General features: G+C 42.9%; 1 protein-coding gene and 1 long non-coding RNA gene across 3 annotated transcripts; one reads left to right on the top strand and one right to left on the bottom strand.

Moving 5' to 3' along the window:
* Positions 1-527: 527 nt before the first annotated feature.
* On the bottom strand, positions 528-41,430 carry MOCS1 (molybdenum cofactor synthesis 1). Of its 2 annotated transcripts, none has more exons than XM_079969253.1 (11): positions 41,146-41,429; positions 29,246-29,378; positions 28,021-28,188; positions 26,598-26,762; positions 17,145-17,206; positions 16,743-16,854; positions 16,503-16,618; positions 12,409-12,519; positions 11,423-11,543; positions 10,321-10,368; positions 528-3,861 (listed from the first exon to the last, which is right to left on the bottom strand). In XM_079969253.1, the coding sequence occupies exons 1-11, from the start codon at positions 41,314-41,316 to the stop codon at positions 2,981-2,983; spliced, it is 2,088 nt and encodes a 695-aa protein (XP_079825379.1). In that variant the 5' UTR covers positions 41,317-41,429; the 3' UTR covers positions 528-2,980. The 2 variants fall into 2 exon arrangements, with proteins under 2 accessions (XP_079825379.1, XP_079825380.1); XM_079969254.1 differs by having other exon boundaries at positions 3,722-3,861; positions 10,306-10,368; positions 41,146-41,430.
* On the top strand, positions 3,869-10,299 carry LOC307212275. Its single transcript, XR_013836929.1, has 3 exons — positions 3,869-6,000; positions 6,425-7,602; positions 7,935-10,299. It is a non-coding gene; the product is annotated as an uncharacterized lncRNA (long non-coding RNA).
* Positions 41,431-60,948: the final 19,518 nt, after the last annotated feature.

Here is a 60,948-nt window from a genome sequence, read left to right as displayed (position 1 = left end):
TGAAACAATGAAATTAGGCATGGTGTGAAGAAAGCACATAGGGAGAAGTTTCCCACCCTTTCTCATAATCCTAGGATCCAATGATGCTGAATGGTGGGAGATTCAGGCCAGACAAAAAGAAAATACTTCTTCACACAGCATATAGCTCAGATATGGAGTTTGACATCACAAGATGTAGTGAGCGCCACCAACAATGAATAGAATATTAATAGCTAGCAGTCATGATGGCTATATATTACCTTCTGTAACAGAGGCAGCATGTTTCTGAACATCAGTTGCTCGGAAGTAACAGAAGAACGCCATTGCTCACAGTGCGCTTGTGGGCTTGTCAGGCACATTTGGCTGGCCACTGGACTTTCAGTTGAATCCAACAGAGCTGTTTGCATAAAAAAGTGGTTGTAAGTTTAAACTTTCTTGTTTCTATGAAAGTTCCCATTCATTCCTAATGACTCCCCCCCCCCAATGTTCAACATTTTATCTGTAAAGAAGTAGACAGATATCTGAATAATGAAGACCACATACTCTCATTGTTTGCAATTGTTATTTATTAAAAGTGCAGTAGAGCAATAAAATAAAATCTCAGTGCTTCAGTAAATCTGTGCGTAAATCATTATATCCCAAGTACACCATTATCTAGAAAGCATACCAAACTTGTACATAGATCCAAGAATCATATAGTGCTTGATTATGGCACACCCAAAAATGTGCTTAACAACTCACTTTAAATATAAAATGACCTCCTTTAAAAATGGATCCAAAGGCCATTTTGCCAAACCCGTAAGTATGAAGCCCCATCTTTTCCCCTGCAGACAAACTTCAGGGGCAACTGTAACAAAACCACATCTGGGTACCCTGTTTTCAATTATTGGACAGTTTTTCAGAAAGTAACACAAATGTATTCAGAACCAGCAGTTGTAGCTAGTTTTCCTTTCGTGAGATAAAGTTAATTTCCAAGCCCTTTTAAAAGAAATCACGCCTATGCGTTTACACCTGGAAAGCGAAACCCCCCCCAAATGTACACTTTATATAGTTCAATTTTTAAAAAGGAAAGGAACTCATTCACATTTGGTAGGTGGGAGCTGTATTATTGTCTCCATGTTGAGTGTACAACTCGTTTTACTGTGTTATCTACATTAGCTTGCATGCCAAATATTGCTGAAGGTGCAAAAGCCACAGAAACACTCACATGGGAAACTTCTCTTTTGTTATCGACTTTAAGTAGATTGAAGCAGTTTCCTAACATCCCTAGGCCAATGCCTTCCTGCAATGCCTGGTATATCAGAGGATCCATTGGAAAACATCTTATTTTACACAAGTCCCAGCTGTACTCCTGTGCTTCTTATTCTTTTCATGGGAATATGTATAGGAGGCATTTATGGTGGACATGGCAGATTTTTGATGTTGTAAGACCCCATGCAAGGAAGGCGTTTATTTTATGGTGAGGCAATCTTAGGTCAAAGAACGCAATTTAAAATTTCGAATGAGATTCCTGACACAATCTGAAAACAAAAAGCAGGTACATTGCAGGAGTGAAACAAATGTTTATATATCATCAGAACAACCATGAAAGAAAGAAAGAAAGAAAGAAAGAAAGAAAGACCAGCAGAAGTATTAAAAATGCAAAGTCAAGCTTTTAATCTGTAAGTTTTAAAAACGTCACTTCTGAAGTTTAATTGTCAAGGAGTTCACAAAAAATAATAAAAATAAACAGGATGATCATTGCTTTCCTAAAGACAAAAATGTGCCCACACTGCTCTGCACACATGAGAGGGGGGCATGTGGTGAAGTTGGGGTTGAGTATGTGTAAGAAGGATGCATTTAAACATTAAGTCCTGCTGATAAAATTTTATGGCCAATAATGCTCAGAATGAGCTTTCCCAATTCCAGACACTTGGGTTTGCCTTAAAATCCTTCCATCCTAACACCATCATTAAGTGTATGTGGGGGAATTGGAAGATACTGTTTCACTATATTTGTTGCCATTTTAGTGTGCTACTCATATTCCATCATCTTGAACGCTACCTTGAAGAGCCTGGGGGATTTGGTGATCCAGCAGGTTCTATAGAAGCAGGATGGAAATGTTTTGGAGTGGTGACAGAAATGTAGCCCAGTGACTGGATTTGGCACAAAGGAGTGTGTATCCCGAAACTGTATTCCTTCCAGTATCTTGCAGAAAAGAAACAAGCCTATAGCTTTAAAAAATAATAATTTTGATGGAGACCTATTTCCAGAACATTTAATGACTGGAAGATAAATAGCAGCCGTGTTCAGCACAATTCTGTTGTGAGAATTAAAATGCCCCATTAACATTCAACACCACTGGAAGCAAGAGTCTCACAGCATTACTGGGACTAATTTGAGTATTTAGCATCAGTTTTCTCAGTTGACAAAGACCTGTTTTCCATTTTCAAGGATGAAATGTAGCCTATTCTCACCGTACCGAAGTGTTATTTGGCCGAAGTGGCAAAAAATTGTATATATTTTCCAGTGTTAGGCCCAAGTATTAAAAATCATTGTTCACTTGCTTGAAAATTCTAATCACTTTTTTTTTTTTTTGTCTCTGCCTGAATTCCTAGTTCTGGATCATATTACTCTACATCAGTGGAAATCTTATTGTGCACATGTTTTTAGTGCAGGTGCTAAAAGATGGACAGCCATGAATAGTGGGGACTGTAGCCTTGTACACTGAGAATAGCTAAGGTGCTCAGTACAGCTACACTTCAGGAAGCCAAAGAAACCCTAGGAAGATGAGAACTTAAACACTACTGCCAAGGAGCCCATTTACTACATAGGCAGGCAAATGAGATGATGTCTGTTTCATACAGGAAAGTCAAGTCATTTAAAACAGCTGCCAAGATGATTGATAACTCAAGTTGTGCTTTGTAATTCCCAGCAGCTAGATCTCCACTTCCTAGTATGTGATGGTGCTGCCTTTGATGACTGGCAAGTGATGCCTTGGTTCGGAAACTTTAGACCTATGTTAGCCTCTCTGGAAGTCTCCTCTTTGCCCTCCTTTCTTGCTGAGCAGTTTCACCTCCTCAATGACCATGTCGTGAGTAACTGCTTTGCACATATCATAAACGGTCAAGGCAGCTAGGCTGGCAGCGGTCAAGGCTTCCATTTCCACACCGGTTTTCCCATAGGTGCGGCACAGAGCCTGAATCACCACTGCATGCCTCCTCTCATCGAGACTCAGGGAGACATCCACCAGACTCAGTGGGACGTTGTGGCACAGTGGAATCAACTGGCTGGTCAGCTTGGCTCCCTGAATCCCGGCTATCTGGGCAACTGCTAGCACATCCCCCTTTTTCATTTGGTTCTGTTGCACCAAGGCAAATGCTTTCTCGCCCAGATGGACCACAGCACTGGCCACTGCAGTCCGTTCAGAATCCAGCTTCCTGCCCACATCCACCATGGAGGCACGGCCCTCCTGGTCAATGTGGGTTAGACGATCTGAGGCATTAAGAAATTGGCCACTGGGAAGAGGTCCCTGGTTCTTCTCCTCTGCTTCGCTCCTGGTCACCCCAGAGTGAATGCCTCTAATCATGTGAAAAGACTGCTGAGGGAGAGAGGTTCCTGTCCTAAGGCACTTTGCTGCCAAAGTTGAGCTCAAGTTCTTTTGGCAAATGCAATGGCTGTGAAGCTGAGCTTGCAGAATTCCTGCTGCAAGCTGTCCTGTTGAACAAGTTCCTGGCAAAGCATGATGTCCTATAAAGACATTTTTCTGGAATGTCTTCCCCATCTGTTTGGATAAACTTGCTCTTGGAGTCAGCCAGTGGCCAGTTCTGTGGCTCCCGTCATTTAAACAAGCTCGGTCCTGCAGGGCATCTTGGAGCAGTGGGAACGACCATGACGCTGCCTCTAGGGAAATAAAAAACACAGGGTTGTTAAGTTTGTTGGATGAGAGAAGCTACTAGGAATTTTACACAGAGTTCTATAACCCCCCACAAACGAGAGGAAGAGAGAAAGAGGGAAGAAAAATAAATAAATTCATACCCTTCTAGATAATGAAATTTACTTAATTTGCCAGGCCAGTTACCAGTTATTAAAAAGCAGCTGCTTTCAGGTGCATGGAACTGAATAGGTGTGTGCTGGCTTGCAGGCCACTAGAAGCAGCTGAGGCTCAAATCGAAGAAATCCACCAATCCGGAAAGCCAAATTCTATCACAGAGCAGAATTATACTCCATGAGTGTTCTGCTCCAACATGGTATTATTGTGCAGAAACCTGTTCGATTTCTCAGAAGTTTTCTTTCCCAAAAAATGGGCTTCCATTTTAATGCTTCGTCTGATGGCTGCTTTAGAGTTGTGAGTGCAGGGTTGAGCAGACTTTATTGTTGTGAGGTGGCTGAAGGAGCTGTGTTTTTCTTTCCATTACTCCAGCACCCTGCATTCTCCCTGGCTGCCAGCACTTCCTAATCTGAAAAAGCTCCATGGCAGGAGTGACCTCCCTGGGCTTTAGCGGAAGTGCAGGCAGCTGGGCAGGCTGGTGTGTTTGCTGCTTCTATTTACAAGGGAATCCTTGGCCACTTAAAAATATTTAATCTTTTCACACCAATTCTTTAAAAGTAAAAATGCTTCACTTTTTTAAAAAGTTAATGAATGGTTGTCAGGGGGGTGGGAGATAGCTTCCATTTACAGGAAAGATCGGCTGCTGATGTCATAGTCTTCAGGAAACACAGGCACATATGAAGGCTGCAGAAGGCAGATCATCAGAGTTGACTTGCAGAATGAAAAGACAATCACAAAATCCCTCAGTCCAGCAAAAACTTTGTACCCCCACCCATCAAAATTTCACCCACATTTCCCCTCCTCTTTGATAATTTTCAAATGCACTTTCTTTTATTATCACTTGACAAGAGAATGATTGGGGGGGGGATGGAAGAAATTTTCAGCACAGGGCTAAATTATGGCTACTAAAGCCATTCTGAAAAGCTACTAGTTTATTCCCTATTCTAGAATCATCTAACTAAACACAGGAAGTGTGGAAAGAAATGCTGACTCGTGGAATACTAGTGAGAATCTACAGTGCAGGAATGAACAGGAACTAAATGGGTCTGTGGGGAAGGATGGAGCATGCAGAATGACATGCTCCCGTTTCTGTCTTTAAAAAGCTTCCCCTATATCAAATCTCAAGCAGATAATGGTGCCATTTTAAAACAATTTTCTTCATGGTCACAAGGGCTATCAGCATATTTAAAAAAGAATAAGTATGAGGATCCATGAGGAATCTAAAGGATGCACTGGACTGTGAATAAGAGGCCAGCTTCTAATTTGTGCATGAACTCATGCACAAAACTAAGACTCCACTACTAAGCTTCAGCACACTGCAACTGAAAGGCACAGAGCACTTTTCCCTGTACCCAGCCATTTGAATGCACCCAAAGATGCTTTTGACTTTGTCTGAATAGCAATTGCAGCCCTCGAGAAACAAACAGGAGGGCAACCAGATTGCAAGAGGTCTAGAACATAGCTGTCAACGTTTTCCCCTTTTTAAAGGGAAATTCCCTTATTCTGAATAGGATTGCTCGCAAGAAAAGGGAAAAGTTGACAGCTATGGTCTAGAAACCAAGGCCCATGAGGAATGATTGAAAAAGCTGGGCATGTTTATCCTGGAGGAGAGAAGGCTAACAGGAAACATGATAGCATGCACTCAAATGTCCGGAGGACTTGCCACTTAAAAGATGGAGCAGACTTGTTCTCTATTTCACACATCCAGAGGGCAATTCTGGAACTAGCAGATGAAAATTGCAGGGAAGGGATCTCCTGCTAAACATTAGGAGATGCTTCCCAATGGCAAGAACCTAGAGAGGTGTTGGGCTCCCCACTGGACATACTCCAGCAGAGGCTCTGTGTCTGGCAGAGATTCTGTAGTTGCAAGATTCCTGCCCTGAGCAAGGGGGCTTGACCCAATAACCTCAAATATCCCTTCTAAAATTGTTTGAGAAGCAGCTTGCTTGATGGCTAGAAGGCTGGTGGCCTGGGGTGGGAAAGCTATCTGTGTAGCCTTCTATACTGTAGCCCACATAAATATATTCACCGACAAGATGACTCTTGGGATGCGGGTGGCGCTGTGGGTTAAACCACAGAGCCTAGGACTTGCCAATCAGAAGGTCGGCAGTTCGAATCCCCACGACGGGGTGAGCTCCCGTTGCTCGGTCCCTGCTCCTGCCAACTTAGCAGTTCGAAAGCACGTCAAAGTGCAAGTAGATAAATAGGTACCGCTTCAGCGGGAAGGTAAACGGCATTTCTGTGCGCTGCTCTGGTTCGCCAGAAGCGGCTTAGTCATGCTGGCCACATGACCCGGAAGCTGTACGCCGGCTCCCTCGGCCAATAAAGCGAGATGAGCGCTGCAACCCCAATTGGCCACGACTGGACCTAATGGTCAGGGGTCCCTTTACTTTTACAAGATCACTCATGAGGCAGCTGGCTTCATGGTCATGCATATATTTAGGAATATAGGAAGCTGCCTCATGTCCACTCAAGCGGTCCATCAAGTTCAATACTCTCTACACTGAGTGGCAGCAGCTATCCAGGTTTTCGGGCAGGGGATATTAGCAGCTGTACCTGGAGATGCCAGGGAACCAGAGATCTTCTGCAAGCAAAGCTGATATCTATCCCGGAGCTACAGACCTTCCCCCAAACACACCCTTGGGATTCAGAAAGTGAGATGCCACTCTGTCAAGCTCAAAGCAGTGTCTCATTAAACTAGCTAAGAGTAAGTACGATGAATTGTGGTGCCGTCATAGGCTTTTTTACAGTATGCTACTCCTGATGCAAAGCCGTTGCCTGCTCCTTCTTCCAAGTCCCGAGAATGGGAAAGGAAGCTGCAACGTAGACTTACTCCTTTTGGAGCAGTAGCCCAAACTTTAAGCGACTACGATAAAAAGCAGTCACTTGCTGTTGCCAGCTCTCGCTGTGTTAACAACAGACACGTCATGTTTCGAGCTTTGCTGCGGCAAGCTCAGATTCCCTCGCTGACACGCGTTACCTTTGCTCTGGCTGGGAGCTTTGCCAGGTTCAGTTCCAAGTCCACTGGGAACCAGCCCTCTCTGCCCTTCTCATTAATCCCTTGGCTGTGGCAATTCCAGTGTCCAGTGCCAAGGACCAAGTCAAAAGGAGCCTGTTAAACATAATGGCAGCAATTCTCTTTATGAGCAAGGGAGGGAGAAGGGGGGGGGATGTAAAGCAGTAGCCAAAAGCTCTTTTTAATGATGTGTACCTTTAAGAAGTCTCAGCACACGCTTTTTTCCTGCTTCCCTGGGAAGCTTCTGTTCCCCCAGCAGTCCAGCAGTCCTATTTCATTTCCAGCAGCAGAGAGATGAGGCAAAGCTTGGTGCAGTTCAGCTCACAGACCAGCTATGTCTTTAACATGAATCCTTACAAAGGATTCAAGGTCTTTTCATATAAAAGAATGTGTCCCTTCTTTTAGAAATGCTGGAGCACTCAGAGGGTCTAATTTTGGGGAGCAAAAACTCTCAATATCAGAAGAGCACTCCTGCAGCACAGCTGCCTTCCACCAGGAAAGCTTGTATTGCAAGGAATGCACCACCTTTTAACATGTTTGGTCCAACAGTACAGGGCTTGACCAGGAGTATAAAAAGGTAAAGGGAACCCTGACCATTAGGTCCAGTCGTGGCCGACTCTGGGGTTGCAGCGCTCATCTCGCTTTATTGGCCGAGGGAGCTGGCGTACAGCTTCGGGGTCATGTGGCCAGCATGACTAAGCCGCTTCTGGCGAACCAGAGCAGCGCACAGAAACACCGTTTACCTTCCCACCGGAGCGGTACCTATTTATCTACTTGCACTTTGACATGCTTTTGAACTGCTAGGTTGGCAGGAGCAGGGACCGAGTAACGGGAGCTCACCCCGTCGTGGTGATTCGAACCACAGACCTTCTGATCAGCAAGTCCTAGGCTCTGTGGTTTAACCCACAGCTTCAAAAAGATTGGAGAAGTGTATTTAGCAAGCACCATTTTCCTCACCGTGGATTTACAGCCAGTTGCCCCACAAATAAATGACGATGGATGTATTCATAGCCGGTTCCCCTGGACTGCAAATTCTCTACAAGATTCTGAATATCACTTCCTCCTCTCCCAACACAGACAAAGTTATTCAGAAGAAGAGGTTCCAAATACGTTTTGGAATGTTGCCAGCCAGAGGTTGGGGGTTAAAATTCCATCATGTTTGCCAGGGATCAAGAATGCTGAAAAAGTGATGGAAGAGGCCTGCCACATGCTCAAATGATCTGTGGGAATTTCCTATAGGTGATGTGAGTAGGCAGTGCAATGGGAGTGGGGAAGTGGTTTTCAGCCAAGGGCTGCATCCCTTCATAGGCAGCTCGCTGGGGAGGGCATGCCAGGGGGCTGGGGAGGTGCAGAGGCAAAAGGTGGGTGGGGCTATGGATGTGATGCTTGCTTTTCTACAGTAGGCTACATTCCGGCCATGAAGAGCCAGAGGTTTCTCTCTCTTTCACACACACACACACACACACACACACACAAAAATCCCTCTCTCCCAGATAAATAAGAGGCATCCTCACATTTCAAGGACACATTAAAGGAGATTGCAGGGCAGGGACCATGAGTGGGGAATGGCTTGAGGAGAGACCCAAGGGCCAGACAAAGAGAGCTGGGGTCCACACCCCTGCAGTCCAGGATGCTCATTAACAAGCAGGGGGGAAATGGGGAAATATTAGTCAGGTGCCACCTGCAACCAAATACCAGGTGGAATTTGAAAGGGATAAGCCTGCCCTTCTCCATAGGTCTGGGATTAAACGTGAGGTTAAGCAAGCAATAGAGCCGGGCCTCCAACTAAATTGGACTCTCTCCTGTTCACTTGACAGCAAACCTATGCTATATGTGCACCAATATTCTGCTTTTTCCCCCCAGATGGCCTCTTTAAATTTCAAACAGCTTGAAATATAGCAGCTAGCTTTCCATTTTATGTGACGGGAGAGGAGCTAACCACAATGGCCAACCTAGCAGTGGAAGGGGGGAAAGCATTGCCCTAGTACTTTGCAAGGGATAAGGCACAGTGAATATACATTCTATCATGGGCTGGGGAGTGTGCTTCCAGGTCTGCCTGGTTACAACTGCATATACATGCAGGAAGAGGAAGGAGCACAACATACAGATTAGGGAAATGAGGGGCTTAAAAAGACAGCGTCTGTGCTCTATAATCCAGTGCTGCCAATTCACAGTTCTCATTGATGTCTATGCTATATAGATCTTATACTTCGCTTTTTGCAATTGCCAAACTCCCCCCCCCCCCGCGCACTCTCCTGCCAATGAGCCTATGTGAAGCAAGATGTCAAAGGGAAACAATGAGATCACTTTTTTTAAATCCCCTTAAAGCAGTGAAGGGAAGCATGGAAATATGCTAAGGCAGCAGAGCAGCACAACTAATTCTTTGCACAGCACTCAGTGGCAGTGGAGGCTACATTCCCTCAACACCTCCTTGGTGTGTTCTCCAACCACTTCCTTCTGCCTGTTTATATGCTATCTGACTTCGGGGGAACCATGCAATCAGCCTGAAGTCCAAATTAGGAGGCCCTTCTAGTCATTCTCCATATGCCTCAGCTAGCCTGCGTGTCATGACAAAGCTGGCTCAACTCTTGTCACAGAAACCAGACTGTTTGTACAGAGAATGCCAGTGGTTAGTTTTCCCGAGATGCTGAATGCACGCTTGTCAGACTCAATCCAGCTCTTAGCTGCGTAAACAGACTGTAGGCAGCTTGCCTGCCATTCCAAAGCCAGCTAGAGGGGTCCCATCTTTGCATCGAGCTTCCTTCGCTCTCCCCAAAACGTCTTGTTGAATTACAGGCAAGTCCCCAAACCTATCTCAATAGAGCGCCAGTGGGATGAATACTGGCTCACCACATAGTTCTCCCATGCTGTGGAAGTGCTGGTAGCTAATTGTTCCTGTTCCCAAGTTATCCGAATCCCAACTATGTAATTCTGGCAATGCGCCCAATTTTAAAGCAGCTGAGAAGAACACAGGGAGAATGAGATACCCCTTCACTATAAACTGCTTACCTACAGGCTATGGAGAGAAAAAGACAGGCAGCTCATAAACTCCCATGAGAGTGAATAAACAAGTTGTACACTCAGCAAAAGGTGGAAGTGAATGGCCAAGGAGATCACAAGAGTTTTTGCCAAGTAACATGCAATTTCTCCTTGTGAGCTGTTTTTAAAAGCTGTTTGTACACCTCTTTAAAAATTCAAACACACTTAGCCTAGGAAAAGACTGACTCTTTCCCCAAGGGGCAAATGTAAATACAGCATTGTGATATGGTTTATTACGTACTGCTTGGTCACCCACCAATGAGGATCATTGGTCTGTTCTTCATCTGGGAAATGTTGAACATGCCTGGGAATAAATAAAAGATAGATAGACAAGAATTAGAAGATGCTGAGGATTTTAAGTCATATTAGCTTTGTATTGTAAATGGAAACAATACTTGAAAAGTGCAAGGAATAGCATAGACATCTAGTTAGTCGGTCCCGATAAGGAAAAAGTATTCGGAAGCACAGAGATGAAGAATTCATCCCAATAAATGGGCTTCTTTAACACCCCCCTCAAGCGAAAAAGGAAACAGATTGAACCTCCTGAAGCAGAACTTATGTTAAACAGTTCACATGGGAAATGGGCAGCCAGGTTCCTGTAGCAAACTAGTGGAGAAGGATTGGGTTAGAAGGTAGACTGGCACAACAGGACCTGAGATGGCAGGGCTCTAGCAAGGCCAGACATGTGCCTCGGAATTATCAATGTTTCCCTACAGAGGTTCACCTTTGACCTCAGAAACAACTATAATAAGGTTTGGGTTTTCTGGCGGCAGAATTCTGGATGATTCCTAGGGCTCTGGTGTCATTTCATTGACAATAAGACAATAAAAGGCATGAAGGTGTAAAAAACTTTGCTAAGAAAGGAAAATGGACCCTCTATTCCTGGTTAAATAGAGGCCACATATTGTTTCTTTTGACTCTGCCTGTCTACCACTCCAGGCTTCCAGATCCCTGGGTCAACAGTAGCATTTATTTGCCACCTACTAGGCAAATCGAGCAACTACTAAAACACAGGAAAATTCACGAATACAAATTTGCAACAATTGAAACTTTCACACTGTTACAACATAACCAGCTGTATTTGTGTTGCTACGTGGGACTAAAAATTAGGTGGAAAAGGTGTGACCAGGTAAATAATGTGACCAGCAGCCGCTTAAATTGCACTTAACACTTTCAGCATAAAACAGGATCCTCTCCTGCTAAAAAAAAATAGTAGGACTGCAGGACAGACAGAAATAGATGGAGACATAGATAAAGTCCTATGGTCATATATTTTATTAGGCACTATGGCAATGCAATCGCTCTTAAATGAAGTGCACAATGCAGCCTATACAACTTGGAATCGTAAAACAAAATACCTGCATGTTGTTTCTTTTTCCTGCCAACAGCTGCCCCAATGATTTGAACCAATTCTTCTTCTGAGGCATTAGATCGTAAGTGATCTCGCAAGGACACTTCTGCATTTCCAAAAAGGCACACCTGTAAAAAAAGGATGAGAGGAGAGAGAATCATATAAACCTGCTTGCCTGGATGTATCAACTCTGATGGCATGAAAACATCCTCAAAAGGTTTTTATCTCCAGATCCGTCTTTAATTATACTCTGCCCAAAAGTGAATCAGCTGTCCATTCCAACACTAAAACCCATGTGGGGATTGGTAGTCAAAGGGACATTTGAAGGCAATAACCATCACTTTCTCAACTGCAGAAAATTTTGGAGGGCGGGGATCAGGAAGCAAGGCTTTCACCGCTGGGTGGGAAGTGCCAATATTTAATTGAAAGCTAATTTTAAAAACACAACATGGAAACATAACGTGGCAGCAAGCGTTCTTCCTCCTAGCCCCCCACCCACACCCCCAATTCAGTCTGTGCAACATATGTCTGATTTGACAGATCAGGCAGAGTTCTGCAATGAAACTGGATACTGGCAAAGAAGAAAACCCACACCCCCCCAGTCACATTACCGAGAGTAGCATTCCTGCTGCCAATTTAAGAGGATTTAACATAAAAAAGCTACACAATGTGTTTATCTTCAGAGACTTCTCACCAATTAGTTTAACAGCTCAAATATGCTGCATTATGAAAACAAGGCAGTTTCTGCAACACTGAGAGCCAAGGAAAAAGACACAGTTGTTCTTTCCAACAGCAAAACAAAAATCTACAGTAGGATCCAACAGGGACTTTTATTTGATTTACCAATTGAGTCTAACTAGGCAGCAATCATCCAATGACTTCTGGCCCCTTTTGGATGCAATGACAACTTTGTGTGCACTTGGTGCAGGTTATATAATCATGTAAGCACTCTAACGGCCCAGATGAAGCTGGCGAATAACATCATGCTCCTACCTTCAAGTTTCCATCAGCTGTGATCCTCAGTCGATTACAGGATCCACAGAAGTGTTCAGACATTGAGGTGATGAAGCTGACTTGTCCCTGAAAATGCGGCACCTTATATGCCTGTTGTGACCCAGGCATGGATTGAGAAAGAGAAAACAGAGAGAAAAGTTGAAGCACAACTTTGTTAATATCTTACTTAACTGGCTTCAGTATCGTCCTATTCCACTTAATGAAAACTGGAGTAAGAGACACAGTGGCGTAGCTAGCTGCTCAGGTGCCAGTTGCGGCATGCGTGTCCTGCATTTGGGGGCAGGACGCACTGCATGGAGCCTCTCTGCCATCTCCCCTTCAGCTGTAGGGTGGCTGAAGAAGAGGCGGAGGCGCAAGTCCCACGCTGCCATTTTAGGCAGCGTGGAGCCTGCAGGCGCCAAGCCACCATGTCACTCCCAGGAGAGACGTGTGGCTTGGGCATGCTGCAGGCCCCGCAGTAAGTGCCAGGCCCTGTGGTGTGGTGCCCAGTGCCAGCTGTGTTTCGCTATGATTGTTGACTGAACTAAAAAGTTTTGTGAGCCAATTTTTTTAAAAAACCTCACATTTTTGTCATTTTCTCACCCCCCCCCCCCCAGTGATGACACCCAGGGTGGCCTGCAGCCCCCGCATTCCCCTTCCTCCATCACTGAAGAGATGAAGATACTGCACAGGCTAAATCCAAGGTAAGTTGCTAGAAGGAAATCTAACTATGAACTGAAAAATTGTTCAGTACATATGTGTGAAACCAATGCTGAAAAATGAACAGTTCACTCTTCATGGGTATATCACTCTTTCACTATGTATGACCACATCTGATTAAGAATTACAGAGCTTCTTATCTCCATACCAAAATCTTCTTGTAAAATCTGGTTGTGCAAGTTTTGCCCCAATATGTATGCAAACGGAAGATTCCACAACAGATCGTTGGCGGCATTTCAGCAAAATGTGACGAGATGATGTTTACTTTAAAACTTGTTCAAAGGGACAAAGTTTGGTGTGGAAAGTAACCATCTGTAGATCATGTATAACAACTGGGCTTGGTCAAGTGTATAAATTATGAAAAATCACAGTTGGTCACGGATTCCATAATCTATACACATGTAAAGGCAACAAATTACATGCATAAAACTCTCAATGTGTAAGAAAATGTTTTTTTCCAGCAAACCTACAAAGATTCTTATGTGAAATCCCTTCCTGGAAATCCTTGAGGCTCATACTTTACAAATTGCAGCCTATGAAGCACTATCACTATTAATAATTCTGATAGGATTTCTATTTTCTCCAAGCTTGATTTCCACTTCTTAAAAAACATTTCACTTTTCTTCACTGCTACCTGGTTTTTCTTTTTCTTTGTAAATAATTTTTCATTAATAATATTCCAATTAACAACAAATCAAATCATACCAAATCATAAATCATAACTCAAATAATAAATCCAATTATAAATTTCAAATTAAAAGCCAATTAAACATTCCAAATCATATAATTTAAATGTGAGGTTTAGCAAGCAATAGAGCCAGGCCTCCAACCAAACTGGACTCTCTCCTGTTTACTTGCTAGCAAACCTATGCTATAGGTGCACCAATGTTCTGTTTTTTTTTTTCAGATGGCCTCTTTAAATTTCAGACAGCTTGAAATATAGTGGCTAGCTTTCCATTTTATGTGACAGGAGAGGAGTTAGCCACAATGGCCATCCTAGAAGTGGAAGGGAGGAAGGCATTGCTACCTGGTTTTAAGTATTTGGAAAAATGGAAGCTAGTAACAAACCCTAAATACATTAAAAAATATAAAGACATAAACAGAATATGAGCATATGCAATTCTCACACGATGATCTAAAAACAAATTACAAGTAAATTCCTTCATTGAAGTCATTGCCCTGGAAGACGTTTGTCACACATGAAGCAATCTTGAGGACGGCTTCACACATGGCTTTCCCAGTTTCAAAATATGAGTTACACGTGGCAAGAATAAGCTCTTGCTGGACTTCCGGGTCGGCACCATCGCCAAATGGCGGACTCCCTCCGAGCTCCGGAGGGAGCCTGCTGGGTAGGGGTCGGGTCCTGCTGCGCCGGCGACGCGGGGATCCTCAAAAACCATGGGCGGTGATGCCCATGGACTTGGTGACTTGGCGGGCACCGTTTGCACCCCCCCGACCCGCGAAGGAGCCTTTTTAAAGGCTGCGGAGCGGGTGACGGGGGTGGTGGTGCTATGAGTCCACTGCTTCCCCTGCCTAGCGAAGCCGCATGCCATTCGGCGGAGAGCAACGACTTCTTCTTTGGAAAATTGTGGATTTAAAAGAACAACCCGTGAGTAAATTTATCGGACTTAAAAGGAAAAATTTGATTTATGAATCTGGAGCGAGCGGGGGAGGTGCAAAAAGGAAGTCCGCCCCCCCGTTGTAGATGTTTTAACGCAAGGATTTGACAACTAAGATCGAGAGATGAACTTGTTTATTTGAAAAAAAAATTAATTTCACGAAGGGAAATTGCAAGTAATTGTGCTGGAGGAGAAGATTGGTTTGTGAGAACTAAAATGCAACCCCCCGGGAACTGGGAGCGATCCGTTATGAGAGACTGGTGAAGAGACACGGAAGCTTTGACAGCTGTCAAAGTAGCTGTCAAAGCAGGAAAATAAAAGAGAACTGTGTTACGATGGCTTTGCTGGTTAGATTTGTTACAATTTGGACACAAATTATTGGAAATAAAGGCAACAAGTTATTTGACTTTTGGGTCTGATCTTGAAAGAAATTAAGTTACCATATTCCCTCTAGAGAGAGGTCAGGACATTGCAACAGTGGCAGCAGTGGAAAAATACTATGAAACTGAGCAGGATTTGTTATCTCTTGGGAAAGCTGCAAAAACGAAGCATTATTTTGTCTACAGAGGTTTCTACACTAAAGGAGACAATGGATTTATCTATTGAAGAAAGGAAGGGACTTGACGTAAGTTTATGTTCCTGAATAAATAAAGCCTCTGTGGAGAACAAGAAGTTTCTGAATTAGAAGGTTTTTGCAGCAGAACAGGAAAAGAAACCTGAGGAATAAGAGCTGGACTAAACTCGAAGTTGGAACATTTGGGACATCCAGACTTTAAAAGGATCAAGAAACAGAATTTGAGTTATACTCTTAAACATAGAGGTCTGGATGGAAGAAGAATGATCTTTTCTGAGAGTTTCTCCAAGATTGGACTCTCTGAAATTAAAAGCTACTAAAAAACGGCAAAGTGGAATTGAGAGAGATCTAGACGTGGACGTGGGTTCTCCAGGCTGGCAGTAGACAGATGGATGAACTTTGGGGATCGGAACCGGGAAAGGGGGGAGGGAGATTTGGAATCCAAAGGCTGTAAAATCACGTATTTTTTCTTTCTTTTTTTTAATTTTTACTTGCTTTATAAAAACAAGGGAATTCGTGGAAGGGAATTGGGGTCGATCTTAGGGAAGTATAACAAATATAAGGAGAAATGGTTAAATAAGATAAATTAATTTTGAATAAATGGGTTATTTATAATTATAATAAGGCTTTAAAATTTGGGGTAAGAATTTGTGGAATTAACTTAATGGAAATGGAATACAAGAGGGGGAGGGGGGGAAGTCCTGGAAAGATGTCAATGAAATTAAGTGTAAATTTTATCCTTTTCTTCTTTCTTTCTTTCCTTTTTTATTCTGGAAACTTTAATAAATATTATTTAAAAAGAAAGAAAGAATAAGCTCTTGCTATTCACCATATGAACATGGTAAACTCACATGTACACAGCTGCATCTATTCCTACAACTTTTATAACTTTACAGGAAAAACATCATATTTATATATCCAAAGGAAAGAGTTAAGTCATTCTCTATCCTCCCGCAGTCAGTTTCATTTTAGCGGGCAGACTCTCTCCAATATCATAATCCTTTAATCATGACTGTCACAACTGTTGAAAGTATGTGGGCAGGCATCTACCAGGACCATCACAGCCATTTCAATTTTCCCTTCAAGAGCTAATTGCATTGGTGTTGACATAGCAGGCTTATAAGCAAGCCCTGAACTTTGCAAAACTTCTGGGCTCCCTTTGATCCTACTGCATTAATCACCTTAGCAGTGCTAGAGGCTTCTTCACAAGGCACTTTTTCCAGCTCTGGCCATCTCTGCTTGATTGTATCGAGCATCTCCTTATAGCTCACCATTTTCCTGAAGTTCCACTTGTTGCCTAGAATGAGAGGAGAACCAATATCGCTGGGCAAAGTGTGAGGCAGTGAGAGTGCAACAGAAGGCTTATTTTGTGACGTATTATTTTCTCAGCCAAAGTACAGCTGGGGTGCTGAAATGCTCACCATCAAAGGGCATGTATTCTATGAAGCGCACATCCAAGGGCTGCTTCTCCGTCAGAGCCACGAAATCTACCAGCTCATCTTCATTAAGACCTCTCATAACTACACAGTTCACCTAGGAGGAAGGAAAAGCCAGCTGACTAAATTGAATATGTCTATGGCAACATCATGCACATCACAGAATAAGTGGCGATCAAGATAAAAGCTCAGAAGGATTATCACTGCAAAAGAACCATTTTTCCATTACTTGTTTCTTTAAAGAAAACCCTAAAGTTGGGTATTAAGACTTTATTTCAGAACTCAATTATCTGGATGGATCCTCTACATTCAGTTGTGTTTCCCATTTTTTATTCAGCAACAGTGATACCAGCCACAAACATGTATCAAGAAGATAATAATTCTCACCTTAACAGGATCATACCCAAGTTCAAGGGCTTTTTGGATCCCTTCCATTACCTTATGGAAACCTAAAATATAAACAAAAATCAGCTCTGACCCAGGACAGATAAAAATATTTTTTTCTAAATCTAAACACACATGCAATGCACACATTCATATATTTATGCGTACACTATACACATAAGATACACACTCACAGACATATATACGGAGTTCTTTCTTAAAATATACAGTGGTGCCCCGCAAGACGAATGCCTCGCAAGACGGAAAACCCGCTAGACGAAAGGGTTTTCCGTTTTGGAGGTGCTTCGCAAAACAAATTTCCTATGGGCTTGCTTCGCAAGACGAAAATGTCTTGCGAGTTCCTGCGGGTCCCCCCCCCCTTTTTCTAAGCCGCTAAGCCGCTTATCCGCTTATCCGCTAAGCCGCTTAACAGCTTATCAGCTGAGCCGCTAAGCCGCTTAACAGCTGATCCGCTAAGCCGCTTATCAGCTGAGCCGCTAAGCCGCTTATCGGCTGAGCCGCTAAGCCGCTTATCGGCTGAGCCGCTAATCCGCTTATCAGCTGATCCGCTAAGCCGCTTAACAGCTGATCCGCTAAGCCGCTTATCAGCTGATCCGCTAAGCCGCTAATAGCGCTAATCCGCTAAGCCGCTAATGGGCTTGCTTCGCAAGACGAAAAAACCGCAAGACGAAGAGACCCGCGGAACGGATTCTTTTCGTCTTGCGAGGCACCACTGTAAACTGAATTCAATAAAAAATCAGTTAGAGTCAAACACATAACAACTGTCTTCTGACTTTAAAAACCCAATACTGGGAAACTATATGACTTTGATGTCAAGTGTAACATAAAACTTCCCAAGAGTTCACAATTTGTATTTTTGTGGCAGATTATGATTGTTATCCAACAGCAGAATCAGTTACTTTCCATCTCATAGGGAAAGCTGCTTTGCTCAGGTAATTAGCAGCCATCACTTCTGGCAAGTCTGGACACTGACTACACAAGTTATTTATGTTTGTTGAACAGATGCCCCTACTCACCCGGACATTTCTCAAACTGCTTTTGAAACTTTCCCCAGTTTTAAAAGCAGTTGTCACATGACATGGATCTTTCCTCCCCTGGGCTCCTTTGAGAGGAAAGCTGGGATAAATACATGGGCTGCTATTTGAAAATATAAGCTAAGCCCACACTGAGACCACAAAACCAAACTCCCAGGGCTGGGCAGGGGGGTTGAGAGATGCTGTTCTCCCAAGAGATGAGAGCAATAGCACAGTGAAATGGCGAAGAAGACTGGCAAAAGGTATAATAGCCGTTACCAACCTGGTGCCCTCCAGATATTTTGGACTACAACTCGCATCAGGATATCTGATAGGAATTGTAGTCCAAAAACATATGGAGGGCACCAGGTTGGCAAAGACTGAGGTACACCAGCTGGTAAAAGGAGTTCAGGTAGGAGCTAAACACTATAAATTGAAGGCATTTGCAGATGACCTAGTATTGACTTTACAAGAGCCAGACACTAGTACAAAAAGAGTTTTAGAGTTAATTCAATTCTTTGGTCAGGTGGCAGGATTTAAGTTGAATAAACAAAAAACTAAAGTTCTGGAAAAAAACTTAACAAATGTTGAAAGAGAGAGATTCCAAAATGAAACTGGGTTAATGGTGGCAAAGAAAGTAAAATATTTGGGGATTAACATGACATCTAAAAATGTGAACTTATTTAAAGACAATTATAATAAATGTTGGACAGAGGTAAAGAAAGATCTAGAAATATGGTCGAATTTGAAGCTTTCCTTGTTAGGCCGAATTGCAGTGATCAAAATGAATGTATTGCCTAGAATGTTATTTTTGTTTCAGACATTACAAATTGTGAATAAACTGGATTGTTTCAAGAAGTGGCAGAAAGATATATCTAAATTTATCTGGCAGGGCAAAAAGCCCAGAATAAAATTTAAGATACTTACTGATGCAAAAGAAAGAGGGGGGTTTGCCCTGCCGGATTTGAGACTGTACTATGAATCGGCAGTTTTCTGCTGGTTGAAAGATTGGCTACTTCTTGAGAATGCAGATATTCTGGATTTGGAAGGATTTGATAATAGGTTTGGTTGGCATGCATATTTATGGTACAACAAGGTTAAAGTTCACAAGGGTTTTAAAAACCATATTGTCAGGAAAGCACTATATAATGTTTGGATTCGGTACAAGGATTTGTTGGAAAATAAAACTCCTAGGTGGTTATCACCTATGGAGGCTAAGGAGGTGAAGAAACTTAATATGGAATCCAAATGGCCAAAATATTCTGAAATTTTAGAACAAGAAAGCGGTGAATTTAAACTACAGAGTTTTGAGAAATTAAAGCCCAAGGTGCGAGATTGGCTTCATTATTACCAAATAATGGAAACCTTTAAACAAGACAGGAAAATTGGCTTCCAGGTGGAGAAATCGAAATTGGAAACAGAACTGTTAGAACCCAATACTAAGAATGTATCAAGAATGTACAATTTGTTGCTGAAGTGGAATACAATAGATGAGACAGTTAAATCAGCCATGATTAAATGGGCACAGGACATTGGACATGACATTACGTTTGCTGACTGGGAACAGTTATGGACCACCGGTATTAAATTCACGGCATGTAATGCCCTAAGAGAAAATATTATGAAAATGATTTACAGGTGGTACATGACCCCAGTTAAGCTTGCGAAGATTTATCATCTGCCCAATAATAAATGTTGGAAATGTAATGAGACTGAAGGTACCTTCTTTCACCTTTGGTGGACCTGCCCAAAGATTAAAGCCTTTTGGGATATGATTTATAATGAAATTAAGAAGGTACTTAAATGTACTTTTCACAAGAAACCAGAGGCATTTCTCTTGGGCATGGTCGGCCAATTGGTGTCAAGGAAGGATAGGACTTTTTTTTATGTACGCCACTACAGCAGCAAGGATCCTTCTAGCAAAGTATTGGAAGACACAAGAACTCCCCACACTGGAAGAATGGCAGACGAAAGTGATTGACTTTATGGGACTGGCAGAAATGACTGGCAGAATCCGTGACCAAGAGAAAGAGACGGTGGAGGAAGACTGGAAGAAGTTCAAAGCTTATCTTAAGAACTGTTACAATATTGATGAGTGCTAAAATGTCAAGGGGAAGATGCAGAATTACAGCTGAAAATGTTTGATGACTTAAGGTGAAATTGAGAAAGATAACAAATTTAAATTTAATTGGCTAAAAGGGTTGCTGAAAAACTGTAAAATAAGGATGCAAAAAGGGTGAGGTATGGGGAAGTCCGAGAAAGGAGGTTTATGAAAATGAGGTTAAGAATTTATATTTGTGTGTTTGTTTGTATTTGTTGGGGGACGCAGGTGGCGCTGTGGGTTAAAGCCTCAGCGCCTAGGACTTGCCGATCGAAAAGTCGGCGGTTCGTAGGCCGAATCGCTGCTGTTAAGATGAATGTATTGCCAAAGATGTTATTTTTGTTTCAAACATTGCAGATTGTGGACAAGACAGAGTGTTTCCGGAAGTGGCAGAGAGACATATCTAGATTTGTCTGGCAGGGCAAAAAGCCCAGAATTAAGTTCAAGATACTAACTGATGCGAAAGAAAGAGGGGGCTTTGCCCTGCCAGACCTAAAGTTGTATTATGAAGCCACAGCCTTTTGCTGGCTAAAAGACTGGCTACTTCTTGAGGACACTGACGTATTGGACTTGGAAGGGTTTAACAATGCTTTTGGTTGGCATGCATATCTATGGTACGATAAGGTTAAGATTAATAAGGTCTTTAAGAACCATATTGTCAGGAAAGCAGTTTTTAAAGTCTGGACAAAATACAAAGACTTATTGGAAAATAAAACTCCGAGGTGGCTTTCACCTCTGGAAGCTAAGGCCCGAAAAAGACTCAATATGGAGGCCAATTGGCCAAAATATTGGGAAATATTAGAAAAAGACGGAGACAATTGGAAATTGCAGAGTTTGGAGAAAATGAAGGATAAAGTGCGAGACTGGTTACATTACGCTCAGATTAAAGAAGTTTTTAAAAATGACAAAAAGCTAGGGTTCCAGGTGGAGAAATCGAAGTTGGAAACAGAATTGTTAGAACCCAAAACTAAGGTTTTATCAAGAATGTATAACTTGCTGCTGAAATGGAATACACAAGACGAAATGGTTAAATCGGTTATGATAAAGTGGGCTCAGGATATTGGGCATAATATATTGTTTGAGGACTGGGAAAGGTTGTGGACCACTGGGCTGAACTTCACTGCATGTAATGCTTTGAAGGAAAATGTAATGAAAATGATATACAGATGGTACATGACCCCAGTTAAACTTGCCAAAATATACCATTTGTCTGATAATAAATGTTGGAAATGTAAAGAACACGAAGGAACATTCTTTCACCTCTGGTGGACTTGCCCTAGAGTGAAGGCCTTCTGGGAAATGATTTATAACGAGTTGAAAAAGGTATTTAAGTATACCTTCACTAAGAAACCAGAGGCCTTCCTTCTGGGCATTGTCGGCCAGAAGGTGTTAAAGATGGACCGAACATTTTTTATGTATGCAACAACGGCAGCAAGGATACTCATTGCCAAGAGTTGGAAAACTCAAGATCTACCCACACTGGAAGAGTGGCAGATGCAGCTGATGGACTATATGCAACTGGCCGAGATGACGGGCAGAATCCGAGACCTGGGAGAAGAGAGGGTTGAAGAAGATTGGAAGAAATTCAAGATATATCTACAAAAGTATTGTAATTTGGTTGAAGGCTAAGAAGGATGCTAGATCATAAATAATTGCCTATCATTGAATTAGATTTGAAATTGACGATAAGTGAGATTGAGGGAAATATAAAATTTGTGGAGATTAGATCAAATTAATTGAACAAGATTTAAGAATATAAACAAGATGATAAATTGCTGGAAAAATTTATAACGATGTAAGTGGGAGTGGGAGACGTGAGGGAGTCCAAAGAAGTTCTGAAAAATATGTCATGACCCATGTTATATTGTTTATTATTTTTGCATTTTGTATTTTAAAAAAAATCTTAATAAATATTTATAAAAAAAAAAAACGAAAAGTCGGCGGTTCGAATCCCTGCGGCGGGGTGCGCTCCCGCTGCTCGGTCCCAGCGCCTGCCAACCTAGCAGTTCGAAAGCACCTCCGGGTGCAAGTAGATAAATAGGGACCGCTTACCAGCGGGAAGGTAAACGGCGTTTCCGTGTGTGGCTCTGGCTCGCCAGATGCAGCTTTGTCACGCTGGCCACGTGACCCGGAAGTGTCTCCGGACAGCGCTGGCCCCTGGCCTCTTAAGTGAGATGGGCGCACAACCCCAGAGTCTGTCAAGACTGGCCCGTACGGGCAGGGGTACCTTTACCTTTACCTTTACCTTGTATTTGTTGTCGTTTTTATGTTGTTGTTGTTGTTTTGTTTTAAAATTGGAAAACTAATAAAAATTATTATATATATATAAAAAAGACTGAGGTATAAGGTTCAAATAAACAAACTGGAATATCACATCAGTTGCCTGGTGCCAAAACTGGTTTGTTGCTTCTGCTTCCTGTGACTAAGAAAACCTATGACATCGAATGCAAGGTTTATTTTGATAAAATAAGACTGCAAAAATAACATGGCGCCTGAGAGTATAACATATGGTGATAAACACTGAGGAGCTACTCTCAGGAACAGCTTACGGAAAGGCTTAGAAAAAGGTCAGGAAAGAAAGGGGTGATTTGTATGACTTTAGGAAAGTCGTAAGACAATTCAGAACCAAGTAATCGGAACACAAGCGATCAAGCGTTAAGACAATCACAAACTAACATCTAGGCAATTCATACCAGCTCACTTGTTTTCCTAATGGGCATGTCAGGGATGATCTGCAAAGAGATAGCCTGACATCTGGACAGATCATTCCTCTGCAGAGAATAAGCTCAGTCAAGCTTGAATCTTCCTTTCCAGACATTCCACTGAGAGTGAGACTAAGAGGACCTAAGAGCAGTCCATCTGATCAGACCAGAGACCCATCAAGCCAAGCATCTTGTTCCTCACAGGAATCAAAACCTGATGCCTTTTGGGAAGCCCACAAGCAGGGCATGAGGGAAGTAGCCGTCTCCTGCTGCTGTCCCCTCCAGGGATTGGTATGTAGAGGCAAACCGCTTCTGATCCTGGAAGTAGCATATAGCCATTCTGCCATAAAGAGACTTTTCTGTTTCAACTGAATGCGTTTAAAGCCTCTTTCAGAGTTTGTGGCCATCACTACATCTTGTTCATTTACAAAATGCTTGGATGAGGTTTGTCTCTGAGCTCAGCAGCCCCATTATCTTAATGCCTTGTGTGTTCACAGAAGGCATCGCCACTGACCGAATCCGGTTACATGACCAAACTATGAATCTCTGTCCAAAGCGTTGGTTAAGTCACAATTTCCTTGGGCATTACACCGAATAGGATGTACTGCGCTGGAGTTGCAGATTTCCATGTTGGTTTTAGCAGACCTACACAACTGCGCAATACGATTTCTATAATTTGATATGTTATCATATGCAGGTAATGGTCAGTTTCTCACATCTCTGCAGAGATTCCCAAACATAGCACAATCCATATTTAGAAACGAAAAGGAAATGTACTAACATCTTGAACCTATTAAAGACACTTTTTATTGGATTTTTTTTTAAGTGTACGTTTGATTAAAACGATATCGGGGCACCATCTAGTGGCTATGGAACCACATTTCATCTCTAAAGAACAGACTGAAAACTGGAACAAGCTTGCCATTCAAAGTCTGGCTTCAGAGTTGTTGTGCATGTGACAGGCTCTGTTGAAGCAATATTATTCCTGTTTCCTGCCACTACTGCCAAATGGCTCAAATTGCCATTTGCTTCTCTCTCTCCCCCCCCCCCCCCCCAAGTTAAACCTTCCAAACTTATATCTGAAAAATCTGCTGTAATCACCCCACAGGAAAATATGCGAACATTACTTCTAGGCTTTTATCCCAATTTTGCAGGACCATTTAAGCTTCACAAAAAGGAGCACATTCTTGGCACCTTTGGGGGGCATTCATTTTCATTCAGTGCTGAGGCCCTACCATTATAATATGGGGGACAGAGGGTTTCTCACTTCTGTGAAGCAGCCCTAGAAAATAAGCCAACTGTATGATTTCTTGGCAAGGGTATTTTTGGGCCACGTGTGTGTTAGATTCTAGAATAGCCGTCACCAAGTTGGGATTTATAACCAGCTAAAGTATTTTTGTCCAGAATGATTTAGTTTTATCGGCTAATAATAAAACACCCTGATATTCAACAATGACATTTTATTATTTTATCAATGATGGCCTTGAACATCCAATTGATTTATTTAGGTTTGAGCAGAGAACAGCTGTTGACATTTCAACAAGTGGCTTTCCCCCCATTAGCAGTATTATAATGAGCCTTTTAATTTAAGATACTGCATCTGAATTGAGGAAGCAATAGAAGGCATTCCACACTCCATGTTCTGTGGACCCATTATGAAAATGTGCAGAATATGTTCCTTGGTGCTTTATTCCTACAAGCATGAACACTGGTCAGTTTCAGCAAAAGCACCTGAATTATGGCTAAGGCTGCTTCAAGATGCCAAGAAACGTATTAAATGCATATGTAGTTGAATGTAAATTGGATATTTGACATGCCATTAATTGATACCCCATACTAATGGGACTTGATTTTAATACAGTGGTGCCCCGCAAGACGAATGCCTCGCAAGACGGAAAACCTGCTAGACGAAAGGGTTTTCCGTTTTGGAGGTGCTTCGCAAAACGAAATTCCTATGGGCTTGCTTCGCAAGACGAAAATGTCTTGCGAGTTCCTGCGGGGTTTTTTTTCCCTCCCCCCCCCCTTTTTCTAAGCCACTAAGCCGCTTATCAGCTGATCCGCTAAGTCGCTTAACAGCTGATCTGCTAAGCCGCTTATCAGCTGATCCGCTAAGCCGCTTAACAGCTGATCCACTAAGCCGCTAAGCTGCTTATCAGCTGATCCGCTAAGCCCCTAAACCGCTAATAGCGCTAATCCGCTAGTGGGCTTGCTTCGCAAGACGAAAAAACCGCAAGATGAAGAGACTCGTGGAACGGATTCTTTTCGTCTTGCGGGGCACCACTGTACTGGTTTTGGTTTCAGCTGCTATACTGTTACAAACTACAGATGAAGCAACTGAACTGAACATCCTTATCTCAGTCTAGAATGCTCTTGTTTACAATCTGTCAGGTAGCTGCCATTGGGACAGAGGAGAGAGCCATGGGAATACAGAGAGCCGCCCACGCTCATGAGAAGCAGCTCCTCGTCCAAAGATGGGGAAAGCCGCACCTCCAGTGGAGCAGAGACGGAATGGGAAAGCCAAGCGAGGGGAGGGCTCAAAGATGCTACTGAGAGCCCAAGTGCCTCACCTAGCCCAGCCGGCCAGGAAACAGGCACGCCATTTCCGTCGCCCAGTTTACGCAGAGGAGTGAAACGCAAGGAGGGAAGGCGGAGATTTGGGGTGTCTAAGTTCTTATGCTGGAGGGGAAACCGGAAGGGGCCACTCCCGGAATCTGCAAGTGATTGAGATGGACATGAACTTTCTGGTCCTGCACTGTAAAAAGTTTGCACTAATAAAAACCTGCTAAAGACAGAGTCCTGCCTGGTTCCTCGTGAGCAACCACCACACTGCCTGACACAATCCATCCCTTTTTCACCTCTTACTAAGACAACAACACACCTTGCCTTAGGTCTCTATATGTGTTCTCTTGACTTTCCACATCAATTTCATGTTTCCTGCTCTTGCCATTTAAGGCTACCTTCTCCAACCTAATGCCCTCCAGATGTTTTGGACTAAAAGGGCTGATGGGATCTGTAGCACAAAAAACCTGGATGGCACTGAATTTGCAGTCATTTATGGTTCTCCTTGTTCTCTGCTCTTTGTGGGACTCTGCTTTACTGTGAGCTCATTGGAGTCTTCTTGGCCATTCCTTCTTTTAGATGGAACTATTTGTCAAACGTTAGCCAACTCTTTATGAAGCTACCTGCCATAACCCCCCTTTTCTTAAAATAAAAATCAGCAGAGTCTTTCGGAAACCACCAGTGTTCCACATTAAGCAATGCCAATTAACTACTTTTTACTATTCTTTTATAAAGCTCTTTCCTTTTTCCTTTTACCTCAATTTGCCCTGTCTAATGTAGATTACAAGCCTTCTCAGTTGTAGCATGTTGTCTCTGCTAAATAAGTAAAGTATGAGTCACACAAACAGCAAGCAATCTGATGATCAATTCCTGAATATTCATCTCTATACAGTGGGCTGAAATGAAAAGGGAGTTCTGACTGTGAAAGAGATGGCAGAGATGGTCAGCCTTCGTTCCCCATTTGACATCATCTTGTAACCAGACAGACACTATGCAGGATATAACAACGGAAATGCTAGAAAAAATTATGGTGGAAATCACAGCGAGCTTCCAGTTATACCTTTTCGACGGACAATGAATTCGAATTTTGCTGGGACCAAGGTGTCCAAACTGATGTTAATGGCATTCAGGCCGGCCTCCTTTAACCGGGGCAACAATCTGGCCAAGTTAATACCATTGGTCGTTACAGCAATGGTTTGCAACCCTTCTAATTTGCGCATCTGAGCTGGGAAAACATAGTAAAGAAAAAGAATATTAACAAAAATAAGTAAGAATAAATAACAAACAGGTGAACAGATATAAGACAAAACAAGGAACCCAGGGAGGGGGTGAAAACAACTGTCAAATGCTTGCATCATATATTTATTATTATTGTTATAGTTATTATATTTACTTTTATATTTATATTTATATTTTTATATTTATACCCCATCCTACTCTGTGTGTCTTGCAAATGTAGCACTTGCAAAAAATAAATACAATAAGACTTTCAGACATTGGTTCTTATCATGCACTACACTCTTAAATAAATATTTGGAAGTCAATTTTTGTACCCTAGTCTTCATGGAAAGACAGCAACAATTTACCACCTACATCCTGCTTATCACCCGTGATCTTGGATGACACATAGGAAACCCTGTATTCCACTTCAGATTATTACTCCCGGACTGCCCACCCTGACCAGCTGCAGCCCTCTATGTCCAAACCTGGCCCTCCAGGTGTTTTGGGACTACAATTCCCATCATCCCTGACCACTGGTCCTGTTAGCTAGGGATGATGGGAGTTGTAGTCTAAAAACAGCTGGAGGGCCAAGTATGGCCACCACTGCTCTAGGGTCACAGGCAGTCTGCTCTCTGGTCCTTTAAACTGGAGATACTGGAAGGACTTAACCTGGGGCCTTCTGCATGCAAAGCTCAACCAGCTTAGCCCCATTAGCCAAGGACATTTTAACTGTGGAGGAAAAGCACACATAAAGTAACACACAAACTGTGATGTAGGCTTTCAGTGCCTGTAATTACATTGGTGGGACAACCACTGCACTGCAGAAAGTGGCTTGCACTTGACACTGCCATTGTACACACTGTTCCTATGCAGAAGTTGTATATATTAAGGATTAATATAACATGCGAAGTAAAACTAACAAGGGATAAAATGGAGTGTGTGCAAAAGATTTTGAAAGATGCTGTTTTCTTAGGAAGCAGGAGACCTATTCTTGCATACTCGGGTATTTCATAATAGTCATACATTGCTAACTTTCAGAAATGTCTGAAGATGAGAAAAAGAAATCCGCTGAGATACAAAAGAAGAGGACAAAGCTGACAGAATGGCAGTCATTCCATCCTTTTGTGTACAGCGAAGCTCCTACAGATCTGCCTGAATTTTCCAAGCACTGTGGGTAGCATCTTCCACACTGTTCTAAACCATGCTTTGTAAACGAGAGGATCCCATGAACATCGCATAACAAAACTTTACGAGGAGCCTACCTATGATGTCAATCACATCAGGCCGAATGAGAGGCTCTCCTCCGGTCAATCGGATCTTGTCCACACCTTCCTTCACAAAGAGCCTAGCGAGGGTGATTATCTCCTGGGTGCTCAGCAGTTCAGATTTTGGAGTGAGCTGAACTCCCTCCTCTGGCATACAGTACTGACCTGAAACATGCAGCAAATGTACAAAAAGAAAAAGGAAAAAAAGACAGACAAATGTAACTATTGCTAAATAAACAGGAAGAATAAAATAGAACTGAAAGGAAGAAAAGTGTTTTGTGAAGCAATGCCTCGCAGGAGATCCCTATTCCCACTTACATGTATTAACTGCCGCAAAATAGTAGTCAGCAAAATTGAAAGCAACACGATAGCCAGAAACAATTACAGTATAGAAAACATTATGGAATAATGCAGAACATCAAAACTATCAAACTAAAGTCTCTGAAAGTCCTTGAATAAGTCACGGTGCCAGACTTTACCCGGCGGAGATCAAGCTTGTAAAGCTTTGTATAATCGGCAAATGTCCAATTCTGATGTCCAACTCTGAACTCTGCTGAACAGTGTTTCCGGATAGCAACTACTGTTCCATTCCGTTCTTCATCAGCCAATTAGTTCAACAAAAACTCGTAAGTAGAAAGATGTGTAATTTCTTCATTAACCAATCTTTTTTCGAATTGATATAATAACCATGAGAATGAAAAATACTCTGGAACAGTGCTCATGCGATTGTGTAGTCACTGTTGAACAGTGACTGCATAATCATATGAGATTATAGAGAGACTTTATAGAGACTTTAGTTTGCTAGTTTTGATGTTTTGCATTATTCCATAAAGTTTTCTATACTGTAATTGTTTCTGGCCATCGTGCTGCTTTCGATTTTGCTGAGTCATGTTTTGCAACACAGGGGTTTGTTTATGCAAAATAATAGTCAACAACACTAAAGCAGTTCTGGGGTGGCAACCCTGCTGCTATAAGTAATGTATGTAAGAAGAGTCCAACTGTGCTGAAGACATGCCCGGTAAAACTACCTCATGAAAACACATCTTTAGGCTTCAGGAACATGATCCTATTCCAGCAAAGGGGAACCTGCAGCTCTCCAGAACTTGCTGGAATACAACTCCCATCATGCCTGAGCAGAAGCCGTGCTGGCTGGGGTTGATGGGAGCTGGAGTCCCCACTCGTATTGCCCCACTCGTATCCTATTCAAACTTAAGGGACTTACACCTGAGGTTGCATTTCTCAGTCAAGGAGATCCTTAGGTAGTTATGCTGGCGACCAAAGCCATCAGTCAAGAATGCAGAGAAGGGGGCAGCATGTTCAGCTAGGAATCCTTTTCTTCTTGCACTTGTAATTTCCTGAGTTACAAACAAAATTACTTTCACATTTAATGTAGATATGTTCAGGAAAACAACAAACTGACAATTCTGACTCTTAGGGGTGAGAGAGTGAAGTAAGGTACTTTTCTGTCCAGACTGCTTAAGGTAGCTGCATTTTAAGATTCAGGCTGTCTATGTGATTGTACACACCAAAGATAAAAGATCTAAACAAGATGCAGGTGATAATATAGCAAACTGTGCAGCCAGAGGAGATTGTTCTTGCTTTGAAAGGAACAATATATGCCCTCAATCTTTTCAAAATAACTGTGCTCAGCCAACAATATATTGAACATGCCTGTACTTGAAAAAGCAAACTGAATTCAAGGTGCAAACAGTCCCCAAAACCAACTAAGGGACAATGAAAGAATGTGAGCGTGTCTTAGGCTGTAATAAATATTACGCACACATACCCACGAGTAAGCCTTACTGACACAGTTAAGGGGAAAACCCTAAAGACATCCTATACGGCCTAGGACCCTCGTACCTACGGGACCGCCTCTCCTGGTATGTCCCACAGAGGAACTTACGGTCTTCAAACAAAAACATCCTGAAGGTCCCAAGCCACAGAGAGGTTAGGCTGGCCTCAACCAGAGCCAGGGCTTTTTCGGCTGTGGCTCCGATCTGGTGGAACACTCTGTCACAAGAGACTAGGGCCCTGCGGGACTTGGCATCTTTCCGCAGGGCCTGCAAGACAGGGCTGTTCTGCCAGGCCTTTGGTCAGGGTTCAGTCTGACTCCCTCTCCCCTTCCATAAGAACTTGCGTGAAAGTGGCCTCCCAATTTTTCTCACAGGCCCATATAAGTTCAGCACAAACAGTTGGGCCTGGTGAGCATTTAAGTTCCCCAACCCTAATCTGCGGGTTGCCATCTGATTTTATTTTATTCTGATCCTGATCTGATTTGAGGATGTATTTTAATTGATTGTCTGATTTTATGTTAATGTGTTATACATTTGATGTTAGCCGCTCTGAGCCCGGCTTCGGCTGGGGAGGGCAGGATATAAATAAAATTTATTATTATTGTTATTATTAAGAAGAACTTGGTATGCTCAGTATCTTCAGAATGCTGAATTTCTTGATTTGGGGGAGAAGATCTGACAGAAAACAAAGGGCAAAGGTTGGATGGCCACCTGTCATTTATGCTTTAGTTGAGATTCCTGCATTGCAGGTGATTTGACTAGATGACCCTCAGGGTTCCTTCTAACTCTACGATTTTATGACTAACTGGAATGCTTAACAAGAATACTGAACACGTCCCACATGCTACGCTGGGTACCCATCACCACCATCCATCATTCCCATGTTAGACAAGATCATAACATTGCTGGACTTAGAAATACTTAAAATATTTTCGCTTATCTAGATAAAGGCAGAAGAAACCGGGAATATAAAACCCTCTATGCTCTTCATAGCAAGGAACAGTTATCCTCTGTTCAAAGGGTATCTGTATTCAGAAAGGAAACATTTCAGCTCTGACAGCATGAGAAGCAAGAGGGGACAGCAAGGAATTAATTAATTAATGTGGCCATTTTGATTTACTGGCAGCTGTTAGGTTTACTACAACATGCTTAGCAAAGCAATTAAAAACAACCCAAAATTAATCGTTATATAATCTCCCACTCAACTACTGGGCAATCAGCTTTAGCTTTTTAACTAGCACAGGTTATTAAAGACAAACATCTTCCAGAGAACAGCAGACTGAAAAGAGAAGCTGTTTTAAATGAGGCAAACGTTTTGGAAACCTAGCAACAGACTAAAAATCCTAGGTACATGCACAACTATTTGGGTTAGTCCAAGTGTGTTTGTTTGAATTTCCAAATACATCTGTGTCTGAATTTATTTTTTTAAAATCTTCTATAAACGCGTATGTTTTAAAACCTCCAATACTACAGAAGTGAAAAGGAGATACCGGTAAATGAATAAAAATGTTTATGTCATTAATATTAAATTATATTAGTATGTAACCTACATTCATTACTTGTAGCCCAATCTCTCTGTTCATATACTACTCAACCAGCTTCCAACCGTCCAGTCATTATACTTTCTGTGTTTCCTTAACCTTACCGTCAATGTAGCAATTGCCTCATGCCCCCATATATTTTTTTCCTTTCAACTGCTATATTCCAAATAATGGGAGTCATTCCACCAAGTCTCAGCTAGACATACAAGCTGAAATGATCTTCCTCTACTAACAGTTCATCTCATGGAATCCCCAGACCCTGCACATTAGTGCTAAATGTTCCTCCCAAAGGAATTCAGCATGGCAATTGTTCTGTCAGAATAAGCTTTTCAACTTCCCAGACAGAACGATGCCCCCTTCCCTCCGAGCACTATTCTGGGGGTTCTCCTGACAACTCCAAGCCAATTTTAAGGGGCATGCAGGGAAAGGAGAAGAAGTCCATTGCATAAGTGGAAGTCCTTGCACAGGTTTCACTAGCTGAATCTTGTACAATGAGACCACATCAACACGTAACCTGTGAACTGTACCCTAGGAAATGTTAAATATTCAAACTCCATCTCATTTAGGAACTGCAGAGCATTATCCTCTTCAAATTATAGAAGCATTTTTTAAATAATAGACTAGTACCAGAAAACATGTTAGCCCTTAAACTGCAAAATGCTGTGTTTTCTCGGCATTGTCCCTTTGAAAAGTTCCTCTGAGTTCTAAAACCTTTATCCCAAGTCAAATAAGTGTTTTCATGTTACCAATTGAAATTTGTGAAGGAGTTAATTACAAGCTCAATTTGTCTCCCATTAATGCAGTATTCTGGACTGGCATTTAATAGCATCCTACAATTAAAACCCTCAGTTATTGCCACATGCTCTGCAAATAATTTCTTGCTTTGAACTGAAACCTATTCAGGAAAAATGGCACACTACTTTTCCATACCTCTCCCTCCACTAACACACCTCAGTGGCGAGAAAAAAACCTTCTTATTTCTCAGCTGTCATTCAGCGAATCAGTATTACTTTTCTTTAGAATATCTACAGTTACGCCTGATTTTCAGTGACAGGTATTACGTTCCGATCCATCAAACACTTTTCTTTCCGAAATCTTGAATTATTGTCCTCAAACTGCCAATTCTACAATGAAGATGGCTACTAACCTTGGCCAAAACATTTGGAGGGATTAAGTGATTGCAAGAGTGTGTGTGTGTTACAGATTACACAATATGGAGAACACAATGTCAAAGGTCTGAATGAATGGCCACAGTGACCTCTTGAATCATTTATTAACGATGTTTCTCATGCCGTTGCTTTTTAGATGGAAATTGGATGTAGCACAAGGAAAATGGCAAACCACACAGGACAGGCTTCAGAACAGAGGGCTGCTTCTCCAGTTTCAGTTTAAATAAACAAAGAGCAAGTCTATATATCTACGTTTTATTCAATTTCATGGCATCCCCCTTCTAAATGTTAAACAGTACTCCTGTTTCATCCCAATCATCTAGACATTCCTCTTTCAACAAGACTTCCAGAACCTTTATGCCAGTTGTTATCTGATTTGGGGTTTTAGTAGATTTTATGTATATGCCATTGTTTTAAACAGTATATTAATGGGAGACAAATTGAGCTTGTAATTACCTCCTTCACAAATTTCAATTGATAACATGAAAACACTTATTTGACTTGGGATAAAGGTTTTAGAACTCAGAGGAACTTTTCAAAGGGACAATGCCGAGAAAACACAGCATATATATATATAAAACTTATATGTTTTAGTAGATTGTAAAGTGTTTCAGCATGCTTCATGGGAAGTGATTCGGAAATGAAGTAAATAATAATAAAAATAAATAGTTGCTAGGTATTTTGACAGCCAAGAAGCAAATGAGGATGGATTGCTGCTATTGCGCCAGAAGCGGTTTAGTCATGCTGGCCACATGACCTGGAAAGCTGTCTGTGGACAAACGCCGGCTCCCTTAGCCTGAAAGTGAAATGAGCACCGCAACCCCATAGTCACCTTCGACTGGACTTAACTGTCCAGGGTTTACCTTTTTTACAGTGTGGGATCCAATGTCAGATAAGCATACCTTTGCTCACAAAATGAATTTCCGCTACAACACCACGCTCCTGCAGACCCCTCCAGAGCAGATTTTTTTTTGGGGGGGGGGGGGAATGACAACGGGAGGAAAGGGAAATCCACTGTATTAGTAGAGGCCTGTTAATTCAATTCAACTCAGTTCGTTCAGGCACAGAAAAGAAAGTCAGCTAGATCACCAGTACCCCAAAAGGGAGAGGCTATGTATCCACACAAACCCCTGGTGAAGGTGGAACCCCCTCCACCTACCACTCAGAGGATCCTCTTTCTCATCCGGTCATCTGCATGGGATGGGAGTTTCCTCTCCACCCAATTTTTTTTTTGGGGGGGGGGGTACAGATTCATTACAATACAAGGGAAGACACCCTGGTATGTGACATTTACACCAGAGATTCTGAAATAAGAGGGGCAAGACTGAATTACATTCATCTGCAAAGCTCTTTCTCCTGGCAATTCCCCTACAACACCCTGTTGCCTTTCTGTGGTGTCATGACTGTCCCAGAGGCAGTGATAGTGACAGAATGCCTAATGGATACTATATAATAATATGGTCACATCCACACTCTACCTTTAAAGCACGTTTATACCGCTTCAACAATAATGAAGAATCCCAGCAGATTGTTATGGGGGTTGGGAACTGTAGCTCTGTGAGGTCAGCACCCTTAAACTACAATTCCCAGAATTCTCTATGAATTCGGTTAAATCCGAATTACAGTACTTTAAATGAATAGTGTAGATGTGACAAGTTATTATACTTTGATTTCGCTAGACAAAGTATACAGCTGCAATGAAATTAACAGTCTGCTTCCACAATCCTCCCAGCAGAATAGCCTGGGAGACAGGTACATTCTGTATGTTTATCAGATTATTTTATTTCTCTTAACACCCATGCCGGATGGAAAACCTTGCTTTGAGGATTTACTATCTCAGTGATTCTGTTACTGAGTAATACTAAATAAAGGAATATGCTATTCCCTGTTGCTCTCTCCCATTGTCTGTCATATTTTGTTTGCCTGAAAGCTGAGGGTCATGCCCGCAAAAGCTTAAGCCCGCATACAAGAAACCTGAAAATCTACCTTAAAATACTGCCTACCTTCAAAGAACCTCAGGCAAGAGCATTTAAAAAAAAGTGAACCAGCCACTCTAAAGCAGCTTATCTGTAGACTCTGAAGGTTCACATGGATATACTATTTCAGCTTTAAGCTCTGGTGGTTCTTCACTTGACTGTGTGACAGCTGTCAGCTTGCCAGATTCTAGTAAATCTTGTTAACTTGAGCACCGACAGCCCTAAACTGAATAACAATCACAGAATTGTAGAGGTGGAAGGGATCCTGAGGATCATCTAGTCTAACCCCCCGCAATGCAGGGATGTGCAGCTGTCATTCTTGACTCCACCCTCCAAATAATATAACGATCATTTATTTATCATTCCATCAAAAAGTGCAACAACAAAAAACACATGTAGGCAGAACCTCAAAGGGTGTAATAAAATCAATAGGCCATGCTGTTCAAATCATAACACGTGTAATGGATTTATACTGCGGGATGATAGACTTTGATGTTAAAAGAACATGGGTCGAATGAGAAGTTTGGTTTCCTGCTTGAGCTTTGGATTTACATGCTCCCCCCACCTCTGGCCTCACAGAAGAAACAAGGTTTTGCTGATACGTCAGAACTAAGGAAACTGGTTTAGTATCAGTTTCTTATAACAAGCAGGGATCATACCCCAGGTTCAAATACAGTACTGCACTGAACTGAAACCACCATTTAAGAAAACCACAGTTCTTCAAGTTCAGATGTAATGGGGAACTGTGGTTTGTTCAAGAGCTGAAATAAAAGCTTGCAGCCACACAAGATAAAGGGCACAAAAGGCGAGGAAGTGTGACAGATAATAAATTAACCTGTAACAGAAATAAAGATGTTTGCTGATTAAGATATTTTGTTGTCAGGAAAGTGATGTCTATGTGCCAGAAATCCATAACCTATCACAAGCCTGGTTGACTTATAATTCCCAGTTTCAGGAGGAGAAGGGGTTAAGATGTGTCATGTGACAGAATGAATTCAATAATTTTGTGCCATTTCTGAATAGTCTCAACACTTTCCATTTTTACAGCTATGAAGCAGTGCTAACTCTATTCTTCAGCAGAGGCCGTGAGGAGCTAGAATTCAGTTTTAAGCAGTTACAAGCCAGCTACTCTGCAACTCCGAACACAGAAGCTTCTTGATCAATAAGGCAACACTGCCTCGGTAATCAATTGGCTCATTTAAAGAAATCTCAACATTTACAGATTACCAAACTTTAAAGACTACCGAACCATTAAAAAAGTAACATCACATATTCTTAGATACAGAGCTAAGTTCTCTGGTTTTTTAAAAAAGTTTGCACCCACAAAGCTAAAGTGTGAATATGACAAAGAGATGTTGGAAAACACTTGGTAACAAATCCTGGTTTGTTGCTGTAGCATGTGTGAAACAGAGCCAAAGCAAATTATTAGGATCAGTAAGCACAGCTGTTATGCAAGGGACATGAATTCCACAATACCATGTGGAACTCTTTTGAGGTTTCCAGGCCATTAGGATTTCACAACTCTTAACATTTTACTTACATTGACAGTAATAAGAAATAGGGAAGTTTAAATATGCTCTTGCTTTATATATGTGTGAATATGTACTTGTCTCTCTCTTTTGACACACCTGCATCATTGCAAGCTTTCTTTTCATAACCATGTTTTCCAAAAATAATGTGTTTCTCTCTCCCTCCCTCTCCCTCTCTGGCATCCTGAAGACACTAAATGTTTTCAGTTGGGGAAAAATCCCCAGATAGATAACATTATGAGTAGGAGGAAGGAAGAATGTGTCTGTATCCTGGAGGCAGACATAAAAGCACAAATGGTACCCTGGACAGGTCCCACTTGTGATTTTGATATTTTTAATGCCCTGAAACTCTTTAAGGATATTTAGAGAGGCACACGTCTCGTTAACAATTCAAGGATACTGAACCTGAGGCTAAAACAAACACTTCTACCTATGCTAAAAACTCCAGTATTATCAAGGTGCCCAGACACAGAGAACAGATGTTGCTTGACACTAGGCCCCAGTGTGTGCATGTGCACACACACCATTTCATGGTAAGTTGTATTATGTATACAAAAGTGATATAAAACATTATATTCCAAGTTGCGTATAATTCTGAGAGCTAGCACGCTAAACCACTAAAGAGTGTTAAGTGGAAAGACTCCAGTTCACCTCATCCATAAACTATGGTTTGGTACAGATGCAACTCTGCCATGGTTAAGGAACTGGATGCATCTCAAGGGTCTGTGTGTTCCTCCCATTTTGCCTCCATTTCTGTTTTAGGCATTACACCTGCAGTAACATTTTTGTTAATTATAGTAAGAAGCAGATTTGCAGTCTGTGGCTTGGGCTCAATATGGCTAGCAAAAACACCAGGGCAGATGTAACACCCACACAATTAAGTTTCAAACTTGAAGGCATAGTGACTTATGGGGGAAAGTGCTCCCTCAGATACCTTATTTACAATCTTGAATCCACTGTGTTAATGTCACCTTGGACTACTGAGAAGTAAAGACTGCAACCTATCGCATGAATGGAAGGGATACAACAGACACACAGAGAAAGACAGGATGTTTACTTCTCATTACTTTGTGATGTACAGACATTCTGCCACTGTAACGTTATGTCATCTCTTTCTTAGCCTGAGGCTCTTTGCTTTTAAACTAGTTTCAATGTGATTTACCAGTTGATCGTGAAAAACAGGTATGAGGCCCATCGGAAACAATACAGCAGTTTTCTGCAGAAATAGCAAAATGCACACCATTACTACTGGCGGAGAAAGGTACTGCATAACACACAGTCTGATGGTCCAACTACTTTTTAGCTTCTTACCAAGGCCAACATTTTTGGTCACCACTGATCCTGCCCCTCTCCTAATTCAGAGGAGAGGCGAGATCTTGTTTGGAAGCAAGGATTATTGAAAGGGCAAGAACCCACTCATATCTCATCCAAACAAAAGATGTGCTTACCACTGAGAAGTGCACATGTGGAGTCCCAGAAGGGTTCCCTATAGAAGTCAGTGAGGAGGGCAGTGGGTCTCTGTATAATCTGTCTCTGCTGTAGAGGTGGAACCACCCAGAGCAAGGGCTGGGTTTGGCTCCCTAACCTTAAAAACACTCCTGAGGTTAGGGAGCCAAACCTGGCACTTAAATGTGCAGAACCAAATGTGATCCTGCTGACTGAAGGCAAATCCTGTCTCCCACCCTAAGTGTCCTCAGTTGGATGGGTGGGGAAGGGCATATTTTCCATCCTACAACAGTTTACATTGCTGTATTTTGTTTTACTTTGACCCACACAGGTAGTGGCGACAACTTAAAACGAATTCTGATCCTCGCAGAATAGCTCTGCTCCTTCATGTAAAAAGGCTTTATTTTAGTTTTCTGATAATACCAACATGTGGAAGAAGTCTGGAAACTGTCGTTCATGTGTGCATGCATTAAAGTATGGGAATAAGAATTAAATTATCTCCTTTATTTTCCTACATATTTAAAACTACTGTTTGATGGTTAGAACTATCAACACACGTCCCATTCCTTCTGGACATGTGAAATGAAACCATACATAAGCTTTATGTATAAATAATAAGCTACTAGAGAAAGTCAGTTTCTGAGAACAACCTACTCAGCTTTCTGAGGGAGATAAATTTAGTGCCTTTCCAACTTGCTGCCAGGAGATATCTCAGAAGCTTCATGCGTGTGTTTATTACACACAGTGCATAGGAATGATTGCTGTAGTGGCATTTCTTGGAAGGATTAGAAGTTGTCAAAGTTGTCAAAAACCAAACAAAAAGTTGTCCTGTATGAATTAAAGTTATCTAAACAATTATTAAAGTTAACAAAAATTACACATAGCATATATTCAAAGTGACAAAATTTAGCTGAGTTATCTCTCTGCCTGATTTTCTGAATAGCTGTTTGGTAACTTTCAGTAGTAAGTTTTTTTCATGCCACAAAGTGGATGGCTCCAATAGCTAATCATTATTCACGATATCCCAATGTGAAAAAATATTCATAGAGGCTGCACATACATACCACCCCCTCATACACACAAACACACACAGAGAGTTTTATGGTGCATATTGTTGAAAAGACTATCTAATGGCTTTTAGCATGACAGTCAATATAGACCCTGGCATTTTTAATAACATATAGCTTTGTCTATTTTAGTTATTATTAAGTGGATCTATGATATTTTTAATTTGTAGAGCCTATATACGATGGATAGAACAATGTCTACTCAAAAATAAGTCCAGGTTCATGGGAAAGTAGAGCCTCTATTTCTGATATACAGTAGTCCCATATACAATCAATACATACGTTTTATTGCAGGAACATTTTGATCCTATTATAAGACCATTATCACTATGTTTACATTGATTAATGTTTAACTCATTTATAGATAGGTCATTTATATGCTATGATAACCTATTGTAATAGCTAATTAAACTTAACATTTTCAGTACTGAAAAAGAGAAGAAAAAAGTCACTCTAAATCTAATGCAGCTCACTTCCAGGTAAGTGGAAGTTCCACTGAAGATGCTGTGAGTGATGTACAGTAAAAGATCGTCTTGCATTGACTATTAGGAGTATATAAATAACCAAACATTTTTCTGCATTAACTTGTTTTTCTTTTCTGCACTTCAACCTAGACAGCTCTAAGCTAGAAATGTGTGCTTTGCACTTTTTATAGAACATTTGGTTAAGTGCTGACAAAGTAAAAGATAATATAGTATAACATGTAACCACCTGCTTTTAATAACCCCCAAATTCTTTCTTCTTATCTGTACTGTACATGCAATCCAGATTACCAGTGCTAACCTGTTGGGAGTTAATTTTGTTCTGTCTCCAAATCTATTCCGAATGGCAAAACTTAACTTTTCAGGCAGAACAGTGGAATGGTGTCCCTCAGAAGGTTGTGGTCTACCCTTATTGGATATTTTTAAGCAGAGGTTGGATTGCCAACAGTCCCGAATGTTTTAGCTGAGATTCATGCATTGCAGGGGGTTGGACTAGATGACCCTTGAGGTCCCTTCCACCTCTACAATTCTGTGATTAATTGTTAGCAATAAACAAGTAAAAGTAGCAAGGAGATGGGGTTAAAAAAAACTGGCATGAGGGTGACAGAAATTGAGTGTGAAATAGGAGAAGAAATTACAGGAGATGAGTAGAATTTACTTGGAGATGTATGGGTGGGAAGAGAAAAATATATAACAGCCTCTGGATGAGCATACTCTGCCTTCAAAGAGGAGGCTGTTGGTACTTCTAGAGCAAGTATCTGTACTTTGAGGAAAGCTAAGCTATGGAACTCCTTGCTGCAAGGAAAATGTTGTGGCAGAGAATTTTGCAGTTCCCAAAGATGGATTAGATATCAGTAGAAAGTGATGTCACTAATTATCAGTAGATTGTGACAAACTACAGTGGTAGCTCGGGTTACATACGCTTCAGGTTACAGACTCTGCTAACCCAGAAATAGTACCTCGGGTTAAGAACTTTGCTTCAGGATGAGAACAGAAATCGTGCTCCGGCGGCGTGGCAGCAACAGGAGGCCCCATTAGCTAAAGCGGTGCTTCAGGTTAAGAACAGTTTCAGGTTAAGAACGGACCTCCGGAACGAATTAAGTACTTAACCCAATGTAGCACTGTATTTCCTTATGTCACCGTTTTGTGACTGGTGGGTAATGTTCATCCATTTCCAGAGGGCCTGGGGAGGGTTTGTGTGTGAAGTTTAAGGACCCTTGTTCCAGAATACTCACGCAATATTTCACTGTGCCATAAATTATACACAGAAATCATCCAGGGGCTTTTTAACTGCACACTTCCCTTATCCAGCATACATTGGTGGAATTACAGTTGGAAGGGACCTCAAAGTTTGTCTAGTCCAATCCCCCAATAAGGCAGGAAATGTTCTGTTACAAAATTGCTGATAGGACGCCATCTGGCCTCTGATTAAAAATAAGGAACTTCATCCTAGGAAAGGGTTTATTGCATTTGGAACCGGCTGTTTCGGGTCTGACCCCTTTGCTGCCCCCCTCCCCAAAAGACAACATTTATTCATTGCCTCTGTGTTCTCATGCATCTTAACCCTGTCCTCCCCAGGCTCAGCATATCCAACTCCTCCACCCTTTCATTCAAAAAAATCACTTCCCACCACGCCATCCATGTACGCTTGGCTGGAACTGGGCGCTTGCAAGACAACCTGTTTCAGTTGAACCTTCATCGCGCCGCGCCGCCCTGCCTTTCCTTTTCTATTTACTGCAACAGTAACAAAAAAAAAGTCCGATCCGCGGGGCTTGCTTCCAACAGACCTCTCCAACACCAACTTGAAATTGCGCAACTTGAAATGCGTCGGCGGCGCGTGCCTGGCTCCCACTTGCCCACAGCCCGGTAGCGCCATGGTGAGGAAAACCCCACACAGGGACATTGACTGAAGGGGGGAAGAAACTCCCCTCGACCTACTCCCGAGTAAACACGCTTAGCGCCGCAGTCACCCCCCCCCCCCACTTACCTGGGAGGAAGCGAGGCCCGCAATGAATGCAGCAGGGCTTATTTCTGGAGGAGACCCTGCTAGGGCTGAGCTATGCATAGCCCCTTCCCCAGCCAGCCACCCACCTGCCCCGGCCCCCTCTGCTCTCCTCACCTCCGCAGAGGCTGAAGGCACCGCGAGCGCCTGCTGCTGCTGCTGCTGCTGCCGCGCCGGCACCCCAGAGCGGCAGCCTCGGCCAAGCGGAGCTCGGAAGGCCCCGGGCGGCTGCAGCAGCAGACACCGGCGCGCTCGCTGAGCCCTGGCGACGCCTAAGGCAGCTGCCATGGCTCCTGCCAAGCCGAACTCGCAGCAGCAGCCGCTGCTTCCCCCGCTCGCTCCGGCACCAAACTCAGAAAGATACACACACAGCTGCGCCGACCGACCGGCCGGCCCGGGCACAGAGAGGAACGGGAGGTCGGAACCCGCAGCCAATAGCGACCCAGGACGCTTCGATAGGCATGCTGGGATTTGTAGTTGGTTTGATGCGTGCTGCCTCATAAACTCTCCCCAGTTGACGCGGAAGTGCCGAGCCTGGCTGAGAGTCTAAAAGTAGCAAGAGACGCTATAAGGGAGAGTTTTCTGCAGAGGCAGACTGCTGGTTTCTGAGAGGGAGAGAAAGGGGCCTTCGTGAACTTACCTGATTTGTGTCTGGGTTTTTTTAAGTGCTCTCTGTATGTTTATTCGAGGGTGGGGCGCGTCAGAGGCATAAATCCAAGGCTCTGCTGAGCAGAATGAGCAAGGAATAATAATATCGTTGCACGCCATCCCTGTCTCTGAGCAGTGTGAGATTCCAGGGCTCCAGGCACTTGTCCAGGGTTCGTGTTTCCTTTTGGAAACGAGGCCCAACGGATACACAGTGGTGTCTTTGTGATATTCCTGAGCCTCTGATGGAGGGGTTTCCATCATTACACCCCAAGAGGCTCCTTAGATTCGAACTGCCAGCCCATATTGCTCTCACCCCCCCACCCCTTCTCCAACTTGCAAACTGCTTGGAAATAGAACTATTTTTTCCTCTTGCTTACATCAGGTGAATTGCAATACTGCAATTCTGACTACCCAACTTTCTGGCTGACCCAGTCTTGCTGATGAGCTTTCTTAATGGGTCATTGCCCCTCCATTTGTTCTCTTTTGGTAGCCCATCTCTCTAGGTGATTATGGCATCAGAAAACCAACCCATCTTATATTTCAACATGGTTTATATTTTAACATGCTAATTTCAGCACCTGGCACCCAGGTATTAGAAGGGGCTGATGGTGCAGAAATTAGAAGGGGAGTCCAGACATGCAACAAACATAACAATACATTTTACAGTCTAAAAAAGTTGGGGGGGGGTCACTCTCATTAACCACAGACTCTGGGTATTTTCTAATAGCACCACTTATCAGCCATCTGAAGAGCATTTTTATTTTGAGGTTTCAGCTTCCAGGGATTATGAGCTCACATCAAAGGCACTGAACCTTTCCCTGTCCCTGGAAAGAGAAGTTTCACTTGGTAAATTTCCCCCTGTTTGGCAGCTTTATAGAGTGGCTGGCCTTATTTTTAAACATTTTGATGATGTGGACAAGGCAGATGGCAGAGCCAAGGGTGCTCCTGCAGGAATAGAACCAATTGAAAAAACTAAACAAAACAAGATTTGTGTTTGCTTCTGTGGCTGGTGCGGGCAGATGAGGGCTGAGTTCCAGTGTGGGATGATGGAGTTGTGCAAGGCAATGGGTGGGAAAGCAATGCCAACAGATGTTGCTGATAAATTTCCACATTGCTTTACTTTCTCTCCCCCTCACACACTGTCAGTCTGAGCTGAACAGAGCTTTCAGGTGGGGGCAGTGGCTGCTGCCCATTGGAACTAGTGGAACAGAGGCAAGGCAGTTAACATTAGACACAGCTGCTGTCTCTACATCAGGTGGTTCGGCTGAATAATAACACATGCTCCTACTTTCCTTATTCACCTGACACAGTCCCTGTATTTTGTCCTCCGTCCTTTAGACATATGTACTTAGCACATGCATGAGCCCAACCACCTGCTATGTATTAGGATCTGAAATGATGGGTAATTTGTGTCTACATTCAACCATATAGTTCTCTTTGGATATGTCAAAGTATATGTTGCGGGGGGTGGGTATGTGTGCTTTTCAGCCTGTGGGCCTCATGCCTTTCTAGAAAAGCTTCACTGAGCCACATGCCACATGGAGGAACCAGAGACAAAAGTGGACAGAGCAATGGAAAGAAAGAAAGCAGAAAAAAAAGATATGCACTATTTTTTGGTGGGAGCTGCCACCCTCCCATAATTCCACATGAAGTTTCCACAATTAAGTGGTACACTTTCTATTCTTAAAACAGTTATAAATTTTGTTTTAGCAGTCATAGCTTGCTAAAACGTTTAAGCTGTGCGTAGCCTAGTCTACAATCCAGTTTAACACAGTACTGTTGATTCTGTGTCTGAAAAACAAGCTTACCTTCAAATGAATGGAATTTGAAGAATTGTTAAGTGAGTTCCAAACACCATTCAAAATATTTGCCTTGAAAATTCAATTAAATAATGAATTTCTGCAACAGACTTCAGTTAAGTAGTCACCTTAGTAGTTGGCTGGATCGTATTTAAATACAGTGGTACCTCGGGTTAAGAACCTAATTCGTTCTGGAGGTCTGTTCTTAACATGAAACTGTTCTTAACCTGAAGCACCACTTCAGCTAATGGGGCCTCCTGCTGCTGCCGCGCCGCCACTGCACGATTTCTATTCTTATCCTGAGGCAAATTTCTTAACTCGAGGTAATATTTCTGGGTTAGCGGAGTCTGTAACCTGAAGCGTATGTAACCTGAAGCATATATAACCCGAGGTACCACTGTGTTGGATCTACACATCAAATCAAAAGTAAGTTTCATCAAGTTCAGTGGTCCTTACTCCCCCAGTAAATGTATATGGTTGCAACTTAAATTACTTTGCACATCCTATTCAAGCTCTTTCATGATAGCCAAAAGGACTAATATGAAAGCATCAGTGGCAGACCCCTCTCCCTCTCTGATAGATGCACATTCATTAGACCATTACATCAGAAGGATTTGAGAAAAGCTGCAGTCCATAAAACATTTTGACATTATATATGTAGAAGCGCCAATGGTCATACCGTGCAATATTTAAGAAAGATGAAACTGTAACAAACATCTGTGGGCCAAAGAAGCCCCTGGCCAGATTCTGCAATGATTCTGCAATGAATAAATAATCCAACTAAGATTCACATTTTATTAAATTCAAATTTAGTTTTGTGTCTGGGGAACCTGAAAATCCAGCCTGTGCTCCTCCCCATTTCCATTTTTGAAATTAAAGAAACATTAACTATGCTTAAAGGCTGCTTAAAAATTTAGTACTAATATTTAGAATGCTGTGATTTCAACATCTTGTTGTAATGTAAGATTTGTGTTGAAGTGGGATTCAAAAGTTGATTTCCAGCTGTGGAAAGGATGCTGTATTTCCTCTGTGTTTCCAACCAGCAGAAAGAACACAAGAACAAAACCACCCAGCTCTTGACAAGAGCCTCTTGTGTTTTGGTAGCCATAGAGCTGTCATACTAAATTTCCCTTTAATAACACGTCTTTCACGTGACATTGAATGCACTTCATGTGGAAGGAAAGCTTCAGAGCACTGCTGACATGTCATTTGAGGAAAGGAGGCAAAAGGAGAAAACTGACTAGAACAGAATACATTGATTTTGCTCCCGGATCGTCATGCACTTAATCCAACCACTCCTGACAAGAATGAAAGCAACTCAAGAGCCTCAGATCTGTTGTCCTTTTGATATAAACTGGTTAACTTCTGCTTAACTCTAATTTAAATCAGGGATGGAGCACCTGTGGCCTTCCACATGTTATGGACTCCAGCTCTCATCAGCCCCAGCCAGCATGCCCAATGGCAGAGCCAGCCTGGGTGAAATGCTGCCTCAAGTGGCAGAAGTGCAAGAGGTGGCGCTCTGCATCATCCCCCCCCCCCACTTTCCGCTACCAAGCAGGCAGCATTCTGGCACAGAGAAGCCAACTGAGCAGCAACACTTGGAGAAGCACCTGGCTCCCACCGAGTTTGGCACAAACCAGGGGGATGGCAGTGGCAGAAGTAGTAGGTCATGGCACACAGGGCCCAGGAGTCGCCAATTCCCATTTCACCACAGATTGGCAACCCCTTGTGTAAGCAAGCAAGCAAGCAAGCAAGCAAGCAAGCAAGCAAGCAAGCAAACAAACAGGGTTCTGCACCAGTCAGGTTCATCGTTCTTTTTTTAATTATCCAAATCAGTTCCAGATCAGACACTGGCTTCAAAATATGGTTTGGCAAATCCGCTCCACTTCTCAGTGGGGAGGAGTTGCGGTGGACCGCGTGGTCAACCACTCCCCACCGGGGGCAGGGGACTTTGTCCCCTGTTGCCTGGAGATCCCGGACACGTCAGAGCCCGGCCAGCCAATCCGCAGCCAATCAGTTTGGCCACTCTGAACTTGTTTTGAACTAGTTTAGAATATGTCATATAGGATCTAGATGAATTCAAGGACCCCACTATAAACGAATGTCAATATTATCATTGTTTGCAGTTGCAATCCATTTTCAGTTAAATAACTATTACGAGAAATAAGTAGCTTATGAAAAATTGTATTTTGATATGCTAGTTCAGCCTTTGCCAACTTGGTGCTCTCTAGCTGGTTTGGACTATAGCATCATCCCCAGAGAGTACAGCTATTGGTGAAGGGTGTGCTAGTTCCATGTATGACTAACACTACATCCTGCAGAGTTTTGTCAATTATATGGCAAACAGAATGAGTGCTGAGTGTCCAAATATCTTTCCCACACTGGCTTGCATAGCAGAACCGGAAAATATAATTTGAGCTCATTTCAGGGATTTTTGTTTGTTTGCATGTCTCCCAGCACTGAAGAACAGCAATCATGGGGCTATTTGATAAATCTGTGACACGATGATCCCATTTACAATTCTGTGTATAGTTCTGCTCATCCCATTTAAAAGTACTATGGAGTTAGGAAAGGGAGAGAATTTTTTATTTATCTAATATTGAATCAAGCGATAACCAACAACCAAAGATAGAAAAGGCATGTTTAATACATTGAGGAGGGAAGGAATTTTGAGTGGGATAGTGAAGCTTGGTTCTTTGACAGTGACTTATTCCTCTATCCCAGCCTTTGAGATTTCACACTGCATTCCTTATATGCCTCTGAAATTTCACAGTGCATTTCTTGTGTATCTTTAAGCCTCTTTTAGCAGCTGCAAATTGCAGAAAAGAAAGCTGAATAATGAGCCCAATATTTTATCCTTTGCTTACCAGAGGTTGCCAACCTTTTTGAGCCAAAAAGTGTTGTGGGTACTGGTCACAAAATGACTGCTGTGGGGGCATAGCATAACATAATGGCTGCAGTGGGTACATGACGTAACAACCACCATGTCTTAAAGAGTGGGGGGAAACCAGGGACTCAGCTATACTGCTGCAAATAAAATGTTTTAAGTACAGTATGTTTTAAGTGCTATATACAACTTGACACTAGATGGGGATGGTGAGCCTTCTAGAAATTTCAAATTTCAATTTCAGTGGGTAACCAGCCTAATTTTTTTAAAAAAAGCATTTTCAGAATGTTTTTTATATGTGTGTAGATTCCAGGTCCACAAAATGGTATGGCCATGCACTCATCAGTCACCACTATGCTTGCTCACAGAGAGAAGCTCTTTGCACCTCTCCCAGCTTCAGAACAAATAGAGGAGTGGGCATACCATCCTGGGAACCAATGAAATGTGGGCATGTTCAGGGGGTGTCTTCAATGCAGGGGTTGCTGAGTGAGTGAAAACTGGAACTGAGCAGGAAGAGCAAATAATCTCTTTTTTTGTACGCCACATTGTCAACCCCTGATTTATGCAGAGTCACAAAATAAACAGTCTTCTTATAACATAATTTGTATAGTCCATAACATAAAACATAGACTCTATTTATAAAATAAATAACAAGTAACTATTTCACGGGAATAAAGGAGCTATCAACTTCTTTTATTAGCTTCTTTTTATTAGCTTCCTAAAGCAGGAGAGTTCAGGGGGCCTGGCTGTCTTTTCTCACTTTCTCTTGCTGTTGCTTTGAATTTGTACAGTGAAACAAACACCATGTCCCACAGTGGCAGAGGTGTGTGACAGGGCCGGTCACACAATGGGAAAGCACATTTCTAACTCCGTGTGAGCTGTCATTCCAACCTTTCTGTTGCGGCCATGACGGTAACTTGAGGCGAAAAGGTCCTATTGTTCGCACGCCTCCCTTGAAGCGATTTCGTGTGGTGACTGAAGTGACTGTTATACCACTGTCTATGGGAGGTGATGGAAATGACATGCCCCAAATGTCACCTCTGCAGCAGTTAGACTGGGAAGCCTAATGCGGTTTTATCTGTCTGTCTATCCACACACACACACACACACACACACACACACAGAGAAAGTGCCCTTTATCTCAGAGCCCTTAGTCGGGCCCAGCGCTTTGTTTTACATTGTGTACCATATTACACAACGTCCTTCTGCTTCAGCAACAATAAAAATACATATGTGAAATATATTTGCCCTTTAACAAATTTCATTTCATTCCATCAGTGCAAAATTCACTTTCTTCATATGCTTTCAAGTGTATGTTGTCCTGATTGCCACTCTGGACAGGAATCAACTAATGAGTCCTATCAGTAGAAGCCCTGTGCAACGACTTCCACTTGCACAAGGGGGCTTTGCCCCTACCCAAAATTGGCTTAGGGTGGGTGGGGGAGGTTAGGAGAACCCGCAGAAGAGCACACAGGGAGGAAGGGGTTTTTGCTCCATCTGGCAAGCCAAACCTGTTGGATAACCAGCCTCATATAGCCAACATGCTTAAGTCGAATTAATGCATAAATGGGTTAATGCCATACAGTAAGCTTTCCTGCCATGCTTAGGTCACTCCCCTTCATCTTGGGTGGAAGGTAATCAAGCCTATTATTTCCCTTCAGTCTCCCAGGAAGCTCAGTGTGTAAAGAAGTCTGAATTGGTTGCTCCAAGCTCAGGCTGCATGGCTTTCACTAGCCATTCTTGTGGTCCTATACCAATAATTTAGGAACTTTCACCACTACAACTAAGCAAAGTTTTACTGCATGTGTTTTATGACTGGTTTATGGAAAAGCACATGAATCTGACCATTGAATAGTTTGTAAGTAATTTTTTACTTGCCAATGTGCTCTTTTTCAATGCTACGGGAAAAGGGGAAGGAATTTAGAAGGGCATATTTTAAAGTCTAATAGCCCATATTTCCACATTTTACTTTGCTGCATATTCTGTGATTTTTTAAATCTCTGCTGTGGTTGTCTCACCCAAGAAAAGTTGCCCCAAACTTGGATCTTGGCATACTGGAATTATCCTTTTGTACCTATTCCGCCCCCCCCGCCCCCCCGCCACCAACAGAACCATCACCTTAACACAACGTTTTATACTTTCCTCTGTCTCAATGCTCATTGATCAAAAGGAGCAACCATTTTGTAAATAGTGTATATCACTCAGATGTGGCCAGTGTGGTTCTTTAGCCCACACAGGGCTCCCCATCAGTTGAATGCTTTGTCTTTTTCTGGGAAATGTACTGAGTGGAACTGAAGATCTGCTTTTATTTATTGATTGCCCTGTTTCCAGAGCAATCAGCTGCTAGTCTCACTCTCTCTTTTTCTGGAACATGAGCTGTATTTTTGTCTTATGATGGGAAATATACATAATTACTTTCTGCCAAATATAAGTACTTAAGGTTGCATACCTCACCCCACTCAGGTTGCTACTGCCTGCTCATACAGCCCCTGAACAGGGCATTCAGGCATGGGGGCATGGGGCACAGGGGTTAGAAGGGGCTGAGCCAGCCCAGGATCCCCTGGAGCCTGAGTGAGCCCTACTGCAGATAGCATCAGGCCTGAGTGTGGTGCTGGTGCATAAATATGTCTCGTCCCGCCCCCTTCTTTCCTGGCTGGCAGGACTGCAGTGGTACCTCTGCTTCTCCATTAAGCCCCACTGCTGCCTGGCTGGGGTTTGGATTGAATAAACACGTCGATGATTGCTTTTCTCAGCAAAGCAACACAAATAAATCCTTTATTCTCTAGAGGCTTGAGCACCATGTAAACACGTTGCTTTTTTTTAATCCAGTCGTTCCCTACGGACATGTAAATTATATTGTACATTTTTTTCTGAGAGGTATGACTGACTTCAATTAAGGGAAATGCTTTGCATGTGCGAAGGGACACGCACGGAAAGCTGCTGAATGAAGTCTGAATGGGTGCTTCGTGTGTCCGATGAAGTTCACACAGAGTATAGACTGATAGGACAGGATGCAATACCCCAAAGACCTTTCCTTTGCAAGGCTCCAAACCTGTAGCTATTTCCAATGCCATGTGGCACATGAGAGTAAAATATGCAGTAGCTGCAGTTTATTACTGTAACCCACTTTCTCTCCCAGAAATTCCCTGTTAGCTAGGGAACAGTGGGGTTGATGACGGGGAAGAATGCCAGGGCTCCTAAAATAATGTAAAATACCCTCAGTTCTGTGCCAGTTCTGTGTTTTCCAAAAGGAGGTGCAAAGGAGGGAGAGTGGGCAAAGGCCAGAATTTATTTAACAGAAAAGAGGGAAGCAAGCAAGAGGAACAACTGAGGAAGGTATGTACTTGCAGGTAAGTTGGTAAGTCACAAAACAGAATCTGGAGTCCAATGCCTAAGTAAGCCATAGGTGAGCAATTAATTTCTTAGGTTTGTCTCTCACTACAGTTGTACATCGGAAGTCGAATGGAATCCGTTCCGGAAGTCCGTTCTACTTCCAAAGGACGGCTTCTGATTGGCTGCAGGAAGCTCCTGCAGCCAATCAGAAGCCATGGAAGCCCCGTCGGACATTCGGCTTCTAAAAGAACATTCAAAAACTGGAACACACACTTCTAGTTTTCAATTGTTCAGGAGTCGAAACATGCGAGTTCTGGGGCGTTCAAGAACCAAGGTACGACTGCACACACTTCTGTACTGAGGTGTAACTCTAGGTCTCTCTATCACTTCAGCAGCTGTGGAACTTCTGTTGGATAATCACTGCATGAGGGTAGAAGACAGCAGCTGTTTTCTCCTCCATCATCTTCTGTGGCCATTTTTTATTTTTTTATTTACTTTCTCTCTGTAGTTGCCTTCGTCTTTCTTTCCTCTCTTGCTCTCTTGAGAACTCTCCCCTCATTTCCTTGGATCAAACTCTTCTACCCCCTCCTAAGGTTTAGACAGGGTTTGCTCCAGTCACCCCACATGGGGGTGGGGGCTAAATGATGGAAGGTCAAGAGAGATGAGCCCAAAAAGATTTCCCGAATCAGCAAGTTCCACAATCTAGGTGCAATCACGGCAAAGTCCCTCTCCCATATTCCTATCTCCTGTCTTTCCACCATGGTGATTTATGAAGTCACTCCCATCCCATTTAATCTATGCAAAGTAGGTGACTGGTCAGTATACTTTGTGAAGATTTTAAACTAGGTATCCTCGGTCCTAGTCCAACACTGTAACCAGTACCACACAATGCTTGTGTGTGACTGCAAGTTCCTTGGGTGAATTTGTTTAGTCAAAATGTACATGAGGGATATTTCTTGGAAAGTTTCACAAGATGTGCAAGATTTCCATATAGTATCCGTTCCTGAACTTGCTCGAATACAGCTATTGTCCTGGTGTTCCAAAGCAGCAAAAAGCTGTTTAGCAGCTAGATGGAGTCATTGGCTTGTAAATCGCCTCCGAGCCTTATTGTTTTTCCTTCAATTTACGCATACTGAGAAAATTCAAGTGATGCCTTAAGTAGGTATTTAATCATTGGCTCAATTATACATTATTAAGAATTTATATCCCTCCATGGATATCACTGAAAAAGGGTAAAAGGGTCAAGATAGAATCGCAATGTGATTTTATTCTGAAGACTGCTGAGGGAGTTGTGAACTGTGGTTGCTTCCTCAGTGCATTAGAGGTCTCAGAAATGAGGTGAGGCCCAGAATGACCCAGGGATCACACTTTGTTCTATGGTGTGAGTTCTCTGATATGTAAAGGGAGAGGTGGAATTACTGTCCCTTAGGTGCACTGGAAATGGAACCTAGGGATGCCCTAAGGCAGGTGTGGGGAATCTGTGACCCTCCCGATGTTGTGGAACTATAACTTCTATCATTCCTGATCACTTGGCTGGGGCTAATGGGAGATGGAGTCCAACATCTCAAGAGCTACAGGCTTTAAGTGTGTTTCTTTTTTTTACTTTTATTTTATTTTATTTATTTTGTTTAAATTAGTAGTACAGAAAAAACATCAGCAAAAAGAAAGAAAGTTAGGACGCAGGTGGCGCTGTGGGTTAAAGCCTCAGCGCCTAGGACTTGCCGATCGAAAGGTCAGCGGTTCGAATCCCTGTGGCGGGGTGCGCTCCCGCTGCTCGGTCCCAGCGCCTGCCAACCTAGCAGTTCGAAAGCACCTCCGGGTGCAAGTAGATAAATAGGGACCGCTTACCAGCGGGAAGGTAAACGGCGTTTCCGTGTGCGGCTCTGGCTCTGGCCAGAGCAGCGATGTCACGCTGGCCACGTGACCCGGAAGTGTCTCCAGACAGCGCTGGCCCCTGGCCTCTTAAGTGAGATGGGCGCACAACCCCAGAGTCTGTCAAGACTGGCCCGTACAGGCAGGGGTACCTTTACCTTTACCTTTTTACAATCCAAAAATATTGAAAGCAAATATTACATACTTATCATATAATACTCTCCCCCCCCCCCACCTGCAGCTTCCCTCCATTTAGAAGCAATCACTATCCTGGCTGCCGTAGTTGCATGTAGAATTTTTTTTCCCCACTTGTGGTATATCTTTCCCTATCAACCCTAGGACAGATGCCTCTGGTTTTTTAACAATTGGGATTTTCAGCATTTTCTTTAACTCCTCATGTATTATTTCCCAAAATTTCTTAATCACCTCACAACCCCATCACATATGTATTGTTGTTCCTGCTTCTTTGTCACATTTCCAACAGAGGTTGGATTTCAATTTATAGATTTTGGCCAGCTTAACTGGTGTTAAATACCACCTGTGGAACATTTTAACAAATTTTTCTTTAATTGTATAAGAGGCGGTAAATTTTATATCATCTCGCCAGAATTTCTCCCGTTGCTCTAAGTTTAAGTGTGTTTCAAGGTCAGGTAGACACTTCAAGAAAGACCAACTAACTTCAACAGCAAGAACTTCTGGAGTGGAACAGTTCCATGTAGGAGGAGGGTTGTTTAGATACCTGGGTCCTATATCCTTGACTGCCTTTCTAGACCAAGACCAAATTACTGGTTTTATCAGCTTGGTCAGGACAATGTAGCATGTTGGCAGTCTTAAGGCTGTCCTATTGACAGTGGCGTAGCGTGGGGGGTGCAGGGGGGGCCGGCCGCACCGGGCGCAACATCTGGGGGTTAGGGTTAGGGGGCGCAAATCCACGGGTTAGGGAGTGCAAATCCATGGGTTAGGGGGCGCAAATTACTTGCCTTGCCCCGGGTGCTGACAACCCATGCTACGCCACTGCCTATTGAGACATCTGCCATCCCTTCCTATTGCTGCATCCAAATTAGTCTGCTCTGTTATACTAAGGTCAACAACTCACATACTTCTCCTTCTGCCCTTTGTCCCCAGTGCTGATTAGCTACTACTACCCATCTTGGTTATACATGACTCCTTGCCTGCCCTCTCTCATTGCTGCTGTTAACCCCTCTTTTTTTGTCTGGCTATCTCCTTCTTTCCAGTAGCACCAGATGCTTCATGATTTCTTTGTCCTCTGTTGCTTGCAAGCTGTAGAACCGCATGCTCCGTTGGGGTGGTGGTGAGGAGAGAGAAAAGAAATAGCCTGCATCTGTTATAAACGACAATCGTCTAGGGATGCCTAGTGGTATAACCAGCCATGAAATAGAATGTTTATCAAGATTAAAAGCTCCATTATCCTTATCACACAGAACCCAAGAAGGTCAACCAGATTACAAGCTGAAGGAGGTGATGATGATTCCTTTAGAATCCGAACCCGCTGCTAAGATAAACCTTTGAAAGATATATGTGATACAATACTGCAAGCACATCATTCAAAACAGATTTTGCATTCCTTACTATGGCAAAAACCCTCCAGCACAACTGGGAATGCTGGAGAAGAATGTAAATGTCCAAAAGGAATATTGGGCCCCTTTTGGAATGATTTCTCCCCAATACTAGTAAGACAATGACCGGGCCTTGCTCTTTATGTCATGGGAAGGGCTGTAGCTCAGTGGTGAAGCATTGGCCTTGCATGCAGAAGGTCTCAGGTTCAACCCCCAACATTTCCTGGTAGGGCTGGAAGAGACAATGGCCTGAAACCCAGGAGAGCTGCTGGCAGCCAGTGTGGATAATATTGAGCAAGATGGAGCAATGGATCTTATACATGTTCCTATATCATTCTCATCCCATAGCAACTGTTCTTTGATATCAATACCAGCTTGATTGCAGAGTTGTGTGTCCATATCTCCATAAATAAAGTGTTTTTAAAGGCAGAAAATAAAATAACCCAAATGTCATCTTTTAAAAACACTTTTGTGGATTTATTTTGCTTGAATATTCTCTCTCTCTCTCTGTTGTGTACTAAGCTTGGATCCTAGAACAATAGGCAGGTAGGATCCTAGAATGCAGCAAGTGATTGGCTTGCAGGAGAAGACCAATCAGGCTCCCGGAGGAAGTTAATCAGCCTATTAGGCTGGTAGGATCGTAAAATGCAACAACTGATTGGCCTGCAGGAGAAGACCAATCAGGCTCCAGGACAGAAGCAGAATCAGCCAATCAGACAGGACTCATTGTGTAAATAATGTATATAAAAGCCTGAGGGTTTTTTTGGGGGGGGGGGGGGCGGATTCAACCACTGTTTTACAAGCTGCAATAAAGAGCATGAAATCACTGCAGGACTCTGAGTATATTTCACTTTCTCAAGCATGCTCTCATCACCTACCACCTCGTTTTCTTTGTATGGTAATCTACTACTTTTAGTGCCCCAAACTGTTCAGATTTCCATTTCATAGCAGTATCATAGCATGCCACTGACTGTCCTTCACATCTGGGTTAAATACAGCTTTCCCCCCCCCCTCCCATTTGGCATGAAGTCTTCCCCCTGTAAGCCTGTTAAGGACTGCTTTGGAAGAGTGCCCAGTCACCTTAAGACTATTTCTATTGTCTTGCATTCATTTATCAACCTGCACACACACAAAATCCTTACTTAGGTATGTATTATTGTGTTCTTGCCTTTTCAAAAACAAACAAACAAACAAACAAACAAACAAACAAAAGCCCATGCCTTTTCAAGGAGAAAAAAAAAAAGACTTGCCTTTTAAAATGCCCAATGTGAAACAAGGCACTTCAAATAATTACAGTTGCATGTTTCTGTTTCATGAGCTGAAAATGCACCATTTGTTGATGAGAGCATCACTTGCCACCGTTCCATTGCGTGGACAGGCGGAGTCCCCAGATCCCGAGTGGTCCCCCCCCGTCATGTGGAATAACGACTCTAGACAACGCGCTATGGGATTAAATTGGCCACAACTTTATTAAATTTCAAATGTGGGTAGACCTTGGCTCAGGCATTGGGCGTTCTCCCTCCCTAGTCCCCAGCCGGGGACCTAGGGAGCATCAGGGTTATCCAGTGTGTGTGTGGGGGATGGGCCGGCTCTGGAGAACATATGTTCAAGCAGAGATAGCCGCCCCCGTTACGCCGCCGCAGGGGAGAGCAATGACGACCTTTCGGCGTACGGCCAAAGCCTCCCTTCAAAAACCCCTTTAACGGGGAACCCTGGTATCGCCGCCGCAAAAAGGAAGATGGACTAAAGGATTCCGCCCAAGGCCTGATACCGCCAAAGTTGTGACGTTTTGCTACGGGAAAGGCGAAACCTGCCAATGCAGGGAAATTCCTTTCCGGCCCTTTAACAGCGACCTTATCGTAGCAGCGCCCGCATACCTGTGGAGAAAGGTTAACCTGCAAAACCTATGAAGAAAAGATAACCTGCAAAAGAAGGCATTAACTGAGGGTGGGTAGGGTGGGAGAAGCTCTGGAGCCAAGTGAGGATTAACAATTAAGATCCACCCTCTATTGTGTGGGCAGGTAATCCCTCCCCCTACCTGGCCTGGTTTCCCTGGCAACGCTTCCCCCAGGTGGGATTGGACAACTCACTGGGGTAGGCGGGGACCTCCAGGTATCCCACCTGAGGGAAGGCAAAGCCTATGCTGATGGGGCCACTCCAGATCCAGGGCTGCACGCGTCCCCGCAAAGGGCGCCCCCCGTTTTAAGTGGGGAGCGGTCATTGTGTTCTGGTTAGTGGAATAATGAACAGTAGACATCAAATTCCAAAGCCTAAGAGTGAAGGCAATGAATGAAGATTTTTCTTCTCTTCCTGTATTCTGAAACCTCAATGATCCTCCGCTTAGGTTAGCCAATATGGCACCCCCTTCCCAATGTTTTGTACTACAACTCCTGTCAGTCCCATGCAGCAGGGCCAATTGTCAGATATGATAGTAGTTGAAATCTGAAACAGCAGGAATACACCACATTGGCTACCCCTACTCCCTGGGAGAAGCCCCTGGCTCAGTGGTAGAACATCTGTTTTGCATGCAGAAGGTCCTAAATTCAATCCATGGCATCTCCAGGAAGGGCTGTGAAAGACCTTTGCCTGAAATCTTGGAGAGCAGCTGCCAGGTAGTGTAAGCAATATGGAGCTAGATGCACCAATGGTATGACTCAGTACAAATGGATAGCTCAGCTGGTTAGAGCATGGTGCTGATGACGCCAAGGTTGCCAGTTTGATCTGCATATGGGACAGCGGCATATTCCTGCTAGCAGGAGATTGGACTAGATTATAGTTAGGGTCCCTTCCAGTTCTATGATTCTATGATCCTTCAGCCTATGATCTATGTGCTGTGCTTTGATTTTCAGAAACGAAGGTTGCCATGGCTTATTTCTGGCTTCTTGGCTTTCTTTTTAGCAACTGTTTTTCAGTGTTACCGATCTCATCTATCTATCTTATTATGTTGTGTTCCAAGGCCTCTTCACACCCTGTGAATGCAATTACAATCCCATGCTTTATTTATAAGCAAGACAAAGAACACTTCCCTCTATATTATCTCAGCTGGACTCACTTTACTTCAACCTCTGGTTTCTATTTCACTTTGAATGCTCATCTTTGCTTTTTGTCTCTCCTTCTGGAAGCTACTCCTGATCATGTTAGCTTATTAGGCCTTAATCCCTGCAAAACAGCAGAAGAGTCTTTATCAGGCTTATCTCATATATATATATATATATATATATATATATATATATATGTATGTATAATTATTCTTAGCATCCATTGCGAAAAGTGTTTTCTGCTTCTTCAGCTTTGTAATTTCAGAGCTTGTTCGAAAATGAGGGGACCACTTACCGTGGCTTGAATTTTGCACAAAGCAGAGGGAGTGATGCTATTTCCCCTCTTCTTAAACTAGCATTTCTATAGTTAGCCATTGCTTTTAACACCCTCCACATCTCCAGTTGTGAGCCACAGGTTCCCTGTTGCAGAAGTTAAAGGCTGTTGCACTTTTAACCCGACCAGATTTGAGCACATCAAATTATTTAAAAAGCATGGCCCAGCTCCAAAAATGTACAAAGTAATCAGGGCTGGATGAAGACATTTTATTGTTAAAGTAAGAGACAAGATGTTGCCTTGCCACATTGTATACCTAAGCTAACCAGATTGGCAGTTGCTTACTTAAGAAGATCAGAAGACACCTGAATCTGGCCAAGGATCCATCTGCTCCAACAACCTGTTTTCATCTGATCAACCAAATGCCCATGGGAAGTCTACCTGTCAGGGACTGGACTGAGGAAGAATGGTGGGACCCGCCCCCCTTCTCCTGAACCTTCCCAAGAACAGGAGGACAGTATTGATTTAGAACAGTGGTTTGCAGAGGGACATAGTTCAGAAGGCAGAAGCTGGGAAATACTGGAGAGGAAACAGCTTACAGAAGAAACACTGGAAGAGAGAGAGTTAACAGGTTCACTGTCTTTAGAAGGCATTCATGACCCCCCCCCCCTTGCCTAAGACTAGATGGGCTTTGAGAGTGCTAGAACAGTGGCAACAAGCTCAGATATCCTGACATAGGAGTGACGTAGATTAATGGGAATGGAGGGGGTGAACCTTCATTGGGAGCAACACCATTTTTTTAGAGAGAGAGATGCATTCCTTGGTCTCTCACTGTGATTATTAAAGAAATTATCTGGTGAGAATGCTCCTTTCGTTTGATCTGCTTATTTACTGCCACCGGGGGAGGGATCTGATTCCCCAAAGCCTGACACTACCTTTGTTTGAAACTCTGTCCTGCCATGTGGTACCCCAAATCCACCTAATCCAGGGGGGCCACTAGGGGGCGCATCGGAAGATGGCTGACAATAACATCTCTCCGACCCACATGAGGTAATTTGGAGGCTATGATGGGAGTAATTAGCCTCCCTACCCCCCCCCCCAGGATGGTGGGGGGGACTGCCTTGCCTGCTGTGCCCTATACCACCCCTGAATTTGTGGGGATGGGGGCACTAGGCACAAAGCCCTCCTGTGGGATTCCAGTGCTCCTGGACGCCATCCCTGATCCACGCCACTAGCTGCAAGAACTTCAAAAGAAACAATTTGGATGAAGGAATGCACATATCTCAAGGAAGAAGGGGGAGTAAAGACTGCTAACAGAAGAAATCTCTGATAAAACAAGAAGAGTTGAAGGAGCAAGTATAAATCACGAGAAGATACGCCAGGACTCGGTATGGCAAAGGGACTGATGGGGGAGGGGGAAAAAAACCTTTCTTTCTTTCCTTATGTGATTAAACAAGAATCCCCTCCCCTCATGAGTCAGAAATGTCATTTTAAGGACTTAAGCCATGGATTTAAGGCTGTGTGGAGATAAACTTTTGAACCAAAGCATGTTTTAAGAAGAGCATGGAATGTATAAGAGCTTTGGAATGACGCAGTTAAAAATGCCGTTGCCATATTGGGAAGTTCTGTCGGAGGACTTAAGTCTGAGAGGAGAAATAGAGAAATAGAACTGTTTTTATATTGTGGATGAAACTCCTCAGTGGGACTTAAGAACGACAGTTTTGCGAGATTAAAGATGGAAAGAGCGATGTTATCGATGAAGGTGATGATATATGGAAACCATCTCGATTTGAGGATTGGAAGAACGGAAAAATTCACACAGGATTATTATTGTTTATCGGCTTAAGGAGACTATCAGAAGAGATCATAAAGAAAAAAGAGAAAATATATGAACAAGATGTGATGTGGAAACAGCAAGATAAGACTGGATAGAATTATGAACTCTGTCTGGATTGATTTGGACTGATTTGGACATTAACGCAGTAGCAAGAAGATGATCAGAATCCCCCTCCGGATCTTGAAATATGGGTCCCCCCAACAAAATTTAAAATTTGGCTTTGTAATTCGGAATTTATGTGATGTGATTTAATTTGATTTGATTGGCCGGTTAATAAAAATTATTTAAAAAACCCAAAACAAATCCACCTGATCCAGTGCGTGTGGAAGGCATTGAGACATCATTCCTGATGGTTGTAAGTTGCCCATGGCTCACTTCCATAAAGTAGTGTGCTCAACACGTGAGCCTGGTAGACCTTCATCTTGGTATTGGACATTAACATCACATTCTCCCATACCCCTTGGTGTGGGGGAAGGGGAGCCATCGCCATAGCTCCTTTGCCAAATGCACTTGTCATGCTCAGTATTACTGGTTATGGTGGAACCCAGGTAGACAAAATTGTTGACCACTTCAAGCATGTGGTCAGCACATATTGCTTGCATATGCTCTATGCTAAACACACGGAGGTCACACGTAAGGCCTGCCACTGTGAACCCCCGATCCACTGCCCCCCATTTCAGAAAATTGTGTCTGGTCATGTGTGTTTCTGCCCCCCTTTCAGAAAATTGTTTCTGGCCACATGCGTTTGGCTTTACTCATCCCAAGTTCTGTGAGACTTCCTAGTAAATGAATTGAGCACTGTAGCCAATGGTATTTAACTGCACATTGTAGTCCCATCAATTTGAATGTGACTCAGACTGATCTAGGCACTAAACAGGTGTCAACAGGGTCCTTGTGTTCAAGGAGCAGTACAGGCTTCCCTCCCCTTCTCCGTGCATCTAAAGTAGTGCATAATTCAGACATTTCCACACAGGCTTTAAATGCAGCCATTTTGAAAATGCAGCCATTTTCAGGTCTCATTTTTTCCTGTCGAAAAGGGCAGGAGAAAGATAATAGAAACTGGGCTTCTGCACATGTGAGCCTTGTGAGTCCATCAAGCTTACTATACTGCTTATACTGCTTACTATACTGCCTATACTGCTTCTCCATCTCTCACACCAGATGACAACAAGGAACTGAATCAGACTCAGCCATGCCTAACATTGCCGGTTTGCTCTCAAAACAGTCTTCACGGCACACTGAACTTTTTTATTTGTCTTAATAATACCCAATATCATTGCTACTCTGTGCAGGTGATGCGGTTTTATTATTCCAGTACCATCTCAGCAATGAAAGATTAATTCATTTTAGTTTCCATTTGACCTTTAATTATAGGGAAACAGAAATTACGGTATTTATTTCACATCTAAAGAAAGTCATCTGCTGAAATGCTAATAGGCAAGTTGAGAAATGATCTTAAATTGGCTCGCATCTTTCTCCCAAAGAGACATCTGATTCTCCTTTCAAATGAAGGCCACATTAACCAAATATCAAATATGTGGCTTTGTGTGTGTGTGTGTGTGTGTTCCATATTTTTAAACCAGAGGATTCCTGGCAGCAGTGTTAAACAATAACTCCATTGGCTGATAAGGAAATGGCACATGACGCACAGCTATAATGTTAAATTAATTATAAGGCTTTTGGCGTGGTGCCATTAAAACTTCAGACGAGGTGTTTAGCTAATATCTCTGCAGGCTAGCCCTTAAAAGGGATTCAGTGGTGATTACTGTGCAGAAGAAAAGCAGGCTAACATAGACACATGGAATCAGGAGGGACCACAAGGGTCATCCAGTCCAATCCCCTGTAATGTAGGAATCGTTTACCCAACATGGGGCTCGAACCCATGACCCTAAGGTTAAGAATATCCTGATCTACCAGTCATTAACCAGATTGTTCATTTCCTTGTTTCCTCTCTCCCTCTCCTCCCCCTCTCTCTCTGTGTGTAGAATGTGCATCTGTGTATACCTAGTGCTTTTTTCCCCAGCCAGAACTCATGGGGAGGACAGGAGGAAAACCAGCACTGCAACAGCTACTCTTCCATTGGTTGATGGATGAGGCTGGGTTAGTCTGCCCCTTGCCAGGTGATGCAGCCTTCTGGTGGGCCTTGGTGCCTGTTGGGATATTCCATTCCACCTTAAGGAACAGGCATGATTGTTGTGTGTCACATGCCTGTTTACACTCCAGCACAGCTTGCTGGGAACTTCCGTTTGTGTATATAGCTTTTGCTTTAGCTGTCTCGCTTTGGACACAAAGGAGAGCAGACATGTTTCCTTTTGTCCTGATGTATGCTGAATAAACTGCTTGTAAATATGCTCACACAGCCTCTCCTGCCACTTCTGTTGCGTAGCGTTTACTCTGCTGAGTAGCGTGCCCCAGCTTCTGAAGCTCGGGTCACAGATTCATGCTGCACCAAGGACTGGAGTTCACCTGGCACACCGGCCGGTGGGCTGGAGCCAGCTGGCGGCCTGCCAATAGCCCCCGTTTCCTTGGTTGCATGCCAACAGTGCCTTGCTTGGTAGCAGAGGCCAGAGTATCTCTCTTTTCAGATCTCTAGGGCAATTGGTAGTCAGAGCAGAGATAATTAATGATGACAACCACCACCTAATGAACCAAGGG

Source organism: Podarcis cretensis (assembly GCF_951804945.1).
Source record: "Podarcis cretensis genome assembly, chromosome: 3".
NCBI classification, from domain to species: Eukaryota; Metazoa; Chordata; class Lepidosauria; order Squamata; family Lacertidae; genus Podarcis; species Podarcis cretensis.
The sequence above is the reverse complement of the archived record's forward strand: the minus strand, read 5'-3'. Positions and strand labels throughout refer to the sequence as shown.

Coding starts and splice junctions, on each gene's coding strand:
- MOCS1 (XM_079969253.1), bottom strand. CDS start 41,316: ATGGCAGCTGCCTTAGGCGTCGCCAGGGCTCAGCGAGCGCGCCGGTGT. Junction 17,207..26,597: donor ATTCATTGTCCGTCGAAAAG/GTATAACTGGAA, acceptor TTTATATTTTAG/GTTTCCATAAGGTAATGGAA. Junction 10,369..11,422: donor GAAAAAGAAACAACATGCAG/GTATTTTGTTTT, acceptor ATTTATTCCCAG/GCATGTTCAACATTTCCCAG.